Below are 72,089 nucleotides of genomic sequence, written 5' to 3' on the forward strand. Positions count from 1 at the left end.
TTACTTTTGGGACGACCTTCGAATTAAGACTGATTTAATTGGTTAATTGATTGCTCACTAAGTAAAACAAATGAACGAGAGCTGATCATAGACAGATAATAGTGCCTTCCTTAAGGTAAAAATAAGAATGCGTGATCAATTTGAGAATTTTTTTTCGAATAATGCAAATAACACAAATGATAACGCAAAATATGATCCTCATATAAACACAGTAGCTGAACGTCCGTATTTATTATTATAGAATCAATCCTGTATTGATCATTATATATTGCAAAGAAATAATTTACCCGGTGAAGAAATTTGTAAAATAATTTTAAAACATAATAAAGATAACGTCCTTCATAAAATTCCGTCTATGTTTCTTTACAGTATCACATCAGCGTATATTTGCAGTTGACGATCTTAAAAATAGTCTTTCATCTCTTATAGATAAAAAAAAAGATGAGTTTTTACAGGGAAGTATTTTACGTTACACCGGCCAAGGTGTATCATAAAATATTACCAGGTAACGGAAGGTTGACACGTTTCTAAAAACCCAATAGGCTGCTCAACATTACCTGCCTGGCGGATTTCACGTACCCTGATTGAGGAGAGGTAAGTGGGCACTCGACCGAAACTAAAGAACTCCCATAGACTAGCGGAGGGAAGGAGGCGCCCTACATAAAGAAGGGTCACTCTGGCCTATCAAAAATTGCTCGAGTATCCCCGTCGGCATTCCTTGGTAGGGACGCCTCAGAAAATAAGTAATAAACTTGCTTCACTCGAAAGCTGGGTGGCAAAGCCTCGGAAGGTGGATCTCCTAAACAATACCAAGGTGGCGTACCTCATTCTAGTTATTTTTTTTTAATGTAAATCGCCCCATGCAAGGCATGAAGCCAATTTATGTAAGAGGATATCACTTCAAGGTGAAGAAAAAAACAAACTAGCCAACGATACGTGTTGGATGATCTGATTTCGATCCAGAAAACAGCAATTCTTCCCTCTTCTCCAGAAACCCCGTCTCGTGGAATGTGAGGCTTTTGGGGGAAACAGACGTTGATTAACTCAATTTAGTATATATATATATATATATATATATATATATATATATATATATATATATATATATATATATATATATATACAGTAAGTTATAAAATTTATATGGCGATTAAGCTACACTGAATATTCCGCGTTTCATCCCTCTGGGATTCTTCAGGCTTTATAACTTACTAACTAGCTCTACCTACGTATTGAGCACTTTTGAAGTAAATACTTAAAGTTTACGCATAAATCTATACTTTCGCATATTAATTTTATGTGAGTACATTAAGTAGTTACATATATATATATATATATATATATATATATATATATATATATATATATATATATATAAGTATACTTATCTAATGTTATCTAATTATATGTGTTTGTATCTTGATGTCCATTTGTCTATCTATTTCTAAGCTCTTGTCTCTCTATCCTGTTATTCGGCTAGAGACTTTGAATAGAAACGTAATTAATAAATCTGTTTCGCTCGAGGGCAGATTTTGAAACAATGCATTGCGTTGCACGGCCGGGAAGGCAAAATAGGCGGATTTGAACACACAAGGAACACCTATGAATCTAGGTAGGTGGGAAAGAAGCTGGACTGTAATTATAAGAAGAAGAAAAAAGAAAAAGAAGCGGGTAAATCCTTCCCTTTGGCTATCATATCGCTCCTATATATATATATATATATATATATATATATATATATATATTTTCTTTTTACGTCAGTTCATCACTACAACAGGTGCCTGTACGTCCGTCGTGATGCGTAAATGGAGGTAGGGGTGTGAAAAAGGAGTGAGTAAATATGTGATGAAATGCGAGTTTCATACAGGTGGGGCAATCTAGATACGGAAAGGTATGAGCGAGGGTTTTTACTCCCTTTTTTTATATATAGTTTGATGTTAGAGTTTGGGCTTCGAGGCAAGGTGATGACGCTGGGATCTTTGTGCTCATAAACATGTAACGCTTTTGAGTGATTTCCTCTTGTTTTCAAATGCCGCAAAGGATGACGACTTGCCCCCTCGTCGACTCGATCCAGCCTCACCCCCCCGCACACTCCACCAATTAAACTAAACTTAACTGTATCACGACACCGCCCCAATGTCATTATCATCTCGCCATTAATTCTGGGTTAAAATTAAAAAGGTGAAAACCCAAATAATTTCCTTTTGTAGAAGATTTTGTAAGACATACGAAACAACAACAAACGAGATAACACGCTTGTCGAAATAATACACAACTATTAGATTGATCCAAAAATAATGTCGTTTTTCTTACGAATATATATCTGATAAAAAATGATATTATTTTTGCAACAACATAATAATTCTCCTATTCCCTTAAGTACTCGTAAATTTTAAATACATATATATATATATGTGATTGATATGTAGTTTGCTTGAAGCATTGTGTGGGATAGGTGTGTAAAAGAGATTTAGAAGGCTGTCACAATGCGAGGAATGAATTATAGTCGCTGTTGGTAAGAGGAGACGAGAACAAGTGGCGATTTACAAATCAATAAGTACATATATATATATATATATATTATATATATATATATATATATATATATATATATATATATATATATGTATATATTTATTCAGTTGTATGGTAAAATGTCTTACTTGTAACTTGTAAGCCTATGCGACGTATTCCATTATTAATTTCGGAAAAATTTTCCCTTTTCAAATGGGGTGCGTAACAGGTCGATTCAAAGCGTGCTTTTGAAAAGGGAAAATTTTTCCGAAATTAATAATGGAATACATCGCATAGGCTTACAAGTTACAAGTAAGACATTTTACCATACAACTGAATATATATATATATATATATATATATATATATATATATATATATATATATATATAATATATATATATATATATATATATGTATGTACTTATTAATTTGTAAATCGCCACTTGTTCTCGTCTCCTCTTACCAACAGCAACTATAATTCATTCCTCGCATTGTAACAGCCTTCTAAATCTCTTTTACACACACACACACACACACACACACACACACACACACACACACACACACACACACACACACACATATATATATATGAAATAGAATGGACGTAAAAGGACCTGAATACTCAACGTTTCAAGATGGATGGTCATTGGCTTGAAAAAGCCCGCATAAATCGGGCGAAACGTTGAGTATTCAGGTCCTTTCACCTCCATTCTATTTCATATCGTCGGATTTAATCCAGCTCAGCAATCATATATATATATATATATATATATATATATATATATATATATATATATATATATATGCTAGCAGTTCATATATATATATATATATATATATATATATATATATATATATATATGCTAGTAGTTCAAATCATTTGCTAGAGACCGTACAGGTCAAATCTTTTGAACTTTGACCCCTTGGCAGTCAAATTTTCGGCCAAAAACCGATTTAAAAGCTTGTCCTATTTCTGAATACACTTTATGTTAGATTTCAAATGTTTAAACCAAAAATTGGCTAAGTAATTTTGTAGAGGAGGTATTTTTTTTCTTTTTACTTTGGCCCTAATTGTGACCCTTAACATTTATTGTTTTGGGCTCAAATCAAATTAAAACGTTTGATCCATGTTCAAGTAACCTACATCTAAAGTTTCAAGTGTTAAGACTCAAAATTAGCGGAGGAGTTTGGTAGAGTTTTCAAAGGTAAAATTGTTGAACTGTGACCCCTTGACAGAAAAATTACTGGCCGAAAACTCATGAAAAGATTTTTCCAAAGCTCAATATGTCTTATATCAAATCTCGAGGCTGTAGACTGAAAATTAACAAAGTAGTTTGGTAGGGAAATGTACACACGCAGACACGTACAGAGATAATTTCACTTACATATATATATATATATATATATATATATATATATATATATATATATATATATACTAGCAGTTCCGCCCAGCTTTGCTCTGGCCCTATGTACTGTTCATAACTTTATGTGCATATGTATACATTAATAAATGTGATTATGTACGGTAATGCCTTTCTATATAATAGGTTTCCTTAACTACCAATATAACAAGTTGGTGGAGACCGCAGATCAATTTTTTAACTTTGACCCTAATTTTGACCTCTTAGCATTTTTTTGTTTTGGGCTCAAATTAAATTAAAATGTTTAACCTATGTCCAAGTAACGTACGTCTAAAGTTTCAGGTGTTTAGACCAAAACTTGGCGGAGGAGGTTGGTAGAGTCTGCAAAGGTCAACTCTGTAAACTTTGACCTCTTGTCAGCTAAATTTTCGCCCCCCAAAACTGATTAGAAATCCTGCTGCATGTCTGAATACACTTTATGTAAAATTTCAAATGTTTAGACCCAAAATTGGCTGAGTAATTTATTAGAGACAGCAGAGGTCAATTTTTTTTTAGCTTTGACCACAATTTTGACCCCTAAGCATTTATTGTTTTGGTCTCTAATCAAATTATAAAGTTAGATCCATGTCCAAGTAACTTATATCTAAAATTTCAAGTGTTTAGATCCAAAATTGGCTGAGGAATTTGGTAGAGTTCTCAAAGGTCAAATCGTTGAACTTTGACCCCTTGACAGCAAATTTCTGGCCGAAAACTAATAAAAAGATTTTCCAAAATCTCAATACCCCTTATGTAAAATCTCGAGCCTCTAGACTGAAAATTGACAGAGGTATTAGGTAGGGAAATGTACACACACAGACATTTTCCACGACACACACACACACACACACACACACACACACACACATATATATATATATATATATATATATATATATATATATATATATATATATATATACACTAGCAGGGGGCGCCCTGCATAAAATACGCTTAAATATGATATTTTTATTTGTCTAGATTTCGTATATACATTATTTACTTTATAAAGAAAAGTGTAAAAACATATTTGCACATGGGTAGAGGGGCAATGAAGGTGACTTACACCTGCGTAATTCCAATTTTTCAAATTAACAGCTATTTTACCCAGCTAAAACACAAATCGAATTGTTAGCGCATTCCTAATCCCTTATATATCAAATTCCAAGTCTGTAGACAAAACTCTGACAAGATAGTTTGGTGGAGATCTTTCCACACACACACACACACACACACACACACACACACACACACACACACACACACACACACACACACACACACAAGGTCACCTAAATATATATATATATTTTTTTTTACACTTATGAAGATTTTTTTGCCGCATGGACATTGAGATTAAACGCCTACTTTATCTTTTTAAAATATATTAAAATTAACTTTTTGATATACTCAGTCATGGATATGCGAGCGACTACATGAAGATTAACTAATTTACATATTCCTATTTACTGGATTTTATGTATGCATAGTTTCTATATTCTGCATGATTGCATAGAATTTAGGATGAAAACATTCTAGCACAGGGTAATGTTTATATATATATATATATATATATAATTATTTTTTTACTATTATAATTAAATACCTACAGACACTAGTGTTTCATCCTTTCGGGAATCTTCAGTGCAGGATGTCACGATTAATATATATATATATATATATATATATATATATATATATATATATATATAAGGGACCGTGTCAGTGTGTGTGCGAAAAGTCTCTACCAAACTCCCTTCTGAATATTTGGTTTACAGGGAAAGAAATTTTATATATAGTGTATTTGAACCTATAGTACACTGTCAATTTGGTTTTTAGCCCGTTAAATATCTGTTACCGAACCAAAATAAGCAAATAACTTTGACCTTGGCATGTCGTAAGTCGACTTTACTTATTTTTTGTATGTGTACCTATAAAGTTGAGTTTTTTGTTGTACTGATATTGACATTAAAACCCTACCTTTTCCTATTTAAAAACTATTAAAACGAACTTCTTAATATACTCAGTCATGGATATGCGAGCAACTTCATGGCGGTAACCTATTTTGCATATAAATTTGAAAAATGAACGTTCATTAATTAATTATACACTTTTTATAGTTATTAACTGGATCATTCGTTTCATTAAATTATTACGCTAAATTCTATTTGTGCATATTTCCACATTGTGAACAATTGTGTAGAATTAAATTTTAAAATGTTCTAACATACACAAATGTATTTGTATCTCTCTATGTATAAAAGTGATATTATCTGTGTGTGTGTGTGTGTGTGTGTGTGTGTGTGAAAGGATCTCAAATTATTCTCGTAATTTTTAGTTTACAGATTTAAAACTTGATATATAGGGAGTTTTTTTATATAAAATTGTTAGGTGAAAGTACATAATAGTTGCAAAGACTCTCCCCTCCGATATAAGGGATTTTTTAAAAAAAATAAAATAAAGTTATTATTTTAACGCGGTAGCATAGAAGCATAAGTACCCATTAAATCGAGGAAGATGTTGACACAGTACAGATTAACATACAGAAACCAGTGTCCGCCTAAAGAAGCAAGACGTGCTGATCACTCAAAAATTTACCATTCACATTGTGCCACTATTGCGATTACGAGGCAATATAAGATACGAGGTGCTTTTAATAAGTTTCCAGACATTTTAGTATATTCATTTAAAATTCTTGTAGACTCTTGAAAATTCACTATGTTATTGCAATACATCTTATGAGATGACTGACCAATTTTTATGATTTCAGGTTCAAATGAACAACTCCATCAGAAATAGCAATACACCTTACTGTTTGTCACATGATTGAATTTTAAAAAAGTCATCTGGGCGTCAGGACACTTCAGAAGAACGATATGCAATAAAAATCTGTGTGAAACTTGGGAAAAAAATGTCATAGAAACGTATGGAATTCTTCAGACTGCTTTTGAACCATCTTGCATGAATCGAGCATCAGTTTTTGAGTGGCATAAGAGATTCAAGGAAGACAGAGAGTCTGATAGGAAGGAGGAGATGTGTGGGAGGAGTAAAGAAAGTCAGAACACTAGAGTTGATTGGCTAAATAAATAATTTCATAGGACCGTCGTGTGGCCATAAAGACAATAAGTGCACAGTTTGATGTCAGTGTGGGAACTGTACACACAATTATTTCTGAGGAACTGAAGATACAGAAGATTTGCGAGAAGTTTGGACAATGCACCAGTCTACAACTCCAACCGTATCACAGATTATTTGAGGAAGATGAGCATCAAAACAGTTTCTCACCCTCCATATATTCCAGACCTTGCCCCCTGTGACTTTTGGTTATTCCCTAAGCTAAATGAAAACCTTAAAGGTTCTCATTATGAGACATTTGAGGAGATGAAAGTGGCTGTGACGAGGTTCATTGACATGCTCACACAAGACGATTTCCATGGCGCCTTTCAGACATTGTTGGAACGGTACAAGTGCATTACAGCCGGAGGAGATTACTTCGAAAGGAATAGAGTTTTATATGTGTATTAGCAATAAAAGCGCCCATACTAAAAAATATGGAAACTTATTGAAGGCACCTCGTAAGCTCCCAGAATCCGAACTTCATGATAGGGCATCAACATCAAGAATCAAGTGCAAGCAACACAACCTCCATCACAAAATTGGTCAAGCATTGTAGACATAATCGCCTTTCACATGATAAAAAAAAAAATCACAAAACAAGTCTGCTACGGAAATAACCCCCAAAAGTCGCCAAAAATACACCCACCAAAAGCCCCCATGCAAAAACTTAAAGAATAGATCAATTAACAGCGTGCCGTACATTTTCAGAATTAATTCATCCAGGAATACATAGATAAAGATATCTCTATAGACTGACTAAAAAAGGATGTTCCACCTCTACAATATTATATATATATATATATGTGTGTGTGTGTGTGTGTGTGTGTGTGTGTGTTTATGTGTGTACATATACATACATATATGCATACACACATACATATATGTAATGTAATCCACGCATATATATGTATATATTGAAAAACAAAAAAACAACAATAACAAAATCTAAATTTATAAGCGATAAAAATAAACAGTATAATTAATCTAGGGATTATGGCCTAGCAGTTAAGGCACCGGACTGTGGTAAACATGGTCTGAGGTTCGATCCCTAGAAACAGTTGAACTACGCTGACGAGAGGTAATGACCTCGAAACACGCGTGTACGTAGATTACTGTTTTAAAAATAATAAATAAATAAAAATGTTATATATGTCCAAACAAATTAAAGGGCGACTTTCCAAGTAAATAAAAAAATGAGCTTCGAGGTGGAGCCAATATTAACCATATGTATCGCTTGAAAAAACAACAATAACAAAATCTATCTATCTATCTATCTATCTATATATATATATATATATATATTCACCCACAGACACACACACGCATATATATATATATATATATATATATATATATATATATATACAAACACAGATACACACACACACATATATATATATATATATATATATATATATATATATGTCATGTCATGGTTCTACTGGTACCATGTAGCCCAGTACTACCTGCCTCATGGTCCGGTCACCGGCGACTAAACTGGTTCCCCCACCAGACTTGTTTGGTGAGGAGGGCCGCTAGTCTCCTGAAGGATTAAAAACAAGACCTTCCAAAGGGCGAATGAACTCTTTTTCTGGGTCAACGGCCAACTAGCACCGTGTATATTTGTGTGTGTGTATATGTGTATTGGGGTAGAGAGGGCTCCCGTAAGCCGTGGTGAAGGCAACTTTTCTAGGAGAAGCAAATCTCTGATTTAAAAAACCATAAAGCGGAAGACCAGTACCGGCATTAAGCTGGTCTGCAGTTTAATTTGTTGCTGGCTATCTTGCTCTTGCTTGTTGCTGGATCTCAACATTTTGAACCGAAAGAGAGACTTAGCTGTCGTGCAAAGCTAAGACTCTGTAACATCATATTTGTATAGATACTCCCTCAGGCATTTGGGCTCATGGATTTTAAATGTCTGAGGGAGTGGCACTCGTCTGACAAGACGTTGCAATCATCATATATATATATATATATATATATATATATATATATATATATATATAGATGTTGTTTTGTTTTGGTTTTAGCGATATCTTTTGAATGAATTCAATTATTTACGAAAGTGCATTTTTACCTAAATGCGAGTTGGGAATAATTTTCCCTTTTAACCAATTTGGTACCCCCACACGGAGAGCGGTATACATATATTATTTTTAAAATGTAATTATCCACTGACACGTGTTTCGTCGTCTACGACTCATCAGAGTGGCTGTATCTAAAAATAATATATATATATATATATATATATATATATATATATATATATATATATATATATATTAGTGATGAGACGATTCCAATATTTTTTCCGACCCCGATGCAATTACCGATACCCATACATTATGAATCTCTAAATATAAAGTAATTGTTCCCTTGTTTCCGTTAAAATATATGCTAAACGTAAAAATACACTTATGGCGGATGATCTATAGATTTTAGTTTTACTAATAGTTTAAAATCAATAAATATTCATTAGTTGGTGATTATTACTAGCAGTTGAAGATTTTGCTTTGAACAAAATCAAATAAAAAGACGATTTAAAGAATGGTTTTACATCGAAAACTAGGCACAAATATTTCCGATCCCCATACCGATTCCGATACGCTCAAATGTTCCGATTTTCACGATTCCCGATCCCGATTAATCGTCCCAACGCTAATATTTATAAATATTAAAATTCTCAGGATGTGAGAAATTATATAATTATTTTCACAGTTAAACAATGTCGTAGATCGTGTGAGCTGCGACATTGTTTAACTGTGAAAATAATTATATCATCTCTCACGTTCTGAAAATTCTCATATTTATTCGCTCGCTAGGTTAGCTGGTTGGATGACATCCTAGCGAGTGCAAAATTCTTACTCGTGAAATATCTGCTTGGGTTCTCAGTGGTTGGATGACCACACCCCTTATTTGAGACGAAGTAGGTACATTCCATAGTTGGATTTCGCCACGATTTGCTTGATCTGTGTTAATGAATAGACTTTCTTGGAGTTGTTCAGGTGGTAGGGTACTTGCATGCAAATGATTCCGGTTCCGAATTCCGAATGTGTTCAACTGATGAGTTCAAATTAGCGCAAAACTTGAGCGACTTTAATTGAGTATATATATATATATATATATATATATATATATATATATATATATATATATATATATATATATATATATATATATATATATATATATATATATGTGTATATGAGAATAATATAAATTATACTCCGACGAAATAGAGTGAGATGAAAAAGGAAAAAAAACAAGTTATTTAGTCATCAACTTGGCTTGTTCTTTTTTTTAATCTCTCCACCACCCTTCTCACCCTCTCTCTCTCTCTCTCTCTCTCTCTATCTCTCTCTCTCTTTATATATATATATATATATATATATATATATATATATATATATATATATATTTGTTTACTGTGTTATGGGGAAGAATTCCAACAAAGTGCTCCGTTACAAAGAAAAATTATTTATTAAAAATTGTAAAGAAGGTCAGAAAAACCGACGGTACCAATATTTTTCTGACCTTCTGTACAACCTTATATATATATATATATATATATATATATATATATATATAGATATATATAGATATATATATATATCGAGACTAAATGAAAACAAAAATCGTGTCTAGGACTTCCGGTTTGTTGGCTGTCATGGTTCTTGTGGGCTGCGACGTTGTTTGGTTGTGGAAAAAATTATATATATATATATATATATATATATGTATTGTAATCCACAGACACGTATTATTTCGTCTTGTTTAATGAAAAAAAATACCTTGAGATTTATTGATAGTTAAAGCTAGTTCTCAAATGCAACCGTAAAAGTAGAGGAAAGCTTTAAGGTGGCAATAGAAGTATACTCAATATTAGGTAGGACGTTGCGAGTGCCTCTTTGACTACTACTTCTATTTTTTTCTATACCACAATGTGAATCTGTCCAACAAATTTTTATTCTTAACAAAGTTTCATAACTGAAACGAAATATCAAATTCAAAGAAGCATTACGTAGTGTTCAATTCTTCTTGTTGCATAAAGTGTTTTCTTTTTCTTTGTTAACTTTTCGCTATCAAAACCTATCTATATCGGTCTATTCTATGCTTAGCTCCCTTTACATTTGTATAACAGCACATTTATATATACGTTCAGTGTTTATATTTATATCGACTAGACTATTCGGGTCCTGACAGTTTTTCATAGATCTTATAATATTATTGATATGAATAAATTAGAATTAAAATGTATTTCCATTGTATAAACGTAAAACGCGAACGCAGACTTCACAACAGTATTGTTGTGAATAAATTAAAATAAAATTATTTATTGAAAAGATTTTATATAATTATCTCCCTTGCAAAAATTCAAAATACGAACAGGCGTGCAAACAAACGATTTATACGCTAAGTAGATTTGTTAAGCTAATATAGTTTATATAATTTGTTTATTGTTCCTTTTTTTTTTTCGAGGTTGGGAGGGCGATTACAAATTCTCTTTCATTGACAAACTTTACTAATTTTATTTCAATTACTTCTGTTTTTTTTTCTTCTTTCCTTCCTTCGTTCGTTCCTTCTTTCCTTGTATATTTCTTTCTTTCTTTGCATTTGCTCCGAACTAGGTCAGCGATTCTTACTTTTACCATTCCCTTATCCTTCCTGACTCTTTCACCTCGCATTCTGCCCAACAATCTCCCTGTTGAATCGCCTGTCTATCGCCATCACTGAGCGTAAGAGTTCAGAGAGAGAGAAAGAGAGAGAGAGAGAGAGAGAGAGAGAGAGAGAGAGAGAGAGAGAGAGAGAGAGAGCGGGAGCATCTCCTTTCGTCCACTTTGTTTGCAGTGCCGGCCATTGGCCGATTCTGGTCAAGCGGGCACTTCCGCAATTTTCATGAGATGTTTAATTTTGTCTAAGATACGCCATGTTATGTTTAGTAAGTCGATCGGTTGTTCTTTCTGTCACGTTTCAGCCTCACATATTATTTACGCCGGTGATTGTGACGTATTTCATCGCTAAGAGTATACATTGAATAGACGTATCTTAAGAATAGCTTTAATAGACGTTGCTTGAGAATCGACATTTTTTTGTTTGTTTTGTTCTTCTTTTCATGTCTCATGGTGCCTTAGATTTCTTTAATGTCTCTTCCGTGATTCCCTAGCTGAGACTAGCAGAAAGGTTTTGAGCAGGACTAGTGCCGCGTCCTCCAGTCAGTGTATCACGAAAATCAAAATGAAGTAAACTTGCGTATGAAGTTTCCCATATTATTGATAGTTGGGCAGATTGTTGAAACAATCTTTCACTTGGTGCTTGTATCACTAAGTGAAAGATTATTATGGAATATTGAGATAACCTGCCATATCGTTTGAAAGCATTATCTTGTAAGGTTAAAATTGAACATGTTAGAAAACCGAATGATCTGTAGATGCTTTTTATTAGATAAAAAATTATTCTATTGGCTTTTCTTCTGAAAATTTTGATGTCGTCTATCCTAATCATATAAAACTTTGTAATTATGTTTTTCTCATTTTGTTGGTGATGTTGAGTTTGGGGGTGCTGGCCTCTAGAAGAGAACAAAATGTACGTCTGATCCTAATATAGTAAATAGGAGCAAGAGGTCATATTGCTTTTATTATTTAATCGACTCAGTTCATATAATTATTAGGCTTCTCGCTAATATCCCGGGAGACCGGGGTTCAATCCTTGATCGAATCATTATAATGACTTAAAAATGTTACTTAATATCCCTGCACCATTCTAAGTATACAGTATTTCACTTGGTGATACAAGCATCAAAATTAAAATTTGTCAGGTTTGCTTCTGTAATTATCTTAAAAACTGGCAGCCATCTTGAATTTTCTGATGGCTAACATTCTTTTCTTAAAATGTATGTTCTGAATGTCATTTGTGTCAATTTTGGTGCTTGTAACCCGTCCCACTATTACAGGAAAAATGTAATTCAATTTATCCCTCTATATATTATACGACTAAAGAAAATTTCCAGATTGACACTAACTAAAACATGTCTTAATATATTTTAAACGCCTTTTTTGTAATCACTGTTTGTTAATGATATTTTAAGCCTTTTCATTGGCTACCGACCGAAACGGGTATGGAAAAAATAATTGACATGAAAATAACACGGTGTTTAAAAACAGATAGAGCAGGACACAGAGACAGAAACAACGATAAAGGCACATCGCGTTTTGATAGGTTAAAGTAGTTTGTTTGAAGCATTGCTAAATGTGTATATAAAAGGAAAATAAGATTTATAGAAGACAGAACAAGGTAATGAGCTAACGAATAGACTGAAGCTGAAGCAACTGAAGATATACTGGAGTGAGCTATGCAGTTTCATTTTTATTGATACAATCCATGTATAATCATACATATATACATATACATATACATACATACATACATACATACATACATATATATATATATATATATATATATATATATATAAAATTTTACATGTACGATGTATATACTTGCTCCAGGCGGCCAGGTTTCGATTTTCAGACGTGCTCGGTGAGTTTTATTTTAGACTAGTCTGGGCGCCCGGCGTTGCCTGGGTATTTGGAGATGTGTGTTGAGAAATAAATAAGTGTTAGTAGTAGTCAGACAGACTCGAACCTGTACCGCGGAGGTGGAAAAGAACGTGAAAAAAAAAAAGAAATGAACGTGAAGGTTTAAATTAAGGTTAGTCAATCGAAAAGAAGGGATGACATTCGAAAATATCGGCCAAAAAACAATCCCGCTGTTGAAAGGGGTCCAGTTGAGGGTGAAGGAATGAATGTTTTTAGCCAATTTTTCGATCTTTGTCGTCCGAAGGTTCGACCTTCAAAACGATACCAATTTCCTTAAAATCCGTTTACTCTGTGGAAAGTTTTAGGCAGACATACATACATACATACATACATACATACATACATACATACATACATGCATACATACATTTAAACAGGGTGGTGATTTTTATATTGTAGAATTAATTTATCTGTTTCAGATACATAATTTATTGATAATACTGTGTGTGCTAGTATTCAATATCATTTTCAGTTTTTAAAAATTAATATTAAGCCTTAATTATTTATCTTTGTATTTTGACGAGTCTTTATTATTAATTTTATTTATTTATTTTATTTCTCTAGTTCTGTTTTTATTATTTTAATTTTCTGCGGTTCTTTAAAATCGTTGGGCGTTTTTATTTTTTCTTTATATGTTTACTATTATTATTAGGCATGTGTCTATACACTATATTAGTTATATTTTAATTAATATTTCATCTTAATTACTTATCTTTGTATTATTAGCTAGTCTTTATTCGTTTATTTTATTTATTTTATATTTTCTGCGAATCTGTTTTTAATTTTCTGTAGTTTTTGTTAAGATCTTTAAGTATTTTAACTTTTTGTTATTAAGGAGAGGTAACGGTTTATATATTTATTCTCAAATAGTTTTAAAAAATTTTCAATTATGGGTAGGTCGTCTGGTTAAGCTTTAACTGGAAAAAAAAGAAAAAATGTAACCGCCCTTGATTAAAACACTCTTAAGCTATCTAAGATTAAACATTTACCTCCCCTTAATTATATAAAAAAACATGCGGTATTAATATACACACTAGCGGGGCATGTGGAAACTTCACAGTGAACTCTTTCATATGTAATATATTGGTGTTGACATTCTGTGGATATTCAGCATAAATGGAGACGCCCTAATATTATTGTAGCTCTTTTGTTAAAACTGAAAAAAGTATTTATCTAAGCTAGCGAGAACGATTGGCGTAGCCCGGTCGTAAAATACTCTTAAATATGATATTTTCATTCATATAGATTTCGTACATATTATTATAGTCAATTTTCTATCGATTCTTATATATTATAAAGTTGTGATTTCAAAAATAAAAGAAATATATCTATATGACTTGGGTGCATCAGCTTGAATCGAAACCGAAACCGAAACCGAAATCGAAAGCAAGACATATATATATATATATATATATATATATATATATATATATATATATATATGGCGATTAAGCTACATGCATAGGCCTGATGAATCCTAGCGTGGATGAAACGCGGAATATTCTGTGTAACTTAATCGTCATATATATTTTATATTGAGCACTGTTGAAGTAAATACTTAAAGTTTACGCATAAATCTATACTTTCGTATATTAATTTATGTGGTTAAATGAAGTAGTGATATATATATATATATATATAATATATATATATATATATATATATATATATATATATATATATATATATATATATATATATATATATATAACTTGAGCTCCTTCGGCTATAATGAAAACCGAAAAAGAAAGTTATACAGAATTCTGGGTGAAACTATTTATTACAAAAAATGGAAGGTCATAACAATTAAACGACCGTCGCTCGGAAGAAAAAAGATGTAAGTGTGACACACAATATAATACACGCGCTATCGTATTAATATATAGATACTTGCAGAGATATTGACGCATAAATTAAAGTTCACTTCTTCCAATGCATTTCGTCCAACTTGTTTTCGTTGTTTAGAATGTGAATTGCAGTTTTGACCCACATTACGTCATTTTTCTTGACCAGCATGAAATCATGTTGTGAGTCACACACGTTTACCCACCCAAGCCCCTCCTCACACTTGAAGTTATTTAAAAACCTGGAAGCGACTCTTAACTCCCAGCCGATCCTCCCACCCAACCCCGTGCCTATTATTGAATTGCTTACCGGCCATTATTAAAGAAAGAAAGAAAAAAAACACTTGTTAATGGACGATCCCACGGGCAAGCGCGATCGACATACAGGGGATAGGGTCAAGGGTCGATGCAAATCCCAACATGAACGGAGGCAAACATAAAAAAAAAAAAAATTGACAGTAGTACCAGATATTCCTCATGTTTTTTTTTTAACTAAATATTTTTTAAAATATTTCTTAGAAGTTATAAAAGCATTTCTTGCAAGGCATGGATATGATTGAATAAAAAGTTTACAAAGTCAAATATAAAATATAACATAAATGGAATCTACCAAATTACCTTGAATTTATATTATGTCACGTACATTTTGTTATTATATTATGTCACGTACAGTTTGTTATTATATTATGTCACATACATTTTGTTATTATATTATGTCACATACATTTTGTTATTATATTATGTCACGTACATTTTGTTATTATATTATGTCACGTACATTTTGTTATTATATTATGTCACGTACAGTTTGTTATTATATTATGTCACGTACAGTTTGTTATTATATTATGTCACGTACATTTTGTTATTATATTATGTCACGTACATTTTATTATTATATTATGTCACGTACATTTGTTTATTATATTATGTCACGTACATTTTGTTATTATATTATGTCATGTACATTTTGTTATTATATTATGTCACATACATTTTGTTATTATATTATGTCACGTACATTTTGTTATTATATTATGTCACGTACATTTTATTATTATATTATGTCATGTACATTTTATTATTATATTATGTCACGTACATTTTGTTATTATATTATGTCACGTACATTTTATTATTATATTATGTCACGTACATTTGTTTATTATATTATGTCACGTACATTTTGTTATTATATTATGTCATGTACATTTTGTTATTATATTATGTCACATACATTTTGTTATTATATTATGTCACGTACATTTTGTTATTATATTATGTCACGTACATTTTATTATTATATTATGTCATGTACATTTTATTATTATATTATGTCACGTACATTTTGTTATTATATTATGTCACGTACATTTTATTATTATATTATGTCACGTACATTTGTTTATTATATTATGTCACGTACATTTTGTTATTATATTATGTCACGTACATTTTATTATTATATTATGTCACATACATTTTGTTATTATATTATGTCATGTACATTTTGTTATTATATTATGTCACATACATTTTGTTATTATATTATGTCACGTACATTTTGTTATTATATTATGTCACGTACATTTTATTATTATATTATGTCATGTACATTTTATTATTATATTATGTCACGTACATTTTGTTATTATATTATGTCACGTACATTTTATTATTATATTATGTCACGTACATTTTGTTATTATATTATGTCACGTACATTTTATTATTATATTATGTCACGTACATTTGTTTATTATATTATGTCACGTACATTTTGTTATTATATTATGTCATGTACATTTTATTATTATATTATGTCACGTACATTTTGTTATTATATTATGTCACATACATTTTATTATTATATTATGTCACGTACATTTTGTTATTATATTATGTCACGTACATTTTATTATTATATTATGTCATGTACATTTTATTATTATATTATGTCACGTACATTTTATTATTATATTATGTCACGTACATTTTTTTATTATATCATGTCACGTACATTTTGTTGCACTTAAAAAAATTAAATTTATTTATTACTTAACAATGTAGATGAATAATTTTTAATTAATTTTTTTCAGGTTAAACAAAATGCACATAACATAAAATAAATCCAAGCTAATTTTGAGATTCAATTAAAATTATTACTTGTTTGTTTATTTTTTAGTTTGTAAATTCAAATTATTTGGATTCATCGGACCACTGTCCTCATCTTGAGTGCTAGTTTTACAACGTTTCAGCCGATGTAACATCCGGCCTTCTTCGGGTATATCTTGTCGAACTCGGAAATGTTTCCGTCGAACTCGGGAATTTGGACACAATATGTAATGGAAGCCTTTCTTTACTTTGTTACGCTATATATATATATATATATATATATATATATATATATTTGTGTGTGTGTGTGTGTGTGTGTGTGTGTGTGTGGAGGTGTTTATATTACCGTGTATATACCGTACCAAATTAACGTATGTTCTATATATACGTGCGTTTGTAATCTATTTGTGTCGCGGAGGAGTTCTATATATGTGTATACGTTGTCTTTGTTGGATAACGGACTATGGTCCATGTCCTAAATGTCTATTTTACGGCCCGTGATTCGTCTCCCCTAGTGGTGTTGGTGCGTGTGTGTCAGAACATATATTAAATACACATAGCATGTACATGACAACATACCTGTTTCTGCTGCTCGCTCCTGGGGGATTCGCTCACATCTTGGGGAGCTGGGTTCTGTTTTAAGGAAACGCTCCAAGACAGAAACAAGACGCTGTATATTTTATTCACTCCCAGGCCTTTCGTCAAAGCAGAGATGGAGTGGATCTTGGCTTGTAGTTTGTCTGTCTCCATTTTCAGACTGTCGCTCCCTTATGGGGAGACTTGTTTAATCCATCTGGTCTCTTTGGGGTCTCAAAACCAACTCCAACTATGCTTGCGCAAACTGGAACACATGACATGTGACACGTCACTTCCAGTCCCTATTCGGATACTTTCTGGTGCAAACTGACAACCTGTCAAAACATGACGATTCAATTCCCTATTGTCCACTCATCGCTAGATAGATAGATAGATAGATAAACAGACAATTCTGCTTTTGCTCGACCACTCTCTAAAAACTTCACGGAGGTAGCGTATTCTCGTTTCGTCAGCCATGACTGGATAGATGTCCTCAATAATTTTCAATTGTATTTTTTGGTCGCCCACACTGAGAATCGAACATTCAAGGACTCATGGCACATTGGTTAGAGTACTTAGAAAGATTAAATGTAAAAGTGATATTCTCCTGAAGGTTGAATTTGAATAATCTCCATCAATGTTTTACAGGGGATACCATAGAGTGAAGCTCAATCGAGCACCTGTCATGAAAATAATGATAGAGCAAGGATAGACTCGCAGTGGCTTTTCTGTAAGAAAATAAAAGTGCGGAGGAGAAAATGACATGGTTCGCCAGATATCGAAGCCGGTTTCGTATCCTCTCAAGGAATAATAATAATAATAATAATAATAATAATAATAATAATAATAATAATAATAATAACAACAACAACAGCAACAATAATAATAATAATAATAATAATAATAACAATAATAACAACAATAATAATAATAATAATAATAACAATAATAATAACAACAACAACAACAATAATAATAATAACAACAATAATAATAATAACAATAATAACAACAACAACAACAATAATAATAATAATAATAATAATAATAATAATAATAATAATAAAATGCTCTTCCCGAAATAGTACTTCAGCTTAGAACGTATTTAGCCTTTATAAAGACAGAGGATGTCGTCGGGAGTAAGATACTATTTGGAGCAGTAGGATGATACAACCATTTTTCTAGCGACCTTGGCAATGGTCTTGGTGTAAGTCTTTCATGTTAGCTCAAGAAGTTTGTGGCGGCCAGAGATCTACAAATCTACATTTGCTTCTAGTTTATCTTTTTCATGAGATCCTGCAGTATGTTGTTATTCAATTTAACTCCTTCTAGAAAATACTTTGAACCACTCGGAATTATTTTCTTAATATTAATGGCGATCTTAAAATAATGGACGTTACTTTGCATTCATCAATAAATACCCCCTGTTAAGCATCTCTAATTGTGTCAATAAATAATCGTATCTCAACATTTACTTACTATGTTTTACATTTTCACAAGCAAACTATATCTAATATATAAATTCAGTCAATCTCCTTCTTGGGTTTATTATCAATATTTTCCCCCTACAAAATCAATAGTTTTGCCAGTTGTTCTTGGTGGAACGTTACAGCATATTGTTAAAAACAATTAATGCAATTCGATTCTATTTTTTTTTCCAGAAAATACTTTCATGGTCGGGAATTATTTTTATACTGACACCATCTTAAAACAGGGGAGATAACGTTTGTTTGCAACAAAAGTGATATTAAAAAACAGCATAGTTTAAAGACACAAAAACCGAATTATTAAAAAATATACATATGACATATCCAAAGGACGACCATTATTTCATTGACATGTGGTGACCTTTACTATTTTGAAAAGACCCTTACAAACACCTCTTAAATCTTTGGCGACTCCCAGATATACTCACAGTTCGAAACATGTAATTTGACAGTCACTGTTTTCATCGCCTGGTGACTTCGCTCAAATGTCCCTTACGGTTATGGGTGCGGTCTGTGTGGATGTATGTGTCTTAATCGTTACTCTTATTATTAAAATTATTTAAAAAAAAAACAATTTGATTGTTGAGAACAGATACGCTATGTTTTTTTTTTTAAATGTTTCTATTGTGTATTTATCTTATAAAGTGGCCTGAACAAACAAAGAAAAGGAAATAAATATAAAATGGACTCGGCTTATTTTATTGTTTGCTTAGCAAAAGGCATATATTACCGTTACTTTCCAAACAATCTCTGCTTCTTCTTTACTTACTTATTTATTTATTTTGTTTTTGCTGTTCATTTCCTCTGCAGTGAGCTTAACAAAACCCCGCCGTCTCGACACCAGCTTAAAAGTCTCTAGCCGCCACCACGGGGTCACATGTCTATCTCGCCTGTACTTTTCTTCTTCTCGACAACGTGCTATCCTTTTTTTTTCTTTTTCTTGTGACGCAAGCCCGTGCACACTTGCTAATTTGCATACGCGCTAAAACGGCTGCTGCTAATACATTGGCTATCTATCTATCATTCGGTTGCTGCTGATATTTTCACCTGCGCTCATACGCGATCTGTTAGGATATTTACGATGATGGTTGGTAGTGTAATCTATTGCTTGATGAGTGGATTCAATTCTGGTGTTGGTAACTGTTGTGTCTGTATCAATAACAACACGAACGTTGTTGAAAGCAAGCAAGTTGATCTGAGTTTTATAATTAAATAGATGTATTTGTATCGTGTTTTATTATTGTTTTCTGAATGTCTGTGCATGGTTTGTTATATTTTTGTATGCATTTTAAAAAATAATTTTGGTATTATTGACATTTATGCTGCAATATCAGTTTACAAGAATTAATTTCTCGTTTTATTTCAGAGAGATATAAATTTGTAATGTCCAGGATACGGTGCTAAGAAAAATTTTTTAACCGTGTTTTAATAAAGCTGTATAAAAACACAGATGCACAGAATATAAAAAAAAATTAGAAACACAATCGAATATTCTTGCAGATGCTCTCGGCTAGGTTTTCAAACCTCTAATAGAAAATATATGCGTTTTAATATGTATTGCTATTATAAATTCCATGACATCAGTATCTCTTAGAACATAACTTCAGAATTCTTGTTGTATATACTTTTTTTATTGTTTTGATATTATTGATACATATGCTGTAATACTAGTTTGCAATAATTAATTTATCGTTTTATTTCTGAGAGATATAAATAATGTCCAGGATAAACCGTTTTTAATTTCATTCTTTTCACCAACTAACCGAAACGCTAACACATGGACAAATCATCAAACAAACCAATACGCATAGTGGCAGACCAACGTCAATCACGAAACTAGTCAAACATTTTAGACAAGACTGTTTTATGAGATAGAGTCACAAAACGAGCCTGCTACGGAAATAGCCCAAGTCGCATAGAAATACACTAAGACATTCATTGAAGAAAAACACAAAAACAAATGAAGAATGGACCAGTTAAAATCGTGCCAAGTATTTTCTGGATGAATTTATCCAGGGTGATATTGATAAGAAGCTCTATAGACTGGGTCGAAAAATGGATCGCTTCCCTATGATTGATAGAGGATTATAAAGAAAAGTCAAGACTTGATGACTAATGCGTTTAAGAAGACGAGTCGTCTCAGCAATGATAACAAGTGCAGGTTCTGCCACATAGAAGTAGAAAGTATGAACCACCATACACTTGTAAGGCTTTGTTGGGGGAGGGCTACTATAAAATGCGACACAACGAACTGTGCAAATATCACCACGAAAGCATCTGCAAAAAGTTAAATATCGAATGTAGCAGCAAGCCCTGCAAACATATAGCCGAAAGAACAGTTGCAAATAAATCATACCTCATCCACTAGGATTATACAATTTTTACAACTACTTAGCTAGAAAACGGAGTTAGTACACCTGATAATGAAAGACAATAAAGAGAAATCGTTGATCAAAGGGTGGGGGCGGGGACTCATTCGCAAGGTCTCCCACTCCCATCTGCTTATCTGTTGCAAACATATCCGTGGGCAGCTAAATACTTGAGCAACGACAATTAGAGACGACCATGCAATCCTATCCTATCAAGCCCGCAAGTAGTTGGTTTCCGGGGATGGAATAGAGAGTGGTTTGCTATATCCTGCGACCTGAGCCCCGATCAACGAAAATAAACTGCAATGGTCTGAGATTGCAGTTTGTGCTTAGGAGAAAGTAAACTCAATCAGACCAGGATTATAGCCGCTACAAGTAAAACTGCAGATAACACTGAGAGTAGAGAAAATTGTTGACAGTGATGATAGCTAAACGAGTGTTTGTTGCAAGTGTTTTGCTAATGGATTGAAGCTCAGTCGAGCACTTAACATAGAAATATCGATAGCGTAGAGATAGACTCGAATGTCTTTTCTGTAGGAAAGAGGTTGCAATATGAGAAAAATCAGACATACTCCGAAATATTGTTTATAAAAAATAATTTCCGTAACATGTTTTTACCGTTTTTTTTAAATTATATTTTAAATACAAACAAACATTGCCTCATAATAACATGCAAAGCCATCCTTAGAGAGGCGATCATTGTTTCTGTAGACTAAATAGAGGCATCGATATTATTTATTTTTAACAATATTTCAATAAACCATGAACATTCTTTTCTCCTATACGCTTATTAAGCTTTATTAATGTTCTGTTTTTGTTTTGCTGCTTCGACGAATTGTTCCTGCTATAGAGTTTAGTTCTGAAACAATTCTTACCGAATATATATAGAAACAATAGTTATGAAGAAAGGAATAATGTGAGTAAAACTTAACTTGATAATGAAGTTTTATCCCGAAACATTATAATATATATATATATAAACATTATAATATGTATATATATATACAGGGTGTCCGTAAAGTTACTATACAGTCTTACAAGTTACTATACAGACACCCTGTAATATATTAAGAGTACAGTAAGACATTGTATTAAAATATTTATTTGTAACAAAAGAAATAAAAAGAAATAACACCTTTATGTTTATAAAAATCTCAGAAAATACACGTGTTACATCCGAAAAGACTGTAACAATCAAGGCAAACAATTTCTATGATAAATATTCCTGTGCGTTTTCTGTTTTCCAAAATATCGCTTCAAAATAAATTTGCGCTCTTCCAAAGTTAGCTTGCGTGGCATGCTTGATTAAATAAACCTGTAAAAAAAAAAAAATTAACTATTAATACAAATATAATACGTTAAAACAATAAGACTGTATAGTAACTTTACGGACACCCTGTATATATATATATATATATATATATATATATATATATATATATATATATATATATATATATATATATTCTTGGTGTGTTCCTTTTTATCTCTCAATCTATATATATATCCTACTTTGGGTAATTGCGTCAAGTCCAAGGTAATTGTGCCAACTAGCTAAACGTGCTATATATATATATATATATATATATATATATATATATATATATATATATATATATATATATATATATACTAGAAAAAGTACCCATCGTTGACTGGGTTCAAAAACAGCCAACATAAAATGGACTCTGATTTATGAAAGTATGATAGGTTATGAAAAGGAAGGGTGGTAAATTTGGGTTGAATTTGGGGGTATCAAAACCAAAGTAAAATATGATGAAAGAAAAAATAAAATAAATACATCCCATAATTTATTATACCATACCTATTCACACTGAAACACTTATCACAATATTCTGTGGATCTATATTAAAAAACCTTGTTAACTTTGTGCCTATTTCCATTCTATGGAGGCCAGGTGCAAACGCAGAACCCGCAATTTTATTATACCATTCCTATTTAAGTTAAAACATACTTATCAAATTATTCTTATGTACATCTATATCAAAAACACTTGTAAACGTTTTTTTTTTCATTGTTAAATTTCTTATGTCCATACTTCGTGGACCAGGCGCGAACGCAGACCCCCCAATTTTAATTAACCACCGTTCTGCCAGATCAAATATTCCTATTCCTGTGTCTCAATACATCTTCTATCATTATATGTAATCAGTTTTTTAAAATAGTCAACCATATAGGAGCCTATTCGTGACCACACACACACACACACACACACACACACACACACACACACACACACACACGCCCACACACACATTCAGCTTTATATTATATATATATAAATAAATATATATATATATATATATATATATATATCGTTAATAATATTTATTTCATGTTTAATATATGCATCGATATGGCTATCTAAAATATATATTACTTATATTTAAACGCGGCTTCCAACGGATGCGAACATTCCTGGTTTTAACTCTGTTTATTTATTCAAAATTCGCCTATTAAAAATGGGTGCTTTGGGACTCGGACGACCGTCCGAGATCAGTGATCATCACGCCTAAGATTAATTAGCTTTATGAGAGACTCGTCAACGTGCGCGCGCGCATACACACACACACACTTTCTCTCTCTCTCTCTCTCTATCTCATACACATACATACATACACACATACATACATACATACATACATACATACATACATACATACATATACAGTGTGTTTCAAGTGTGAGCACTGCGCTGCGATTTTTCAGGTTTTGCGTTCTCGTATATCATAAGGAGAAAATACACAGAAGAAAACGGAATCTCTGAAAGGTACATTTAAGCGACTTTCTTCACAGTAAAATAGAGCTGGCACAGTACGGAATCCACTATTTGAAGACTCCATTGAATGAGATGATTGGTCTTCGACTAAAAAACTGACAATCTTGTAAGACTCAGAGTAAAACTAATGAACACATATCTAAGGAAATTGTGAAAACTTTAGGGGAAGAATTCGAGTCTGTAGTGGAATGGCGTTGTAACTGGTTGGTAACGTTCAACGCTGCCAAGACCAAGTTTATTTTCTTTAATAATTAGAAGAACCCCCAAACACTGATTGCTATGGCTTATAATGCACACTTCAATCAAGCTCCTAGGGTTAACATTCACAGACAACATGAATTGGGACAAATACATAGAGCTAATTGCCAATGTTGCTGTGAGAAAGGCGGGCTCTCTGGGCCGTGCTGAGAGTATCGTGTATCTCTACAAGGTCACAGTTCGCAGATGCATTGTTGCCACATCTGGGTTGGTGCATCTGCCACTAGTCTCTCTCTCTCTCTCTCTCTCTCTCTCTCTCTCTCTCTTAGACAGAGTTCAAAAAAAGAATCACCAATAGATCCTGGGCTATCAACTAAACTCCAACCTCTGTCCGATCACCGATATGTTGCATTCTTGTGCCTGTTTTACAAGTATTTCAATGACAAGTGCTCTAACGAGCTCAAACCACTGGTACTCCCTCGACGACAATACCCTCGATAAATCTGACAAGCAACAAAATCCCTCCCCTACACTGTAGAGATCTGTAGATGCGGACTGCTGGTCTTTGGAATTCCCTCCTAGACCTCTGATTTCCTGACTGTACTGACATGCAGAAGTTCAAGTGTAATGTAAACATACATCTCGCTGCCCAACTGCCTAAACAGTGTCCCTGTTAATTAGGTCCCAAAGATTAGCCCCTCACGATTAAGTGGCTCTATGCCTTGTTTGTAGTGAAATAACAGTAAAGACTGCCTCCCCACACTCCAGAAACCTTATCAACTCTATCAGATCTGAACGAATAACAGTGATAGTCCGGTTATGGGGACCATCATCAGTAAGCTCGTTTCATTTTTGTCAGTTTTCTTTCACATAGATGAGCTGCCTTGACCAGGGTTAGGTAGCCCCTTTCACTACATGCATACATACATACATACATACATACATACATACATACATACATACATACATACATATATACATACACACATACATGCATACATGCATAATACATGCATACATAATACATACATACATACACACATGCATAATACATACATACATAATACATACATACATACATACATACATACATATATAATGCATCAACATTGTTGGATACCAGTGGCAAGTTGAGGTGCAGGACGACCGAAATGTTGCATTTAGCGGAAAGAACATACAGTGCCTAAAATTCACAAATGGTCACCCATCTGGTACTAGCCAGGCTCAACGTTGCTTAACTTCGGTGATCTGACGAGAACCGGTGTGTCAACGTATACATACATACATGCAAACATGCACACACATACATACATACATACGTACATACTTACATACATACATATCTCTACAGACATACGGGCGTGCGGGAGCATTGTCGCGATGAAGAAGCACACTGGCGAAATGTTTACGCAAAAACAACGTAGTGCCGTATCGGAAATAAACATGTTGATTTTCTTGACATCAAGAAAACGAGCAAATTAAATCAGCTACAAAAAAGAGGGGGGGGTGACAAATAAACAAGCACTTAAGAAAGACGTTCTCTCAGAAGCAATAAGTGGTCCTACACCTTTTTTAGGTCAATATTGTGCAAGTGTTTCGAAGATGACATCATCGCGAGTAGAAAAAGAAAACAATCTTTTCTTAGCAACATCACCGGAACTACGATGACCATTGACTTCTGCAACATCACAAAACGGACAAGCGATGGTGGTGGTGGTGGTGGTGTTATTTCAGGACGAAGCTGTTTTTTTTTATTTTACCGATGCCATACGCGATAAATAGTACTTCCGTTTGTATCAGATACCATGAAAAAAGTTTTACACACACACGTACATATATTTGCATCTCTCTCTCTCTCTCTCTCTCTCTCTCTCTCTCATATATATATTTATCTATATATATATAAATTTAAGCTTAAGATATTCAAAAGTAGGAACCCTGAACCATTCGCCGCTATAGAAAAAAAAAGAAAAGACTGAGACCTTAAAAGAAAAAATAAATAAAAGTTGCGAGCTCTCTAAAGAAAGAAGGAGAAAAATTGGAAAAATGGCATTTCGACCTTTTCGGAAAATTGTTAAAAATTGCTACAGCTGGATTTCTAGACAATACATTTGAAATGATTAAATTTGGTCGTAATTTTAATGGAACAGTGAATTGTGTTAATGGGTGGACGGGGGGTGGGTCTGTTTATAAACTAATTTTTGCGTGTCAAAAAAGGATTTGCAAATGTGTTCTTGACATAACAAGTCGCATGTCATATGTCACTGTTTACTCTAAAAAAATTATATATATATATATATATATATATATATATATATATATATATATATATCTGTGTGTGTGTGTGTGTTTTGTTTTTTTAGGTAAAAAACGAGGTTCTTAAAAATACGAAAATAAGGTTTCAAATGAAGGTTTTGGTTAGCACGATATTCAATATGGCCGACCTGTAACAATGTTGTCATGAAATATTTTCCTAAAAAAGTGTTTTAGATTTTTATGATGTACAAAAAAATTTTAAATAACGTCGGAAGAATCAAATCTGATGAGTTAATAGGTTAAGAGAGTTCGATGAAAACATAAGTTCACGGACTTGTCCACCAATGGGAATATTCACGAAAGATTAAAAGAAAGTTATAAAAAAACAGTAAGTCTTTTAGTTTAAAAAAAAATTGTATACTATATATATATATATATATATATAAATATATATATATACTATATATATATATATATATATATATATATATATATATATATATATATATATATATATATGCATATATATATATATTTATATAAAATGGGTTGAGAAGTTCCAACGAAAGAAAGATGTATATTTAAATAAGGGAGTAGTCACCAACAATGTGTATCTTTTAACATTATTTTTTCATTCCGTGTCTTGGTTTTTCATTGAGAATTATGTTTAGATCATTGTCATAATGTTTTTAAATCATTGAAATCGTTTTTACCGCGTTTCAGACGTTCTGTGAAGCGTCCTCTTCAGAAATCATTTTCAAAATGTGTTGGAGATGTAAAAATAGCATTTTCGTAGTTCATTTGAAATGTTTCCAAGAGGTGGAAACGTGTAAGTGTCTACTATTCATTGGAATGTTCAATTTTTATTACTGTTTTATTGGCTGTGGTCACTCCTGTGTTGTGTTTCTCTCTCTCACCCTCTCTTTCTGCTTGTGTTTTTTCTTTTTCTTTAGGGTAGGATATGTGTGTGTATGTGTGTGTATGTGTGTGTTTTATTGGTTTGAAGAATGTGTAATGATAAGACGATTCTAATAGTTTTCCGATTCCGATACAATTACCAATTTCGTACTAAATTCCCGCGTCCGATACGTTTATCGATTCTGATTCTTTATAAATCTTTAAATATTTAACACTAACAGGATTATTTTATCCCGATAACCATAAAAGACACATTTTGAAAGTGCATATATTTTCTCAAACGTAAAAACACACTAATGAGGAGGAGGTGATATATATAATTAAATACCTACAGACACTAGTGTTTTATCCTTTTCGAGAATCTTCAGTACAGGGTGTCAAGACAAATACCAGTCGATAGATTCGAACTTTGCGACAAAAGCCATCTCTGGTTTCATTAGCAAGGGCCATTTCCATTCGGCTACCGTTAACCGCGTGAAATAACGTTGAAATTTAAACGTTTTATTTTTAAATTTTTTTGACGTTAGTCAGAATGAGCTAATCATTATACGGTGATCTATGCATAAGAGCTAAATTGAACGACTTAATTCAACAGAAAGTGCTCAACGATAAGAAATGAGTTTCTTAAAGGGGCTTGCATAATTATTTACTATAATTATTAAATACATGCAGACATTACTGTTTCATCCTTTCGGGAATCTTCAGTGCAGGGTGTCACGATTAACACTAGTCGATAGATTTGAATCCGATATATATATATATATATTTATATATATATATATATATTTAGGGGATTAGAACAAGAGTCTAAAGGGCAGAGTAAGCGTAAAAACAGACACAGGGAAATCCTATGGTTCAACCCTCCATATTCTAAAAATCTTGAGATAGCCAGAGAATTCTTTAAAATATTAGATAAAAACTTTAAGGCACCTCATAGATACAATAACATTTTTAATAAGAACACGATCAAAGTATCTTACCCAATTATGCCAAACTTACATAAAAAATAATTAGTTCTAACAATAAAATATTAATAAGATACAAAATGCAAATATAGAAACTATACCAGGCTGTAACTGTATAAGAAACAATAAATATCCTCTACAAGGTACCTGCAAGATAAAAAATGTGGTTTATAGCTGCACAGTGTCTTAAACCCAAAATACAAATTATGTTAATAGCACCCATGCAAATTCCTTTTCACAATCAAACTCTTCCACACAATTATTCAATAACAGCACCCCCATAAACCAATCTACCAATCAAATGCAATCAAACCTATTACATACCAATACAACTCTTAATCTAACTGAAAACAAATATATTAAACAAAATGTAATCTACTTCGGTTCCACATCTGGACTTATTAAGCGTAGGATTTCAGCACATACGCACTCATTTAAAAATCCTTCATTAAAAAAAAACAAACTGCTTTATCTAAACATATTTGGAGACTCAATGATAAAAATATTCCCTTCAATTTAAAATGGGAAATAATAGGATCTTATAAAGTATATATGCCGGGGGGGGCAGATTCTGTGCACTTTCTATATATGAAGGCCTTAAGATTTAAAAATATAATAAAAATAAAACAATTCTCTTGAACTTAAAAGATGAATTTTTTCCGGATACATTCATAAACGTTCGTTTAGATTCGACAAATTTAAGCCACCATAAATCATAAAATTATCTTAAGACTAATCTATCTTAAATTTTATAATTTATAAATTAATCACTATTATTATTATTATTATTATTATTATTATTATTATTATTATTATTATTATTATTATTATTATTATAATTATTATTATTATTATTATTATTATTATTATTATTATTATTATTATTATTATTATTATTATCTGATATTTTGCCATTATTTTCTATTATATTTTATTTTATTATACTTTATTATCTATTTCACTTTGAATTTATATGTTACTATTTTTATTAATGTAAGTTCCATAAATTATATATAAATTATAATTACTAATTTTAAAAACTATTATTTTATTCAATCACTACCAATAAGATGCATTTATTAATTAAAAAATTCGTATATTAATAATTGGTGGTTATCTCCCTTTGAACGTTTAAATCTTTCATTCTTCCATTTGAGTAAAATCATCTCCTTTTGTTTTTGAAATATCTCTGCTGATTTAAAATTTAACGTCACTAACGAGTTTAACTGTTAATATTTCCATTAGCGTCTCCTTTGAAAGTTTGTATATATATACATTTAAAAGCATTCATAAACTACATTTACTAAATAAATGCATCGGCGATGATACGTACGACTTTTAGGAGACGAACCATTAAAAGGTATTTTTTTTGTTATAAATATTTAAAATTTAACCTTAACTTTCAACCCGATTTTATCTTTTTTTTATTAAATTTAAATTTAAATTTTATCTTATTTTTTTATCAACATCAAAAACTAACTATTTTACAGATACATCTGCCTTACTTAAAAACTGCTTGGTTTATTTTTGGTGTCTTTAAAAAAACACCCAATATTTTTGCTGATGAGGAGACTTTGTTTCAAAAAACTATATCATAAAATTATTGTCCAAGACTCATTGTCTATCACAATAAAAACATCGTTTCTGAAACGATCGTACAATTTATTGATTTTGTTTGTTCTTCCTTATGAAACAGATTTTTAATTTTTAATTTTAATTATAAATTATCAACCATCTTACTCCACACACACACACACACACACACACACACACACACACAACACACACACACACACACACACACACACACACATATATTATTATTATTATTATTATTATTGTTTTATCTGCTTAGTTACACATGTTTCGGCTACCGAATCGTATCAGCGATCCAGCAACTTCGTCAGACTTCAACAGCAGTTGACGAAGTTGCCGGATCGTTGATACGATTCGGTAACCGAAACATGCCCGCAGAGCAACAACCAAATAGCGCCACGGTTAGAAGCTCCGACTGTAATTTGGGCGATCAGGTTTCGATCCTGGCTTGAGGTAGTTGCTTGTCTAGCCGCACTGATGAGCTGTGAAATAGCGAAATAGTACTGTATGTGGATGACTATAATGCTTCCTATGGGTTGAGCATATTGGAAAGTGATATACAAATTACCATTAGCATATCAAGCGACGCTCTTAGGTATTTGGACAATGTCAAAACATTGTTTATTCACTGCTCGCACAGTACAGTACTTTATGAGGATGACTATGGATATATATATATATATATATATATATATATATATGTATCTATATATATATGTATCTATATATATATATGTATTTATATATATATGTATTCATATATATATGTATATGTATTTATATATATATATATGTATGTATATATATATATATATATATATATATATATATATATATATATATTTAAAGATACCACGTTAACAAGATTAGGCGCACAAGTATTTACTCATTTTCAGAAATTTGTCTTTTATTGTTAACACCTTGCGTACAATTTTTCCAACCCCCGGTGCTTGCATATAAGAATATATACCGTTCATTAAATAATAATTTGCACAACATGGGTTTCATCAGCACGGAGTTAAATACAAACCAACAACTGTTCTTTACGTGCGATACTTTTATTGTCAACGAAATTGGTGAAATTGCCAATTTTTCAATCTGATAGATAGATTGCCGCTCTAGTCGAAGACCCCCACCCCACCCCCGCGGATGAGAACGTCATATGCCTTCCCTCAGTGTCTTAGTCCACAATACGTTGCTGTCCGCTTTGCACTGTAGACAGCCATTTGTTGATTTTATAACATTATTCCATGTAATGCTTTGAATGAAAGTTTAAAACGCTAAAGTCAGATATCATGGTTCAATTGTATAATACTTTAAACATTAATTTCGGACGCACACATGTCTTATGAAAACAAAACTACTGTTGATTTTTATACCGTAGGCCCTTCTGCTTGTGCGGTGATAAAACTTCTCAATTTCTCTTGTGATATATATTATTTAATTGGAATTCATTACTGGAATGAGTATTATTTATTAATTTATTTATCGCAAATTATTATCCTCATCTTTTCTTAGTTGTTGTTTCATGACGTTCCGGACAATTATTCCTCTGGCCTTCGTTATGTGGTAACCGCGACGAGATAGGAAAATATCCAACCTTGATCGCCCTTCGAGGCCCGTGGCGCAGTGGATAGAGAGACGTTGAATCTCTATGGATCCAGTTGAGAATTGTCTGACGATAGCGGTTTCAACCCTATCCAAAGACGGCTAGTGGCTTACTTGACAAAAACCTGGTGAGACGACTATGGATGGCAGTAATTGCTGAGAATGCAGTTAGACGATTCGGAGTTCCTGCCCCTGTGATATTAGGCTGTATAAGGGGGTTAACGTTGGTTAGAATCAGGCTGTTACTTCTTGAATCGGATTTTTTCGATTATCGACTTTTGATACTTATCGGAGACATTCCGATGCAAAGCCTATTTAATAACACTCTCAAACACATAAAAGTATATTTGTTTGAAATTTCAAAGAAATCTCTGCTCAGCCGTTTCATAGTAAATAGTGAACGATCTTACACACACACACACACACACACAACACACACACAGGAACTTATATATATAAGTAAAGATTACATAATATATGGAGAGCAAAAATATAGATAACAATAAAGATTATGCAAATAAAGATAGTAAAAAACGTACATACAAGAACACATACGCCTTTTACGTATGCATAAACACACACATGCACACACAGACACACACAGACGCACACACACACACACACACATATATACATATATATATATATATATATTTGCACATAACAAGCTTGCACCCTTGCATGTCTGCATGTACATACGCAAGCGTCGGGAAATGTGGAAGTTCGTTGCCATCAAATCGGAAGATCTCGTTCTGAAGCTGCGGTTTTAGCCGTCGGTTGTTGTCGTCATCGTCGCCCTCGCCATTAATGCGGTTACATAGAAACTGCGGAATGGTTACAATTCCGGCAACCGGTGGCGGAACGAACCACTTGAGATAAGCCCAACATCTAAAGATTGTCCTGGCATGCAGCGGGGGTGTCGTGTTGGAAGACAGCATCGTCTCCATCTGACGCACATATTAAGTAGGACCTACAGTTGGAGACGTATTTAAGGGTCTGGTGGATGTCCTGGGTGTACTTTCACCAAAGGGGAGGGACTAATATTTTAAAGGCGTGTGTGTGTGTGTGTGTGGCCCTGGACCATTGATACTAATAATGAATTAAAAAGCGGGGATATATATATATATAAAGAGAGAGAGAGAGAGAGAGAGAGAGAGAGTGAGAGAGAAAGATGGTTGAAGGGTGGGGGAGCTAATAAAGATACGGCTTCAGGCAAAAAATGCCGTTAAACTTTGCATATTAATAACAAGTGATATATAGAAATATAGCAACGTAGATGTGTTCCTAATTCGTGGGTAGAGCTCTTGAGTAAGCGAATAAATGGTCACTGAACAGTACTGAGCACTGTAGGCAGTCTATAATATAAATGTGAACATATACAAGCATTAGAATCTCGGTAAAATTTCGTAACGAAATCAATAGCCTATTGGCAAGCGGTAACACACGCTCACCAAGCGGTTGGATTTTGAATCTGAGATTTTAATGCTCGCCAATCTAACCACAATGTGGGTACGTGATTAAGTCGAAATAGATGTATGTGAATGACTCTCTGTATCTCTTTATCTCTGCTACTATCTTCCTCTCTGTAAATATGCATATATATATATATATATATATATATATATATGTCTTCTTCTTTCTATCTATTCTTCTTTCTATTCTATTCTTTCTATCTTCTATTCTATCTTCTTCTTCTATCTTCTTCTCTTCTATTCTTCTATCTATCTTCTTCTATCTATCTTCTATCTGTTCTTTCTATATTCTTTCTTCTATCTTCTCTTCTCTTTCTATCTATCTTCTATCTTCTTCTATATAAATAAAATGAACTCATTTTTTCCCCGCTTGATTTTGACATTAATAGGATTAAAAATCAAGATATTTCATGCACATATAATATGCACAAACGGCAGAACAATATCTGAGGTGTGTTATAGGCTTATTATTTCTCAAATTCCTCGATAATCTTAGATTTCTATACTTTTTCTGCTGAGAAGTCACGGCCAAAATCGGTTAAGATCAATGGAAGTGGTAAAATATTTTCTCTCTAATAAATTCCTCCTCCCCCTGCCACCACTTAACACCGTTTGGGGATCGTTCACAAGGAACAGTTGAGAAGAGAACACCGGTTTGGCTTCGTAGTTCTTTCATGTGAAGTTATTTAAAATCACTAAACTAAGCTGCAGTGCTCTGTGGCGTAGTGGTTAGCGTGCTGGACAATTCACATTATATTTTCACGTTCGCGCCGACCTACCGTAGTCGTTTTTTTTTTTCCTAAACAACTGGAATGGACTTTTCTTGGTGGCCGAACTGTTAACGTTGCAGATGTTTTTTTTTGTTTTTTTTTCACACTTTATTTTCCTACTTTTACTCATGACTCCCGGTTTGATCATTCCTACTTACCTACCATAACATTTTTTAAAACTCCCCCCCGTCCCGGAAACAAACACTCGGGCAACGCCGGGTACCCCGCTAGTATATATATATATATATATATATATATATATATATACATATATATATATATATATATATATATCTTCTTCTTTCTTTCTATCTATCTTCTTCTATTCTTCTATCTATCTATAAAAATAAAATGAACTCATTTTTTCCCGCGTGATTTTGACATTAATAGGATTAAAAATCAAGATATTTCATGCAAATATAATATGCACAAACGGCAGAACAATATCTGAGGTGTGTTATAGGCTTATTATTTCTCAAATTCCTCGATAATCTTAGATTTCTATACTTTTTCTGCTGAGAAGTCACGGCCAAAATCGGTTAAGATCAATGGAAGTGGTAAAATATTTTCTCTCTAATAAATTCCTCCTCCCCCTGCCACTCCGGGTTTGATCCTTCCTACTTACCTACCATAACATTTTTTAAAACTCCCCCCCCGTCCCGGAAAAAAACACCCGGGCAACGCCGGGTACCCCCGCTAGTATATATATATATCTATATATATCTATATCTATCTATATATATATATATATATATATATATATATATTGTTTATAAACAAAGCGGTTAGAGCACTGTACAAGTGGTGGACGGATGTTTGTTTCAATAGACATTTGACGAGATTATTTACAGGCGCCGCTCCCGTGGGTCGATCGGTAGAACTGCTGAGTGTCAACGCGATGGTTCTAGGTTCAATCGTCGGCTTGGGAGAGGTGCTAGTATAGCGGCACTGATGAGTTGCGATATAACGAAACAGGACTGTATGTCGACGACTACAAATATATATATATATGTGTGTGTGTGTGTGTGTGTACATACTTTTAATCATGAAATATATATTAATATGTACATTTTCAGGACGTACGTACATATGGTTGATTCTCCTTTACTGTTTTGAATGTTGGTCAGTATCGAAGGCGTCTGAAAGTAATAGGGAAGCAGTGGAGGTGTGGTTTTCCGAATCTGATGAACAGAAAGGAAGACAAAGGAAGAAGTCATGCGTAAGGTAGAGTACAGCATATCACTACTCAATACCGTCCACACCAAACAGTTACAGTTCTCCGGCCATTTATTGAGGGCGAGCGGTTTGGATAAAAAACTTTATGCCAATGAATAATCAGACAACAAAAAAAGTCTACTGAGAGTCTCAACGGGGTCACTGGAAATACGACTACAGATCACGTCAGAAAAAATGAAGAACCATGACCATCGATATCTGCAATAATGGACTTGATATCTCAAGAAGATACTAATAATATATATATATATATATATATATATATATATATATATTCCAATGGGCACGATTAAAACGTGTTAACATGTTCAGAACATATATATCATTATTTCTCATTCCAGAGCAAGATAAAAAAGATTGATATTTTTCCTGCATAATATTTTATTTTGTGTTACACGTGGTTCGTTGGATGGCGTACAAACACCAAACAACTCATCAGAGACAGTTAATATTTCTCTCGAACAAAAACCCTACGGTCCCAGAGATTTTTTGGAAGTAAAGAGGATGGAAGCTTATGAAAATAAATGGAAACTGTTAGAATTCATATGATTCGTAAAATACTTCCTTATTAAAGATATCATAGGCCCTTAACGTCGAGGACGACGATTGGCAAGGCGCTTCAGTCTTCTACAGTTCAGGAAGTCTGTGTATTGCTGGCAGGATCTTTTGGCACCAGATCTTATAGCAGCTTGCCACTTTGCTCGGTTGCCGGCAGAGGTTTCCCAAGTGTTGTGAGGGATGCCGAAGACCTGGAGGTCACGTTTCAGGACATCCTTGTAGCGGAGGCGTGGCCTGCCAGCACAGCGAGGGGCATCAGCTATCTCTCCAAAGAGAAGTGCTTTTGGTAGCCGGCTGTCGTCCATGCGGCAGGTGTGGCCAGCCCAACGTAAGCGACGGATGCGCAGCACTGTGTACATGTCAGTACTCTTGGTCGTGGAGAGGATAGCTGTGTTTGGTACATGATCCTTCCATGTGAATCCAAGAATTGTGCGCAGGCATCGGAAGTGGAAGGCGTTCAGACGGTGTTCGTGTCGGCGGTAGGTGCACCAAGTCTCACTGCCATACAGGAGAGTGCTGAGGATGCAGGCCTCGTAAACCTTGATCTTTAGGTGTAGCGAGAGGGACTTGTTCTTCCAGACTCTCTCACTAAGCCTGCCGAAAGTTGTTGATGCCTTTCCAATGCGGGAGTCCAGTTCACAATCAAGACTGTTGGTGTTATCAACTGTAGAACCCAAGTAAGTGAACTTGGTGACGTTTGACAGTACATGATTGTTTACGGTTATTATGGGTGAAAGCCCAGCAGGCTGGGCAAAGACCACCGTCTTGCCTAGGCTGATTTTGAGACCAAACTCCTCGCAGGCAGAAGCAAAGGAGGAGCACATTGCCTGAAGCTCAACCTCCGAGTTGGCGATGAAGGCAGCATCATCAGCGTACAGGAGTTCACGGATCTGTACGCGGTTAACCATAGTTTTTGAGCGTAGCCTGGCCAGGTTGAATAGGCCTCCAGTACTGCGAGTGTGAAGGAGCACTCCAGTTGGGTTTGGGAAGGCTCGGCGCAGAACAGCTGAGAAATATATTCCGAACAGAGTAGGAGCTAACACGCAGCCTTGCTTGACACCACAAGAGATGGGGAACTCTTTAGAACGAGAGCCCTCAAACTGTACTGTAGCCTTCATCTGATCGTGAAATTCTTGTATGGTTTTCAGGAGTTTGGGAGGGCAGCCCAGTAGACGGAGGACTAGAAATAGCCCTGATCTGCTAACACAATCAAAGGCCTTCGTCAAGTCAACGAAAACTGCATAGAGAGGACGGCCTTGCTCAATGCATTTCTCCTGGATCTGACGAACAGAAAAGATCATGTCAGTGGTAGAGCGGCCAGGTCGAAAGCCACATTGACTCTCAGGAAGAATTCTGTTGGCAATAATCTGGAGACGTGGCAGGACTAAGCGGGCATAGATCTTTCCAGGCTGGGAAAGTAGAGATATGCCACGGTAGTTGTTGCAGTCGCAGCGAAACCCTTTGTTCTTATACAGGGTAACTATGTTGGCGTTACGAAGTTCATCGGGAATAGTACCTTCATTCCAGCAGATTGAGAAGAGATGATGGAGTTCCTCAGTTAGTGAGTCACCACCGCATCTGAAGATTTCTGAAGGTAGCCCATCCACGCCGGGGGCTTTGTTGTTCCTCAGTAGCTTGATGGTCTTGTGTACTTCATCGATGGTGATGTCGTAATCTAGCTCATGGAGGACTGGTAGTTGGGGAACAGCAGCTATTATAGCAGCCTCACTAGCTGCTACAGGTTGAGCATACAGTGAGCTGTAGTGCTCCACCCAACGGTCAAGCTGATCATCAGGATTGGTGAGTAGTTCTCCGGACAGAGATCGCAAAGGAGATGATTTCTTCACAGGAGGACCTAGAGCCTCTTTCAGAGCTTGGTACATGCCACCGGTGTTGCCGGTGGCAGAGCAGTCTTCAGCACGCTTGGAGATGTCACTCCAATAGTTGTGTTTAGCCTCTCGAGTTAGGCGCTGCACTTTTGAGCGGCTCTGCTTCCAGAGGCTAGTAGCTTGAGGAGAGGGGTCCTGCATCACAGCCAGTCTTGCCGCTCGCTTTTCTGCTAGTGCTTGATGGAGTGTGTCCGCGTGGTGTCTGAACCAGTCCGGCTGCTTTACTGTACGTCTACCAAAACTGGAGAGTGCGCAAACTCCAACAGATAACTTAAAGATATAAGTAGAATGTATCAAGAGAGAAGGCTGAAGTATTCTTAGACCCCCCTACATATATATATATATATATATATATATATATATATATATATATATATATATATATATATATATATATATATATATATATATATATATATATATATACCAGATTAAATGTATTCAGGAGTGATAATGAATTTAACAAAGTTATAAGAGTGCTCAATAAAAGAAGAGTAAGATATATTTTTATTAATATAACACATTTGCATTGTCGGGACACTGGACATTCTAATATTTCATATATATATATATAATATATATGAAATATATATATATATATATATGAAATATATATATATATATATATACTTTGGCAGCAAGTCATTATTTAAGCACATCTGAATTGAATACGGGAGTTATTCTTTTTCCGATTTTTTTGGATATCTGTTCGATTCGCCGAGCAGTCATCTTCATTTCAATCGGCATATTGTATAGAATGGCGCCCAAAAGTTGCAGTTGTTGTTCCACCATATTCTACTGAAGCGCTTTCTATCGGTGCGTCCGATTATTATCATGAACTTTGGAGTATAGACTTTTGTAATTAATTCACTATATATATATATATATATACATATATATATATATATATATATAGAGAGAGAGAGAGAGAGAGAGTAGTGGTCATAATATAAGGAACGCAACAACAAGGCACATGTGTATTATTTAAATATTTTACTAAACAAGCCCAAAACTATATGGTCCTCCGACTGATATCTTTGTCGTGTTTTTAAATAAAAGATAATGAAGAAACTTTAGTAAAAGACTATAAACACGACACGGTATTGCTTCTGCATAAGTTTTTTTTATTTTTTTATTTTAGATGTTTAATTATTCCGGAGGGTTTCACATTTGTTATGTTTTTTATGTTATCGATATGAAGTAAATGAATCAAAACAGATATAAATTAATCACACATTAAAGTACAAAACAAAGTGATCACTAAATGGGCCGGGCAGCCACAGTGCTGGTGAAGAAGAAAGTTCTGTATCAAGAATTAAGTTCAATATACCACCTTCAATTTAAGTGGTGTAATTTGAGCGATGAAGAAATTGTTGAGATCCATTAAGGGATTTTATTAGTGCCCCATTGTTTGGAAGAAGCTGATCCAAATTAAAATCACCCAACAAAAGTATCCTTATACCAACAGGCAAATTGTTGAGCTCATCGGTGGGAAAAATTTTAAAAATTCCTTAGTGGGTCAGGCTTGCGGTACACGAGCATAATATCAAATCGGTGCCATGATAGGAAAAGTGGCATATTAAGTACTCAACTGCATTGCTGGTTGGGAGAAATCTGTCTTGAAAACCACTGAAGTAAATTGCTAAACCATGGGTTATAGAGTGAAGAACATTTTTCCCATCCGTGTAATAAGCTGGGAAGAGAACTTTCAGACAGTTTCGTTTCTGTACAGCAGAGAATATGGTATGTAAGATGTGGTTCCGAGAGGAAATGTACAATATGAGTTGACCAAGAAACAATGCTGTGGAGAACAACTTTATATCCAGATAGTTTTTTTTTTCTGCAGGTGCTGCCAGGAAAATCGACTCTTTTGGCGCATTCTCTCCATCTCTTTCAGTGCTGCAATATTGTCCTTCATGTCCTTTGGGTCAAAGTTGACAAATTTCAAATTGCAAGGGAATTCTGTACGACTGAGTGCTGTGTAAAGCTGCCCCATTTGAACCTGACACTTTCTATTTGCTTTCTTGGTACTTTTGTTCATGTCAATGTTAAGGTGAAGCTATTGGACGCCTTAAGATATCGATTGTCATTGTATGGGCTAGTACAAGTGGAAACCGTCTCCTTGTTGATTGGTAGCTGGAGCTTTGCGCTTCATAACGAAAAGGCACTGATGTGGATGTGACAGGAACCCAATTGTTGTTAGATTTTGCACCAGCTTTTGAGTTATCAAGTTCAACATACACATTACCTTGCGAGGCATGAGGATGAAATATGTTGAACCCTCTTATTGTTCCTGTTGCACTGTTGACTAAATGATCACCAAGGCCTTCATTTGTAGTCATAAGGCAGCAATCGCCAACACAAATAACACTGGTCAACAAATTTTTATTTTTTTTCTTTGGCAGACCATCTAGGAGTGTTTTCTGGGGTTTTGAAGGTCGCTGATTACGAATATAACATTGGTTTTGCCAGATTGGCTCTAGTTTAGAAGATACTGATAGCCCCAAATAAGCCTAAACTGCTAAAATTCTCCCTGAAATACTTCAATATAGAAGCAGTAAATAATAATTTTCTGATATTATTGAATCATTATAATGATTATGTATATATTGAAGTATTTTTTTTCACTTGGAGAATTAAAATTCACCAAATTTTTAGCAAATATTTTGTATATCCTCGAAATCTATAAAAAAGTGTTCAGTTATAGGATAAATGAAATGATGCTATATCTAACTTAACTTGTTAGATTGAGATTTTACACTGTCTTTGTGGTTTAAGATTATCATAAAAATCAATATCTGACATTTATGCACTATTTAGCCGTTTTTTGTACGTTTAGCTATGGTCGCAAATGGGTGATTTCAGACAAACGACCCCCCTGTGATATCTCAAAAACTAGAGCCAATTTGAAAAAACTAATGTCAGATTCGGATTCAGCGCCCTTGAAAACCCCAGAAACCAGTCTTACTTTGTCTGCCAAAAATATTGTGTTGACCAGTGTAATCAAAGAGTGTAGTAGTCCACCAGTTTTATGTAGTGGCGCATCGTATGGAATAGATGGTGCAGCAGCATTTGTTTGCTCATCTCTGCGAGAATCTTTGGCTAATATGATTATTTTCCTGGTTGGTTGTTTTTGTTTTACGGCATATCAACCCTTTTCAGGTTATTTAATGCCGAATCCAAAGATTTTGAAGAAAGATTTTTTTTAATAGAATATATTTGCTGTTTTCGAGTTATTTTCTATTTAACCCATAGTTAGGACCCTAACAGGTACTACCACTCCGGGTCAGAGTGGACCTGGGAGCAATGGTAATTAAAGGGTGGCTCCACACTCCCCAAAGCCCGCAAGCTGGGGCCTCACCACTGGATATAGTTTAAGTTCATATCCAGGACCTATTTTCCTGGTAGCATCTGCAAGCATTGATCATTTTTCAAAGCAGCCAGACGATTTGTTAGATAAAGTGTGGTGCGAACATCATTCCACCTGTCAACATTGTGTGTTTCCAGATTTTTAAATGAATTCAATATCAAGGTAAGTGTGATCACCTGTTTGAACCCCACTAAGTATCTCTGCAAATTCAGGATCACCTGACTGTCTGACAATTTGTGTCAATTCATGCAACTTGAAAAAATCTCTCCAAATGTTAGGTGCATTGAATCAGAAAGACCTAAGTGGTTTTACAAAAATTGCATTTCCATAAACCAGAGGCAGTTGAAAGAAGTCACCACAAGAAATGATAAAAATTCCACCAAATGCAGTGTGTGGATCTAACAATTTACATAAAGTGCGAAAAACATTGAAGACGTATTCATAGACCGTCATAGAGATTTCGTCAGTACTAAGAACCATCAAATTTTTGTACTTTGTGCGTAGATCATTTAGAGTTTTATCAGAAAGGGTCTTTCTCGATCTGCCATGAAATATAGGAAGATGAAAAGCCGTGTGAAGTGTGGTGTCGTTTATTTTACTGGCTGCAGTACCAGTGGAAGCTGCAACAAGAACAGCTGGATGTTCCATATCTTTGGGAAAAAGTGTTCACTCGAGGTAATCAGCTATAAGGTTAACTACATGACTCTTTCCAGTCCCATCACAACCACTCAAATAAATATAAAAAGGCTCTACCGGTGGAAGTTCATTCCTGTCATTGTGGAGAGTGGAATGGGTATGCTGCATCACAAACTGAAAGATTGATCACTGCTCTTCATTCAAGATGGCAACACCATCAAAAAATTTCTGGCGAGGCATGAACAAATAAGCAGGCTCAGTGAAATACGAAATTTGTTGTAGGAAGAATTGTATAATGTTCAGCTTCCAGGCCAATTTGGTTTGGATCCAAAATATCCGAACCATTACTTGCTTCTTGTTGTTCTCCTTCATCAACAAATTCTTCCTCACAAATTTCAACACGCTTTTCATGCAGTTCAATTTTGTGCTTAATCTTGTCACAAACCTCGTATAGCTTAGTTACGTATGAACCGTCAGAGGTTATTAGCTTGTTTTCATCCCTCCATATCAAGTACAATTGAAGGATACGCATGCAATGACTTTCGCTACTCCTGTCTTTGGACACAGTAAACCATCTAAACACACATGGTTTAGCTTGCAAGCGCATCCTCCCAAGGTTGTTTTTCATGTCTATCATCTTACCTTGCTCCGGTGACTCCACATAATCACTGACAGGTTGGAAAAACTGTTGCTGTGTATCAGGCTCTTCAGAAGATATGTATTGCTTGTGTGCTGATACAAAGTCTACTAGACAAAGGTACTCCAAATGATCTGGTCGCACAGCGTATTTGTCGAAATTATTGGCAGCAAAGATATTAGGATCATCTGAATTTTTGCTGAGCATTCCCTGTAGAACAGCAATTGGTTTCAGCATTCTACACCGTTTCTTTGGATCACCAGTTGACACAAAGGCAAAGGCGTGAATAACACCCTCATTATTGCTTCATGCAAACGGGTTCCTCTTTTTTTGATTAAAGCACCTCCTACCTTGCTCATGACTTCATGATTCAGGTTTTGCAATGATTGATTATCTCTTGCTCCAAACATGTTCAATTTTACATACGAACTCCCTTCAATAAGTTTCTAAACTTCTTGTACATAAACTCTTGAAAATTCAGTATGTTATTGCTATATATCTCGTGAGATGACTGACTAATTTTTATGATTTTTAAATAATTTCAAATGAACAGCTATAGCAGGAATTGGAATATATCACACTAAAGCCTGATTTCCACAACTGGTGAATTTCAAAAATGCAATCTGGATGTGAGGACACGTTAAAAGAACAATATGCAATAAAATTCTGTATTAAATTTGGAAAATGCCACAAAAACGTATGGAATGCTTCAGACTGCTTTTGGATTATCTTGCATAAATCGAACATCAGTTTTTAAGAAGCATAAAATATTCAAGTAAGGCAGGGAGTCTGTGAGGGAGGATGAGAGGTGTGGGAGAGATAAGGAAGTTAGAACACCAGAGTTGATTGGCCAAATATAGAAATTCGTGGTTAAGGACCGTCGGGTGTCTATGGAGACAATAAGTGCACAGTTTGATGTCAGTGTAGAAACTGTACACACATCAATTTGCGAGGAACTGAAGATGCGGACGATTTCCATGAATCTTGTCCCAATGGTTCCCGAAAAGAAAGACGTTGTCATGACCAAGATGGACATCAAGACAGTTCCTCACCCTCCCTATAGTGCAAACCTTGTTTCCTGTGACTTTTGGATATTACCCAAGCTGAAAGAAAACCTTAGGGGCTATCGTTATGTGACAATTGAGGAGATGAAAGAGACTGTGACGAAGGTCATTGACACGCTCACACAAGAGGACTTTCATGGGGTCTTACAGAAATTGTTGGAACGGTACAACAAGTGCATTGCAACCGGAGGAGATTACTTTGAAGGATACTAGAGTTTTATAGGTGCAATATCAATAAAAGTGGCCATACGAAAAAAGTCTGGAAACTTATTGAAGACACCTCATATATAATTGTTGTTTTTTATATTTAATGAAGTTTAATTTTAGTATGACTGGAATCGTGTTCCTTTCTTCTTTTTTGAAGTAAATTAGAAACGAATTTTAGTCTTTAAATTCCATGAAACAACAAAATATTTATTTACAGAATGTTGTTTTGCATTAATTCTCGTTTTCTGGTTGTTTTGAATTAATATCGAAAAGCCCAATTTCAGTAGGAATTACGTACTTTATTTTTCTCTTCTTCAAAGAGAAATTTTTGAACGTTTCTAGTGTTTTTTTTTGTAAAAAGCTCTCCTTTATTATCGACAGTCTGAATGTTCGACAGATCTTGCTTGCTTGTATCTTAGGCATGATGCCATTTTCAATGGCAAGGCTGCTCACCATCTGACTACAACACGGTTGTTTTCAAGTCCAACGTAAACAAGTTCTTGGTGAGCCATCTTCGTAAATAGTCAATTTCCATCCAATTTCCATCATTACCGATCACTATGACGTTCACTCATCAATCCTTATCCTCAAGTGGTCTATGGGCTTTGATAAGCCGTGACCTGTCAGTAGAAAAAAAAATTTATTCAAATAATTAGCGGATAAAATAAAATAATATAAAAAAAGAAGCAGTGTTTTTTTTTATGCTATACCGAGTTCTTGCTTATCAAAACCGAAGCCCGTTCGAGGATTAAGGTTAATATAAGTGATAAATAAAAAGCGAGAAATGTAGAGAAGCAAAATAAACGAGAGAAAAAATAAGAGGGAGAGAGAGAGAGAGAGAGAGAGAGAGAGAGAGAGGTGTTTGTGGGGAAGAGAGAGAGAAAAAAAAGAGAAAGGGGGGAGTGGGAGTATTTCAAATTTGCCACTATGAGAAGTCTTGATTTCTTTTTGACATGGCGGCATTTTTTTTTTTATCTGACTTCGTTTGAGGCCGGATGAGATTACTTTGCGATATATATATATATATATATATATATATATATATATATATATATATATATATATATATATATATATATATATATAACGATCATGCTCATGCCCGTGTATACAGCATTTCCTTTTTACCCGAACCCTAACCCTTCTCCTCATCCCGGCCAATGTTATTTATAACTGCAATTAACATCATTTAGCTTGAAACAAAACAAGCCCGCCTCCCAAGTCAAGCAATAAATAGCTTGGGGTTCACAGGGTTGGAGGCGATGGTAAACTGGCAATGATCAGAGGAGAGAGAGAAATGGAGAGAGAGAGAGAGAAAGAGAGAGAGAAAGAAAGAAAGGCAGAGAGAGAGAGAGAGAGAAAGAGAGAGAGATAGAGAGAGAGAGAGAGAAAGAGAGAGAGAGAGAGAGAGAGAGAGACGGGGCGCAAGTCGTTGGAACGCGCCGTAGAAATTCATGGAAGAGTCAATATGTATTTTTCCTTCTAAGATTTCTCTTAAACTTACGTCCAGAAAGGAAAATGTTGTTTTTTTCCGCCAGAAGGAAGCGCATTTTTCCTCTTATATTTCTTTTATTTATTTAAAATGAATCATCAGTTATCGAGGCTAAAATCTACTTCCGGTTGATGGTTAATGAGATGGAATGTGATGTATAGTGATGGTATTTGTAAGATTTTGGACCACCATAAAAAAAGATTTGAATAAATCATATATTGTTTCTCACGAAATCTTTCTTTGATTATTAGATCCATTGCAGCCCTGTAACACACGGATACCTAAACCAGCCCCCTTCCCCACACACACCCTTTACATAATAACGCTAGTAATAGTGGTGGTAGTACATTATTTAATCTATTTTTTTATTGTGTAACGCGCATTTCATTATAACAAATGCGAATAGTAAACTTATGAAACATAAATGATTCTACATCAATGGTGCATATAAAAGATTGAAACTTTCTTTTACTCTCGTAGTTCATTCAAGTTATGTCTGCACTTTTTATGTCCACAGCTAAACTCTTCTGAAATCAACTAACTGAAGGTCACTGATCAATGTTTGCTTCGTAACACATCTGTCACTAACGGCGAAATTGGCGAAATTGGCGAAATGGCCACGCCCCTTTTTAGCGAAGTACGACCGCCTACGATCGTTGTATCTCCGAAATTATCGGGCGTAGATGATTATGTGATCATTCAAAATGTCCGGAATTGCCACATTATGGGGGGTTCAGTAATACATTATGACGTCCTAAAACCAATGATTTTCATGATATTTGCAATAAACTAATTTCAACACATTTCGAACCCCATGTTCCGTGTAATTTACATGGATGTTGTTGGTTGGTTAGTTGGTTGGTTGGTTGGTTGTTTTACGGCATATCAACCCTTTTTAAGTCATTTAATGCCGAATCCAGTGATTTTGAAGAAAAAGTTTTTAATAGAATATATTTGTTTTGCTTATTTTACATATCAGTTTCTATTTAACTCCTAGTTGGGACCCTAACAGGTACTACCACTCCGGGTCAGAGTGGACCTGGGAGCAATGCCAATTAAGAGGTGGCTCCTTACTTTCCAAAGCCCGCAAGCTTTAGTTTAAGGTCATATCCAGGACCTTACATGGATGTACTATACATGTCATGACATGACTAATCCCGTTATTGCTCTGACACTGTTTTGCTACTGAGTGTGCATGAAAATACCAAGTATATCTTATAATATTTGTTTTCTTTTGTTTGCTTTAGGAACTGATCAGTGTTCAAGTCTTAAAGTGTATTTTGATGGAAAGTAATTTTAATTTGAATCACTGTCCGTTTTTATAGAAACATAGTAAGATTTCATTGTCGTTTAATCTGAACATTTGAAACTTTGAATGAAATACTGCCAATGGTATTATTGCACCGCAATTAATTTATTATGATAAACTATTTTTAATAAAAAAAAAAATATTGCATCACATTAATTATGCTAAACTATTTTACAGGACGCTGTATCGGTACAGATCTGGCTTTGATTGCTATTTAAGATTTTGGGAGGATTGTTGTAGAGAATAGTTTCATGAAAGTGGGGGTCACTATTGTAAAACAAGGAGGCAATGAGTCTGATATCAGAGGTCATGACAGTTTTAAAGTTTGGAGGATTTCAGTCAGAGAAAGACAAAAATCACCGTGAAATAGACAGACACATAGAAACCATGGAAACTTGGATGCAACAGGCATTAGATGCTAAGCATAAAAAGTTTAGATTTGGAATGAAAGCAAGCTGTTGAATGAGAACCTGAAGAAATTCTTCACGGAATGGAAAGAAACAGAGTGTAATGACAATGAGAATGTGAGGTACTGGAAGTTGTTTCTAGACAAGTAGTATCCAATCTTGAGGGATCTTACACATTCTATCCGACGAGGCAATTGGCATATTTTCATTTCAGCTGTTCGTAGATGCATGCTTTTCTTCTTTGCATTTCGTCGGACAAACTATAGTACATGCGCTACACTCTTCTTTAGAAAGAAAGTTCCCTGGTATCTATAAATGCTTCATAGAAGGTGGATGAGTTATGTGCCACACTCTCCAACAAAGCAGCGCAGTAGGATTTGACATGCAACTTTAAAAGTGTTACAACAACCTGCCAAGGTTGCAGGAAGTATCACTGGAATAACAAGGCAAAAGGAAGCAGTAGGTTTATGGGATCTCTTAAATCACGAGAAAGATCTTTATGCAGCACACCTGCTCCTATGGTTTAATTTTGACAAAGATGAGAGTGAACTCAGTCTACACCACGAGTTCAACTCAGTCTCTACGAAAATCGGCTATAAACATGCTAGGACAATTTTGGATGATATAAAATCCATTAATAATCCATTCAGTACTTGCACCAGATTATACAACATGAGGACTGGAGCTAATATATCCCGAGACGTGATTGATTGATTGCTAGAATTCCTAGTAACTGGTGAGAAAAGTTATCAAGAGTTTGTTACGATGAGACTTCAGAATAAAGAGAAGCATCTACATGATAAAATACCAATTGTAAGATTTTTTTTATTGTGCAGCATGCTTCTACTTCATCCATTGGCCAGAAATCTATAGCAAAAAGATGCGACAGAAACGATTAGTTTTTTTTGCAAAGGAGTCACCACTTATCAAGGCCCAGAGACCTCTCGAGGATAAGTGTACAGTAGTCAATGGGACAATATCATAGTAATCGTTAGTAGAGTAAGTCTAGTAAATTGGATTACTTAAGGAGAACGGCTTATCAAGAACTTGTTTGCGTTGGACTTGAAGACGACCATATTTTAGTCAGCTGGAAATCAGGCAAACGGAAGACAGTTCCACAGGTTTGTAGTGTTTCTCGTAAATGTTTGGCTAGGGGTAAACCATAGATTAGTGCTCAGACGAGCACTTGCCATGAAAATAACGATAAAGCAGAGACAGTCTCGCAACGTCTCTTGTGAGAAAAAGGTTGCAAGGAAGAGAAAAGGGCATCCCACAATAGGCTACTAAGCCTATTTTGAACTCTGTCAAGGCAGGATAAGTCTTTCTAGTAGCTCATACCCAGATGTGGCAACAATACTCCATCCTTGGACGTACCTGGCTCTTATATAGGTAGAGAATTGCATCAGCAGGAAGATATCTACTGGATCAATAGAAGGATCCCACCATTTTTCCAGCGATCTTGGCAAGGTATTTTTTGTACCTGTTCCATTTCAGATGAGAAGTAAAGGACAAGCCCAGAAGCTTGTCAAAACATGGAGCCTCCATAAGACAAGAGCTATTTATTTTAGTTGATGCCAGGTGATGATGTGAAGATAGAAGCTTGGTTTTAGATACATTCAAAGTAACCAGCCACTTTTTCCCCCATTGTCCCACATGGTCAATATCAGAGGAGAGAGTATCAGAGAGAACTTGGTCGTTTACGGCCTTTGATGTGCTGCCATAGATGGTAGTGTCATCAACAGAAATGTCTACAAATGATCTAAGGACGTGATTTGGTGGATCATTAATGTAGATCAAGAAGAGAGTTAGATCCAGGATCGACCCCTGAGGGACTCAAGCTTTAATACTATGAACTTCTGCTTTCTGCCTATCAACTACTATTCTTGTCGATGCAAGTGAAAGAAAATACAGGATGTTGGAGCTTCTGAAGTATGAGTTGATAAACACATCTAAGTTTCTGATTACTGAAGGTAAAGACGGAATACGATTGAAGCGTCCTTATCAAGACAACTTGCACTTATTTACTAATAACTGCAGGACAAAGAAATGTAAAATGTTATGCTCAAATGACACCAGTTGATTTCATGGCACTCATACCAAGACAACCAATAAAAAAGATGGACATTAAAACATTTGGCCAATTGGCTAAAACTTTATCCACGATTATTCTCGCTACCACAGAGGAGTCAACAAAGAATAGATATTATTTTCGATGTTTATCAAAAATCATCGATCAACCAAATGAAGCGTGCAGAAAAAAGATCTGAACAAACCACTATCACCATTAAGCCTGACAATCAGAAGGTACCTGTCGATCTAGATATGTTCTGGAGCTCAATGTTGAACAAACTGAGGTTCCGAGAGTACTTCTTCAAGTAGATGTTACAAAATATTGTGTCAGATAAGGAAATCTTCTTTGGTGAAGTGTATGGTGCTGAATGTAGAAAACTGTTTGTGGGCAAAGAAAGAACGATCACAGAGCTCTCAGGCAACTAAGAAGAAGCTGATGACAAAACCATGTTCCATTATCATAATGGTGTAAAAAATGGATTTCAATCGATTCTAGTTGACTCACATTGCACGGACGTTCTCGTGAATCCCATCTTCCATTTGAAGAGAACATGGGAACTACAAAAATACTATGTAAAGATTTGCAACAGGAATAAATGGAAGACTGTGTCTATTCACCTGTTGGCCGATCAACAGAACAGAAATTTGGTATCGTATCTACCAGAAATTCACGAATTATGTGGGCGCAACAGTACTAGCAAGGTGAGTCCAAAGCTGGCTGGTCTGAGGGTTTCAATGGATCTCTCTCTCTCTTTCTCTTTCTCTCTCTCTCTCTCTCTCTCTCTCTCTCTCTTTTAGAACGGTATGACGAAGAGGAATTGTCGCCGAAGATAATAAGTAATGCTGAGAAATTCCTTGTAATTATATTAAAGAAAACTGAGTGTTCAACATTTGATGAGCATCAACGGGAGCAGTACCATAATTTTAGGAAAGAACTTGACTTTAACCAGCTTGTGTGTTGTTCATCCACACTACAAGAACACAAAACGAGCATATTTACAGGGCAGATTGTGGTTAGCAGCCCCAAACCCTGTAATAATAAAACTAAATTCGCTCAAGATTGGATATGAAACCACAAACTTCAGCATAACTCTTTTGATAATATGCAGACCAGATGACCTACCGCCTCCATGCAAATGCCCAACGTCATGTAAGAGAACAAAAACATGCACATGCAGGCAAAGGACTAAAATGTGTGGTGTTTTATGGTTGTAGTAAGAGCACAAAGTGTCGAAATCCACAAAATTAAAATGAAAATATGTACAAAGATCATGATGCAGTACGATGTGTGATTGACAATGCCGAAATTAGTTTATTGCAAATATCATGGAAACCATTGGTTTTAGGATTTCATAATTTATAACTGACCCCCATAATATGGCAACTCTGAACATTTTGAATGGTCACATGACCACCTACGCCCGATAATTTCAGAGATACAATGCTTGTAGGTGATCGTACTTCGCTAAAAAGGGTCGTGGCCATTTCGCCAATTTTCCGTCAATGACTGATGTGTTACCAAGCAGACATTGATCAGTGAGCTCCAATTAGTTGATTTAAGAAGAGTTTAGCTCTGGATATAAAAGTGCATACATAATCAGGTACTCTAGAATTTATCAATATTGACAAATAAAAACCTAAATCTTACTCGTTTGTGTCTATGAATTGTATTTATTAAAAACCAAATTATCAAAAGTTGTATATCAAATATCAAAATATGAATATCATTTTCAACAATGCTTTTGCGAGGTAAACAAAAGACGATTTTGTCAGCACTTTATAAATAAATCCTACTGTACTTTAACGTTATTCAAGACGGCCTTGCTATAATCAATATAAACTCCTTGTATAGAATTCATAATAGGATAATAAATCGTAATGATGATCCATCGACTTAATCACGGTTGCCATGCCCCAAGACTCATTCGATAGATGAGAAAGACTCGTTGAAAATGTGAATCAGAAATCAATTAGATTCAGGAAAGAAGCTTAGTCAACATTACGAGGTTTAAGTTTTTAATTATTTTTTTCCAATTGCAAATAAGTGTGATGTAATCAATTTCCATAGAAATTGTGAATTCCCCCTCCCCCAAAAAATGGGTTGAGAAACACTTAGTAATGTTACTAGTAGCTCTCGGTCCTTCAGCGCTCCCCTACATGATCTCAGGGACCCCCTATATGGTAAATTTGATCATCGCCCACCTGAAGTCTCGTAACGTTCCTCTGGTGCGTCGTACGGACCGCGTTGGGAAACCCTGCTCTAAAAATATTGTTACACCTGAGGCTATTCTCTATCTCTCTAAATCTACTGTCAGACTATTTATAGAATACTGTTATCATATTTTGGCTGGTGAATATCTAATCAAATTTGAGGGTTCTTGATGAAATTTGATTAGCCCTATGATTTCTTCTTCACTGTAACGTCTATATCATAGACGTGATATTTCTAGTGCCAGTCTCCTTTATGAATAGTATTATTGCATGTGCTCTTCAGAATTGTCTGTTCTTTTTCTTGCTTCTTTCGTTCCGGCTCGTTTGACTCATTGGTCTAGTGGCCTTCACCACTTCGCTGTTTTGATGCGTCATTGCAATGCAGTTTCATATTCCAGTAGGTTCTTTCCAAGAATTGCAAGGTGGTGGTACTCTTTTTCTGCTCACTGTTTGTTCTTACTCACAATTTTCTTTTTCTTTCAAGACTAAGGTCAATAGGCATACCCTGTCTCATCCTTCGTTCTTGTTAGTTCCTTAAATAAAGTGGCTTCGGATATTTGTCTTAAGCTCTTTCCATAAAATACTCGCCCGCATCAACAATCCATATTTATTCCCCATTTACAAGCGAGGAAAAGAATTACTTCTTAGTCTAAAATTTCTAACTTGGAGAAAAAAGTTCTATAACACTTGTTAAACCGCCTCCTATCTGGAATGTTCATGGGACATAACCCTTTCACTCGAGGGAGGAAACAAAGGGAAAAGAATCACTTCCCTTTTAATATGTTTTTTTTTAATTTATTGTTGTGACCTGACCTTCATTGGATGAGCACGATTTGCAGAATTTTGCATACGAACTCATCACCTTGATAACATATTCAATTGTTTATTATGTTATTATTATTTTTTTTTTTTTGGCTAAGTGAAACGCCTTGTTGATGTCGATCAAATATATTCAACAGAATATCCAGTGAAAAAAATATAGGCATTTACATGTTTCCCACTGTAGGAAGACGTGACACAAGGTCGACAGCTGGGAAAAATCAAGACAACACCCATAAAAGAGGAGCACTGATCTTTCAATATTGCCATGCAGTTCAAAAAGACGGGAGGAAAACACCTGGGGGAGTTTGATTTCATAGGAGTGACCAGAGCCATACCTCAGCCCAACAGATGTACGGTCATTCTCTACTTAACATGGCCAAGACTCTATCTGACTGTGTCAAGGATGTATCATTGACTGACATAGACATAACATACTCAGGCTGTGACAGCCTTGAGTGACACCCGTATATTTTTTTTTTATTATTTAAGATACGATGGCCATAACGAATTCACTTGTTGAACTCAAGCATAAGACTGCACACTAATATATCGTAAATGACAGTAGTTTCAGCCAGACGGGTGCTTCTCGTGAAAGATTGGTGAGGGGGGATGAGAGATTGAAGCTCAGACGAGGTGTTTATGTGTTGAGGAAGAAAAATTGAAATGCCGTCAATATATCTGAAGTATTCTTTGTTTGGGGGTAATCTAAACTTGAAAGAGACAGATTCTAGCAATTCTAAGAAAAGACTAGTACTCCACGAAGAGGTTTCCCTATAAGTGGACCGAAATTCTGCTTGTAGAAATTATTATTGAATTGAAAGTAAGAAATAAGTCATGTCAGTGATAAGTCTGATAATTATAATAAACGTGTTGGGAGGAAACGGTAAGTTGGTGGTGATTTTTTTTAGGTGTGTATGGAGTAAATTTAAACATTTCTTAATGAGGACATTAGCGTATAATGATGTTAGATCTAAGCTGTGTATAGTTTTGCTTTGCGCATTAATGTTTCCTTTTCATCTTTTTTTAGTAAATCTCTAGAGTTCTTTATGTGGGAGGTTCTGAGAGTGCCCATTAGTGAGATTAAAATATTGGATATGACTCGCGCGATTTTGTGTGTGGCGCTACTGATGCCGAATATTATGCGGCGCATAAGAATATCTAATTTGTGGGTTTGGGGAGGGGGGCATATAATGTGCTCTAAACGATCTCAATACATGCAATTTCTATTTATTAAAATATAATTGAAATTGATTTTATTTTTTAATTTTCTAATAATAAAATATTTTTCTTCAGAAAATACAGACAAATTTTTATTATTCTTACATGGAGTTAACATACATATTGTTTCTGCATTTATTTGCATATAGAATGATTTTTCCCTCGCCCCGAGTCACGGCCATTGTAAGAGATTGCCTTTTAGCTGAAAAATGACGTCATCATTGAGCTTGTGTAGAACACTTAGACTGTCGATAATGAGCAGAAATGTTAGTAGAAAGCGTTAGAAAACTTCCAAATTGGATTAAAAAAAAAAGGTGAAACGGTGAAAAGTTGTTTGTTTATGCGTTAAAAGCAATGGAACATTTCGTTGTAGTATGGATTTTAAAAATTAGAATACGTGGTTATAAATTACATTTAAAAAGAAGAAAAGAAAGGAACACGATTTGATTTGTACTAAAACTGAAGTTTATTCAATATAAATGAATAAAAATTATGCATGTGAGATTGCGTATACTTAAAGTAGAAGACGAATGTTGCAAAACACTATCAATAATTCCCCCCCCCACTCTTTATCTGTGTCTAAACCTAAACGTAGATTCCATGAACAAAGCTTCTTTCTTAGAACTGCACGCCTATGGAATTGTTTTCCGTTTTTCTGCTTTCCAGCTGACTACAATATGGTTGTCTTCAAGTCTAATGTAAACAAGTTTTTTAATGAGCCGTTCCATATAAGTTAACACATTTACCGAAGTTCCATTACTAACGATTACTATATTGTCCAATTTCTACTGTACACTCTTTAACCCTTATCCTCGAGTGGGCCTCTTGGCCTTGATAAGTGGTGATGCCAAAAAAAAAAAAAAAAATGAAATATGAAATATATGAAGGCAATAAACAAATATTAAAATTAAACGATATTTAAAAAAAAAATTAAAACGAACAATAAATACTTTTAAATCAAAATAAAAACAATATTTTTTTTAAAATACAAAGCCAAGAATATTTTTAAAAATCAAAACTGAAAAACGAACGATAAATTAGTTTAACTGAAAAACGAACGATTTAAAAAAAAAACTTTTTAGTATCAAACATTTCACAACTCATTTTACTGTATGGAGATGGTGTGATTTTCTTTTTCGCATTCATTCACATGTAATTTAATTCCTTGTCTTTCGAAAATGAAAAAAAAAAACCCAGTAACTCTCGGTCCCTTTTCGTAGATCCCTTTGCAATTTGGAATGATGCATCGTCGAGCATGTTGCAAATTTAGCCCCACCCCCTAATATATATATACATATATATATATATATATGTATGCATATATATATATATATATATATATATATATATATATATATATATATATATATATATAATTATTTACTATAATAATTATTAAATACCTACAGACACTAGTGTTTCATCCTTTCGGGAATCATCAGTGCAGGGTGTCACGATAAACACCAGTCGAACCCGTCGCCAGAAGCCATCCCTGGCTTCATTAGCGGGAACCTATTATATATGTATATATATATATATATATATATATATATATATATATATATATATAATAGAAAAATTCAAAATGGCGTAATTGAAACGCATTATAACGTATTTACAACTTCTCTTCCAATTTTCGGATTTTAATCATGTCAAATCACACTTCATTTCCTTTTGACGGATTGATTGTTGCTATTTATTCTGATGAGTGAAGGGCATAATAGATTCACTGATTGATATAATAATTAAATGATTGATTTTGTGCTACGAAACAAATACTGTCAAGAATTATAAATGTTAACTGAATTAAAGGAATAAATTATAAGATGGTCGATATCATGAACTTTTGAATATAGACTTTTGTCATCCATTCACTATATTGCTCTGTAATTACATTGAGCTTCTTAAATAAGGATTGGTATATATTATAAGGAAATAAATTACTCTCGTCGTCTGTCTTTCTACATGTCTGTTGACGTGCCTCTAGTGGACCACAAGAGCGTCTAAGTTGGGAATGTACTTGTTGCGAGGTTTAGTGGGCGGCACGACGTGGCGGGTGCGGAGTGGGGGGGGAGTGTAAATACTTATATCCTTTCTTTGCCAATAATTGGAAAGCAGCGGATGTTGTCAGACTCGACGCACAGCCCAATCTCGCCCAGCCCTGGCTCAAGAAATCAAGCACAACCTTGTCGCGCACACGAATGGCCGTAGTCAAAATACACAATTAAATATAACCAAACAAAAACGAAACTGCTTAATTTAAGTAATGGGTGAATGTTACTTCGAGAAAAAATCGGTAAGTGCTATACGAACATGCATCTACCTTTTACATCCTTTTACAACAACAACAACAACAACAATAACAACAATAACAATAACAACAGTAACAACAACAGCAACAACAACAATAATAATCTTCTATAATATAAAGGGCAAAAATCTGTTTCAATATATGTATGTATGTATGTATGTATGTTTGGATGTCTGCCTAAAACTCTCAACAAAGGCGACGGATTTTCTAGGACATCGGTATCATTTTGAAGCCCAACCCTTCGGACGACAAATATCGCAAAATTGGCCAACTACATTAACTACTACACCTTCAACTGGGCAGTTTTCTACAGGAAGGGTCGTTTTTTATCACTCACATTTTTTGCAAGTCATTCAGCACTCGTTTCCACGGCATCGCATAAAAGGCGTTATTTCAACCGCTCGTGACATCAAAACTACGGTAGGCACCTCGGTAAGACAGTTTTCCCCCTCTTTTTCTACTGGCGTGATACGGGGTTGAACCTGCCTACTACTCCTATTTTTATTTATTTATTTATTTATTTATTTGCTCAACACACACCTACACATTCTTTTCCGCCTTCGCGTCACGGGTCTATTACAATTTTTTTTTTTTGGTCAACACACACCTTCAAACACCCGGGCAACGCCAGACACCCAAGCTAGTAAAAATTAAGGAAAACCCTTGAATGCGGAAACTAATACACAGGAGTCATATGCGCGAACAGACAAACCGCTGCAAAGGCAAAGGATGAAGCGTTACATGGAAACACAAACACCGAAGCTATATATCTATAAGCCCGCTATCACATTCCCTCATTGCCAGGATATCGGGATGGAATTCGTTCTGGGTTCAGACAATATCAAAGCAACAAAGATGAAGGAGAAAATTGAAAAGGAATACCTCAGAAGAACAAGAAAGCTCTACTAAACTATGTAGTAGAAACCTAATTAAAGGTATAAAGACATGGTTTCATTCGTGAATAACCCCAACATCAAATCCAGAAAGGAAAATTCCTAGGGAAGTTAACCGAAACCCAAACAGCACCAGTGCTTCCATTTTTGCAAGAGCTGGAATCGCTCCAAGATCCAGGCTATGTGTTGAATGAAATGACAAGAAAAATTAAACTTCTTCCAAGGTCTCCATTGAGCAAATAACATAGGAAACACGAGTAGTTTGGGCACAGAATTACATGAAAATACATTTTCAAAGTAATATATACTAGTAAGAAACTCTGGGCCGTTTATAAGTTGGACCAAATAAGAACTAAGGCATATCGACCAGAAGACTGAGAAACTAATGACTATGCAGAATGCACTACACGCAAAGGATGATACTGACCGACTTCATGTGAAAAAAAGATAGAGGAAGAGGGCTGGTTTATATAAAAGACCGTGTAAATCACAAAAGAAAAAAAATGAGAAAAATACACAACACAGAATACCGAAAGAATAATTACTGCAGCGAAAGGCACTGAACAAATAAACAAGACAGAAACAGAAGAAACGAGAGATTAAAACCTGAAAAGAAAAATGGGAAGAGAAACATCTACACGGACGATTCATAAGGCTGACAAAGGCTGACAAAGGCTGACAAAGGAAAACACTTGAACATGGCTACAAAAAGGAAACCTCAACAGTGAAACTGAATCTTTAATAATAGCCGCACAATTTAACGCGATTAAAACGAACCACATCAAAACAAGCATCGGCAAGAAAACAGCAAATGCAGACTTTGTGGACAAAGAGACGAAACAACAAACCATATAATAAGCAGAAGAAGCAAACTAGCCCAAAAAGAATGTAAGAATAGACACGATCTAGTGGTGAAGACAGTACACTGGGAATTATGCAGACAACTGAAGCTTGAACATGATGCCTCTACCTCCTTGTTGGCAACGAACTCTGTGACGAGTCAAAGTTCCGTTTGAGTTTCAAACTTTGATCCATTCATCCGGATCGTCAAAGGTAGCACGGGCCTCATCCGTAAATAGAACACTTTGAAAATTCATTTGCATGTAATGCGCTTTTTCCTATGTTGTTTACTCACTGGAAGCCTTGAAAAAGGTTTGATGTTTCTTGTCATTTAATTCAGCACATTCCATCGGTCCTGTCTGAATCTTGGAGCGATTCCAGCTTTTGCAAAAATGGAAGCACTGGTGCTGTTTGGGTTTCGGTTGACTTCCCTAGGAATTTTTTCGAATATCATGAAAGATTTCTCCTGGTGCCTTTATCCTTTCTGGGTTTGGTGTTGAGGTTGTTCACGAATGAAGCCACGGTTCCTTGATGCCTTTTTCAGCTCCGTGGCTAAATCTTTAATGGAAAATCCTTCTGCGAGTCCAGTAACAATCCTTTGCTTTTCGATAACCTTCAATCGCCATTTTTTTTTTTGTTATTTATGCATTGTAACAGATCTGCGGTAAAATGATTAACAGTATAAATTCTTTGATAATAAATAAAATGTCATAACTTCGTGAATACCGCATAGATTGGAATAAAATCTTTTGGAGGGGGGAACTAACCGTGAAACAGTCCTTTGATGATACAAATTTGATGATTTTGTGACATATATTTAGTGAAATATTTATATTTTACTAATCTGCAATAAAGCAATTGACACAGTTTTTATATATATATATATATATATACATATATATATATATATATATAACTACTTCATTTAATATACGAAAATATAAATTTATGCGTAAACTTTAATTATTTACTTCAAAAGTGCTAAATACGTAAGTAGAGCTAGTTAGTAAGTTATAAAATATATATGGCGATTAAGATTAAGATTAAGAGTGGATGAAACGCATAATATTCAGTGTAGCTTAATCGCCATATATATTTTATAACTTACTACAATACACATATATATATATATATATATATATATATATATAAGTGAGAATGTGTGTATGTATGTATATGTGTGTGTGAGTATACTTCTCACCCTATATACTATACGAATTTTTATCTACAGACTTGAAATTTGCGATATACGATATTCCAACAAGTGGAAAACCTTTTAATCCGTTTTCATAAAAAAGGGGGCTGCTAAGAGGTCAAAATTGAAAAATTGGTACGATGGAGTCATCGGGTATTTATCTGTTTGCTAACTGTTTTACGAATGCGCATGCGTGAATAGTTCGCATTACAGATCACTTATGTTAAGAATAAATAGTTTGAAAACACTTTTTAAGGACGTGTAACGCTGGTCTAATGGTTATCATATTTGAGTCAATGTCTGTAGGTTTTGGTTTCGATTTTAGTTCGTGTTAGTTAGTTTTCTTTTCCTTTACTTACAAGAAGTAAACGGTTTAGAAAATTAAAATAAAAACATAATACGCGCATGCACATGTCTCAGTTTCTGTATTAATTAAAATATACTATTTATGCATGTAAGACCGAAGGCCTTACATGCACCAGAAAGCTATTGAGGATGTTCTGCATGTCATCAAGACTATGGGTGACAAGAGCACAGTCATCAGTATAAAGGAGGTCAAGAACAGTCTGCACAGAAGTCTTGCTTTTGGCCTTGAACCGTTGCTGGTTAAATAATCCTCCACTTGATCGATACTCACCACCTATGCCTCCTGAGGTGTTCCTGAAAGCTGTCTTAAGATCGGAGCCAGAACACATCCTTACTTAGTACTATTTGACACTTCAAATAGTTCACTTTGTTCACAGCCAGATTGCACTGTCGCCACCATTACCCAGTGAAAGGAGACAATCACATTCAAGATCTTGTTCGGAATACCAAGCCTCCTCAAAACAGTCCACAGGGCATCCCTAGAGACGGTATCAAATGCCTTTGTGAGGTCAACGAATATGACAAACAAGTCCTTATTCTTCTCCCTCGCTTTTTCCTGTAGTTGCCACAGTTCCTCTTCCTGACCTAAAACCACACTGGGTTTCTGGGAGCACAGTTTTACAAATTGAACCATTTACTCTGTTTAGGGTTACACGAGCTAGAATCTTACCAGCAACAGACTAAAGAGAAATTCCTCTATGGTTATCACACTCACACTTATGTCCTTTGTGCTTAAATGGCGGCCGACTCTCTCTCGGAGAGGGTAAGTTTGGGAAAAGGTATTATAAATAATAAACTAGACAAAATACTGTTAGAAATTCGCTCAATATATGTTAGTGAATAACTGACGCGTCTTTGAACTGTTGTGGCACGGTACCAAGTTCCCATATTAATGAAAACAGGGCACTTAGTTTCCTGATTAACAGTTGGCTTCCACATTTGTACACTTCTGTTGGTATGCCGTCATCACCTGGAGCCTTACCATTTGAAAGTTGCTTTACAGCCCATTCAATCTCCGACATGGATGGAGTATCAGCAATCCCTCGATGGTTGGCCTCTGAGGAATACCATCAATCACTCCTCGATCCACTGTCGATTCTCTGTTTAAAACATTTGAAAAGTGTTCAGCCCAGCGCTTAGTAATTTCTTTCTTATCAGTGAGAAGAATGCCATCCGACGAAAATATTGGAGATATCCCCCTTAAAATGGGACCAAACACCTCCTTGAGGTTTTGGTAGAATGATTTAAAATCACACCTATCCGCCGCATCTTGTAAGGCCTCGGCTTTCTGCTCCCACCAGTTTTGTTTAATTTTCCGGAGCCGAGATTGTGCCAACCTTTTGGTCATTCTGAAAGCCTTGTGTTTCACTGAAGAATCTTTGTCAGTAATCCATACTTGATGGGTTTGATGCATGTTATTGAGCAGTGGGACGATAGTTGGGTCATTTTCATCAAACTTATCTTGGTTTTTCCTTCGAACATATCCTAATGAGTCATACACTGCAGTTTTAAACTTTCTCCAAGATGCCTCAATATCATTCCCACATACAACGGAGGACAGCTTTTCATCAGTAGCTTTTTGAAATGAGTGCATTATCTCCTTAACTTTCAACTTGCCTACATCAATTCTCTTGATGGAAGAATTACGTGGTTTCGAACAGGGCGCTTGATTTTCATCCTGACTGTGGAGCAGATCAATTTATGGTCTGACCAACATTCCCCGATGCTGTAAGAACGTGTAAGATTTATATCTCGTCTATCAGAACGATGTACAATGACATAATCAATGAGATGATAATGATTAGACCGGGGATGTTTCCAACTGGCTTTCTTGCAATTAGGAAACTGAAACACTATTAGTGAGCAAAAGATCGAATTCACTGAAAAGAGACAATAAGAGAACACCATTTGAGTTGACTTTACCAATTCTATGTGACCAATGACATTTCTCCAAAATTGTGTATCACTACCCACACGAGCACTGAAGTCACCCAAGACAAACAGTTCATACTGTATACAGACCTTGTTGATTTGTTCGCATAAAGAGGAGTAAAACTTTTCTTTTAGCTCATCAGATGAATTAAGTGTAGGTGCATAGCAACTCAAAATGTGGCATATTTGTTCTTTCCTACTGCAATGCACAAGGACATAAGTCTGTAATTTATACCAACCGGCAGGGACTCCAGATTTTTGGCAATATCAGTCCTGATGGCAAAACCAACGCCAGATTCACGTTTATCAGAACTTGGTTTTCCAATCCAATAAAAGTGTATCCACCTTCATCTTCCTCTAGCTGTCCTGTATCAGCAAACCTAGTTTCAGAAAGAGCTGCAACAGAAATTCTATGATGCCTTAACACATGTGCTATGATAGCGGTTTTTCGTTCAGGATTCTTTTTGTTATCTTGGAGTGTTCTTACATTCCAATTCGCAATGGACATATTTGTTCCAAGTATTTTGTTTCTATTCTTGATTTGGGTGCAAATATTGGATGCCCAGACATCTGCACCTGATGACAGGGACATAAGCAAGTAAACAATTTTTAGGTCACCTTTTATAGACCCTTCCCCATGAAGAGGAAAGCAGTGCCATCCTATAAAGGGCTGCTTTGTTATGAAAGGAGGACACGAGTCACACAATTACTTGCGGGTGTTGTGAAGATGGCCATCTACCTTTCACCACATATGTGCAATGTTCATGCTAGGAACTACCAGTGACATCCTTCACCTGTTCCCGTCACAATCCCATCATCGCCACAGGGTTTTATTAATTTATTATTAGTTAAAGAGAAAAGCACAGATCTATGTACCAAACCTTAGGCTTAAATAAGTGAAAATTTTTCACTGAACAACCGACACTTTGATTTGTTTTAAGTGGTCATTGCTGGTGCTGAACAAAGCACACTCTCTCCATCGGATTAACATGGTCTGTACAGGTGCACACATGTGTCAGATGATAAAACGATCGCAGGATTTTCTTGAAAGAGTGTTCCATCTCCTAGATCAGTTGTGAGCCAACACTAAAGGGCCTGATCCACCCTGGTAAGCTTTCTGCGCAGCTGGGTACCATACCAGCTATTTCTTGGTCCTTGACTCTAACGGTTAGTTCAGTCTAGTGGACACATTGTTTAGCGATGCTGTACCAACACCGTCCCCTCACAAGGATTGGCAGGCCTGCTGAGACCAGTGCCCAGGGTATAGCTCTTGGAGCTAGCAAGTGAGAGATTTAGGAGATGGGTGAGGACCAGTGATCTCTGTCCATCGTATTGGGTGCAGCAGCAAGAGATTCAAAGGTACTACCTCTACCCAGATCCCCCTATATATATATATATATATATATATATATATATATATATATATATATATATACACAAATACCCCCCATATATATATATATATATATATATATATATATATATATAAATATATATATATATAGTACTCTCTTGGTCATACTGGATATAAGTACAAGAATTCAACTAGTCTGGTGGAGTACGCAGCTTAGTGCTGTTACTTAAGAAATGTCATTTGGAGGAAGTGCATGATTCCTCGTAAAAGCCAGTGTCAGTAAGCCATACCGAATGATTTTATGTCGGCCATGAATACTATGTGATTTGGAATATTTAGTCAGTGTTTACTTGTGGAAACGTATCCTCGTGGCAGGTTGTCTTGACAAACGCCTGTACAGAGAGACCTTAAACACCCGAGGACTATGTCTCGTCATAGGCATTAAATCTCTTCCCAGTAGGCATTCGAGCTCCTTCCAGCAACATTTAAGAATAATTATTTTCCATGGAAAACAGCTACCTCAACATGTTCAAATTTCCGTACATTTTTACAAGTCTGTTTCGTTATGCAGAAACAGACAATTATTATTATGTCAATACCGTCTCTTTTCGTGCATTTACTCTTCAGAAAAATTAGAAGCTCTTTGCGTAGATAGAAAAAATGCATGACAATATAATGCTGCAAGGAGTAAAAATGTTCATAGAAGATACAATATCGTGTGTTTATTCCGGCAGCAATATTTCATTTTATATATGCTCTATTGTTATATTTAACATATATTGAGCTTCTAAACAAAAAGGACTGGTAAACACAAAGAGTGAAATATAACTGAAACAATATATTTTGCCAAAACAACGCACATATAATTATTTATTTAAAAACGTTACATACATATTCCAAAGAGCAAACCAGCGGTTTCATTTTATTGGAACAGTCTTCTGTGACTGAATAAAATCTGATAAAAATCATCAGCATCAGATGGAGGGAGGGGGGAAAAAAAGAAAAAAACCCGGAAAAAAGAAGGACAGTTAACTGGCGGTGTCTTTGATCTAATATCCCTTTTATAAATTAGTCCTTTGTAACGCTGATGATTTGTACCGAATTTTAGTCAGCCACAGAAGGCTGTTCCAATACAATGAAATAATTGGTTCCTCTTTTAAATATGTATGTATGTATAGTTTTTAAATAACATTCGAGATCGAGCACATAATCTGATTTCTTTTCATAACATTCAGATTCTCTCTATCTTTCTCTCTCTCTCTCTCTCTCTATCTCTATCTCTCTCCCTCTCTCTCTCTCTATATATATATATATATAATATAACGCTGAATGTGTGTGTGTGTGTGTGTGTGTGTGTGTGGTCACGAATAGGCTCCTATATGGTTGATTATTTTTAAAAACTGATTACATATAATGATAGAAGATGTATCGATACACAGGAATGGGTATGTTTGATCCGGCAGAACAGTGGTTTGTTAAAATTGTGGGGTCTGCGTTCGCGCCTGGTCCACAAAGTATGGAAATAAAAAAAAATTAAAATTATAAAAAAACGTTTAGAAGTGTTTTTGATATAGATGTACATAATAATACTTTGATAAGTATGTTTTAACTTAAATAGGGATGGTATAATAAAATTGTGGGGTCTGCGTTCGTGCCTGGCCTCCATAGAATGGAAATAGACACACACTTTAATAAAGACTTTTCATATCTATCTGCGTAAGTATTCTTTGATAATTATGTTTCAGCTTGAAGAAATATGGTATAATAAAATTATGGGGTGTTCGTTCGCACCTGACCCCCATAGAATTGAAATATGTCACAGTCAAGTTTAACAAGGTCTTTTTAATATAGATCCACAGAATATTGTGATAAGTGCTTCAGTGTTAACAGATATGGTATAATAAATTATGGGGTTTATCTATTTTATTTTTACTTTCATCATATTTTGCTTTGGTTTTAATACCTCCAAATATGAAGCTATCTCTTTACAACCCTTCCTTTCCATAACATATCATACTTTCATACATCTGAGTCCATTTTCTGTAGTCTGTTTTTGAACCCAGTCAACGACGAGTACTTTTTCTAGTATGTATATATATATATATATATATATATATATATATATATATATATATATATATATATATATATATATATATATTCGTACAAATTATGCTGGATATATCGAACATTGATGAGATAATCAAAATAAATGCAATGTTTGACTGAAAAGATAACATAAATACTTCAAAATGTCTCGCCTGAAAATGTACTTTTTTATTTGTAACGGTGTTTGTCGTTAATATTAATCAACCATTTGGGGGCAAGCGAAATAATGTGGATAGATATTTCGACCTCATGAAACATGCAAAAGCTTTCTGTTTTTTTTTGTTTTTTATTTTTTTTTTGTCATTAACTCCCTCATTTTTATCGTTGAAATTTATTTGAGTTTTAATAACGCTTAAACGTTAAGCTTCCTGATAAAAGTATTTTTATGAACCCATTCTCCGAGAGAAAGAGAGAGAGAGAGAGAGAGAGAAAGAGAGAGGGGGAGAGAGAGGCAGAGAGACAGAATACAAAATGATGCTCCTTTATCAAATCATAAATTTTGTTGAAATTCTACATAATTTAATTCATAATATATATATATATACATATATATATATATATATATATATATATATATATATATATATATATATATACACTTTTTATTTATTTTACATAATCATTAATATGTCGCTACATATTCATGAGCATGTTTCGGTCAGCCAGTTACAAGAAACTAGAGAGCTCTTCAGGAGATGTAGTTGATACAAAATTATTGACCGTAATGAAAATTAGAAAAAGAATCACAGTGCATCTTGATCAAGGTGAGAGTCACATGATATTCGAAAATATATTAAATGTAATGAAATGTAAATTAGTTCTATATGAACTATATGTGCACTGTGAACTTTTTGCAATTTTCATTACGGACTCTTCTTATGTATCAGCTACATCTTCTGAATCTAGTTATTTAGTTACTTGTAACTGGCTGACCAAAACATCTTCATTATTGTGTAGCGACATATGAATGATTATGTAAAACAAATAAAAAAGTATATCTTGCCCTACTTTAGTATTGAGCACTCTTGTATGAACCTCGTTTAATGTATTGGTTGTTTCACTTTTGAAAAATATTAATCTGGTATATATATATATATATATATATATATATATATATATATATATATATATATATATTTGTGTGTGTGTGCGTGTGTGTGTGTGCGTGTGTGTGTATAGATCATCGTATAACGATGAGATCACTGTGACTGACGTCAAAAAAGTTTAAAAATAAAATGTTTAAATTTCAATGGTAGCCGATTGGATACGGTCTTTGCTAATCGAGACAGAGATGGCTCGTGTTGCCGGGTTCGAATCTATGGACTGGTATTAATCGTGACACCTTGCACTGAAGATTCCCAAAAGGATGACACACTAGTGTCTGTAGATATTTAATTATTATAGTAAAAAAATAATTATGTCAGCCCCTTTAAGAAACTCGTTTCTTATCGTTGAGCACTTTCCGTTGAATTAAGTCGGTCAATTTAGCTCTTATGCATAGATCATCATATAACGAGTTGATCACTGTGCCTGACGTTAAAAACATTTAAAAATGAAATATTTAAACTTCAATGTTATTTCTTGCAGCTAATGGTAGCCGATTTGATACGGTTTTTGTTTATCGAGCCAGAGATGCAGTTCTGCGCTCAAAATTGCTGTATTCATGTTGAGGAGTGCTCAGTTCTGCAGAGAAAAAGAAAGTGGTCACGTTTACGACCTGGTTAAATACAGCGCCAACAGCTACATCAGAAAGATTTATCGAAAGAAAGAACTTAGCTGTTTGGTATGAGTTTGTGAAATCCACCAGAACAGTTTTGTGTGCGTGAAAAAATGTCAGGGCTTCGTCTGAGAGCGACGAGATTTTTTATTCGCGTAGGAGTGAGCTTGGACAGGTGATGTGAATAGTTGAGAATGAGCCGGCGGTAGTTGTTCACAAGTCCAATGTAACGATGTAGTTGACGCAAGGAGGTGGGTATTAAAAAATCTTGGACTGCTTGCATTTTTGATAGCAAGAGTGTAAGTTCAAATTTATCGATCCGGGTGTCCAAGAAAATCAAGAGAACTGGCACTGTTTTTTGCGAACGTTTTGCAAGCGGGGGGGGGGCATAGATTGAAGTTCAGATTATCACTTTCTCTGAAAATAGCGATAGAGCAGAGACAAACTGACGACATCTCTTCTGTGGGAAAGAGATTATAGGGCAGAAAAAATAGCATCACCTACTAGGTTTCGAAGCCGGTTCTGCACTGTCAGAAACATATGCTCTTTGATCATGTCAATGCAGAAAAAATTACAAAATACAATCAACGTAGAGCGAGGTTACTTTTTTTTTTTTTAGGTTTGGGAGAAAAAAAATCTCTTCTTCTTCTTCTTCTTCTTCTTCTTATTTTTGAATTGGGTATTGTTATTTTGTTATAATTTATGGTCTGCTGTGAGCACATAATGAAGGGAAATGGACTGCGCTGAGTTAAAACAGTGGCACGAGGCTAGAATACATAGAGTTTGGCACTACGTGTTTCACTCGCCATCGCAGAACAATTACGACGAAATGTTGATATCTTTATTTTTGAGGTTGTAACTCAGTAACGCTGATTCGTTGGTGTTTTATTACTGTGTAAATACTTGAAATGTTCATTCTTTGTTTTTGGTTGAAGATCTGTTAGTGAATGAATATGCACGTTCGACCACTTTTATGGAATGAGAAAAAAACCGAGATTACTTATATTTACAATCGTGTACTTAAACGAAAGAAACATTGTCCATGGAATCTGTGTTTACATTTAGGCACAGATAAAGATTGGGGAAAATCATAGGTACTGGTTTTAGATAGTCGAGTATTTTTTTTGAAAGTTAGGCAAGGGGGACGCAATAGATTGGCGTTCAGATAACCACTTTCTCTGAAATTAGCGATAGAGCATAGACAAATTCGCGGAGTCTCTTCTGTGGGACAGAGATTGCAGGAAAGAAAAGGGGCATCACTTACTAGGTTTCGAAGCCGGTTCTGAACACTATCAAGGCAGGATAGGGTGTGCCGAGCAGCTCGTGCCATAATGTCGTAACAGTACTCCATTGTAGGGCGCACATGGCTCTTATACCGATAGAGGATCGCATCGGCAGTGACTGGAGCGGTAGAGTGATCCAACCATCTTTCCAGTGATCTTGGCAACATATTTGATGTATGTGTTCCATTTCAGATCTAGAGTGAAAGGTCAGTCCAAGAAGCTTGTCAATGCATGGGGATTACCCAAGAGTAGAGCCATTCATTTCAATTGGAGCATGGTGGGGATAAAAGCGATCATGATAAAAAGAGAAAAGTTTGGTTTTTGATGCATTAAAATTAACTAGCCACTTTTCTCCCATTGCAACACGTTCTCAAGCTCAGAAGAGAGAGAATCAGAAAGATCTTTGACATTGCTGGCCTTTGAAGTGTCGCCATAGATTGTTGTGTCGTCTGCATAAATGTCTACGAATGACCTAAGAATGTGATTTGGGAGATCATTGATGAAGATCAGGAACAGGGTTAAGCCCAGGATGGAAGCCTGAGGAAAACCCGCATTAAAACAGTGAGTGTCTGATTTCTGCTCATCAACGACTTCTCTTATAAGCTTATCAGGGAGAAAAGATTGTATAACTGAGAGAACACATCCAGATATTCTATAGCTGTCGATCTTGTGAAGTAGACCTTTATACCACACTATCAAAAGCTTTTGATATGTCAAGAGCTCTAGAGACAAAGCCTTCGTCGAGCGATTCGCTAATCCTGTGTGTTATAACAGTTAGTACATCAGCGGTAGATCTCGCAGAACAGAAACCATATTGCATGCCACTGAGGAGGTTATTTTGCCTCGGTTATTGACCACTTCTCTATTTATCACAGTTTCCAGCAATTTATTCATGACGCACAGGAGACTGATTGGTCTTTACTGAGATGGATATAATCGATCACTGGAATTTTTAAATATAGGACAGACGTATGAAGTTTTCCAAAGTGTTGGGAAGCATTTCTCTTTAAGGCAACGTTTAAACAGCTTTGTAAGTATGGGAACTACTTATTTAAGCACGAAGAAACATTTATACATAAGGTTATAGGCAATAGTTTTTGATGAAGAATGCATAAGATACATGTGTGCGTGCATACATGCGTGATGTTGATCTTTGCCGATCAAGTGTTGACTGAACTTAATATTATTAAGTTATTACCGAGGTAATTCATGTCTGTGGAGTCTGTTTGTTCATTGTACCTATTTACAATGCCTCCCCCACGGGACAGAGTTAGACAACAGGGTCGTTTTTTAATGTGAAGAAAAGGAACAAAAATAAGAATTGTCTCAGTCGTGAAAGATTTCTCTTCCACTGACAGAGAACAAGAAATTGAAGTGCAGCATCTGAAGAACAGATGGTATTTATTTGCTCCCCCACCGAGCAAATTAGGCACAAGGCCAATTTTTAATGTGAGGAGTGAAGGGAGGGGGAAGGAAAAAAGGGGACCAGCTCCCGAGAGGTGGGAAATGGGAGCTGGTTAAAGGTCAGGTATGTGGGGTTGCCCCCACATCTGGTCTTTGCTTGCAGTATCTGCCGGAACAGATGGTATTTATTTGCTCCCCCACCGAGCAAATTAGGCACAAGGCCAATTTTTAATGTGAGGAGTGAAGGGAGGGGGAAAGGGAAAAGGGGGACCAGCTACCGAGAGGTGGGAAATGGGAGCTGGTTAAAGGTCAGGCATGTGGGGTTGCCCCCACATCTGGTCTTTGCTAGTCATAGCTAGTCATAGCCTGCAGCATCTGCCGGAACAGATGGTGTTTATTTGCTCCCCCACCGAGCAAATTAGGCACAAGGCCGATTTTTAATGTGAGGAGTGAAGGGAGGGGGAAGGGAAAAAGGGGACCAGCTCCCGAGAGGTGGGAAATGGGAGCTGGTTAATGGTCAGGCATGTGGGGTTGCCCCCACATCTGGTCTTTGCTAGTCATAGCTTGCAGCATCTGCCGGAACAGATGGTATTTATTTGCTCCCCCACCGAGCAAATTAGGCACAAGGCCGATTTTTAATGTGAGGAGTGAAGGGAAGGGGAAGGGAAAATGGGGACCAGCTCCCGAGAGGTGGGAAATGGGAGCTGGTTAAAGGTCAGGCATGTGGGGTTGCCCCCACATCTGGTCTTTGCTAGTCATAGCTTGCAGCATCTGCCGGAACAGATGGTATTTATTTGCTCCCCCACTGAGCAAATTAGGCACAAGGCCGTTTTTAATGTGAGGTAAAAACCAGCTCCCCTAAAAGTAGGCAAAAAGGGGGCACTCTGGTTACCAAAAATAATAATTGTCCCAGTATAGAGGGTTTCCCCTCCATTGACTGGTACAAATTATCTTAAGTGCAGTATCTGCCGGAACAGATGGTATTTATTTGCTCCCCCACCGAGCAAATTAGGCACAAGGCCGATTTTTAATGTGAGGAGTGAAGGGAGGGGGAAGGGGAAAAGGGGACCAGCTCCCGAGAGGTGGGAAATGGGAGCTGGTTAAAGGTCAGACATGTGGGGTTGCCCCCACATCTGGTCTTTGCTAGTCATAGCTAGTCATAGCTTGCATCATCTGCCGGAACAGATACTACACTTTGATCTTCTCCCGAAGGCCAAGTAACATTGTTTGATCATTGTTTGCAAGGTTAGGTTGGAATGCCGCGGAAATTTATTGCATATCAGCACCAATTTTTGTGTGCAAGACACACTTGGGACGCGTGGCGCACGTGTCCTAATAGCCTGTAATTTAAGCAAAGAAAAAGAAAGAAAAAATTGAAGGAAAAAGTGCGTGAGAGAGAGAGAGAGAGAGAGAGAGAGAGAGGAGGGGAAATGGTAAATTATTGTCGCCCCATGTCTGCCAGAGACGATATCAAATGGAGCGATAATTGCATATTGTTTCCTTTTTATAATTTGGTTCTGTTGTTTAGGGTCTTAGTCACAGGTCACCAAATGTGACGTTTCCGGGTCATCGGCAATAGGTGTGAACGCTTAGCGATCCCTATATAGGGATCTCTTGTCACATATGCATCGTGATGGTCTTTCACAGGGAATTCTCCATAAGTTCTCTCGACGCAGCAGGATCTCTTCGATAGATTCAGTCAGTATCGATCTCATTACGCTGGAAGTTAATAGATTTTTATGCACGCAAAAGAAAGATAGACTCAGATATCTCTATTCTATTTGGGTAATTCAAGTTAGATTATACAAAATATGATGTACACTTATATACAATCGTTCAGTTGTTCATTTTTAACAAACTGCCCCAATTAGATTTAATTCCTCTCAGTTAGGCGGTAGCAATGGACGGGTAGAGAAGGGTGTGGCGATGACTCTTCGATTAGGATTAGATTTGCTCAAAACTCAACTCCAACTGACTGATTTTGGCATGGGGGCCCGTTTATGTAGTGAGGTGATGGGGTAGGTCAGGCTGCCACCTAGACCAATCACCGCTAATTACGTCATTGCAGGGGAATTCCTGATTCCCTGCGTGTGTGCCAGCGATCTTCCGATTTCTCGCCCCCCCCAAGGTTAAATTCATAACCTCGATTTCTGTTACCTATTCTCAAGGTGACATAAGTTGCCAGTTTTCCATCAAACAATAAAATTTATATGTCGGTTTCACAAAAATAATAAAATTCATAACTAAACTCTTCCCTTCAGTAGGGTCGCCCCACGCTGCCCGGGCATGCAATAATGCGTAACAAATAACACAAGTTGCCCGGCATTCTCCAAAGTTTTGAGCGTCTTAACCTCTTCTAAATGAGGAGGTCTATCGCTCCTTGGGACGGTCATGTCAAACTGTGTGTTCGCTTTGCGTGAAGCTTTTGAACTGGTATAACTCTATAAATTTCATGACAGCGACGAGAGTCTTGAAGATGATCAGCACAGTGGTCGGCCATTTGATGTTGACAACGATCAATTAAGAGTCTTAGTCGAAATCAATCCACGGACATCTGTTCCAGAATTTGCTTCTGAATTAGACCTAACGTATACGACGATTTCCAATCACTTGAAAGAGATTGGAAAAACAAAATTGAATGACACCCAAAAGAAACGCCCTTATGAAGTATCACTGTCTCTTTTTAACGCAACAAGAACGACCCGTTTCTCAACCTGGGTGTAACTTGGAATTAAAAGTGGGTTCTTTACGACAACTGGCGATGCTCAGCTTAGTGGTTAGACATTGACGAAGCTCCACAACACTTCAAAAAGCCAGAGTTGCACCAAAAGGTCATGTATCCATTACAGTTTTTTTTATGTAGCCGAAACTATTACGGCGAAGAAGTACTGCCAATAAATGAATGAAGTGTATCAGAAACTTCGACAACAACATCCAGCATTAGTAAACACA

This window comes from Euprymna scolopes, chromosome 21 (assembly GCF_053919585.1).
Source record: "Euprymna scolopes isolate OS-2025 chromosome 21, ASM5391958v1, whole genome shotgun sequence".
NCBI lineage: Eukaryota > Metazoa > Mollusca > Cephalopoda > Sepiida > Sepiolidae > Euprymna > Euprymna scolopes.